Source organism: Electrophorus electricus, chromosome 4, assembly GCF_041902795.1.
Source record: "Electrophorus electricus isolate QZ-2024a chromosome 4, ASM4190279v1, whole genome shotgun sequence".
Lineage (NCBI taxonomy): Eukaryota > Metazoa > Chordata > Actinopteri > Gymnotiformes > Gymnotidae > Electrophorus > Electrophorus electricus.
Genome location: NC_137500.1, coordinates 1,176,163 through 1,248,251, shown reverse-complemented (window position 1 = coordinate 1,248,251; position 72,089 = coordinate 1,176,163). Strand labels below are relative to the sequence as shown.

At 39.7% G+C, this 72,089-nt stretch overlaps 1 long non-coding RNA gene, 2 pseudogenes and 3 gene segments (V, D, J or C); 1 reads left to right on the top strand and 5 right to left on the bottom strand.

Moving 5' to 3' along the window:
• Nucleotides 1–2,229: 2,229 nt before the first annotated feature.
• LOC118240969 (immunoglobulin kappa constant pseudogene) lies at nt 2,230–2,825 on the bottom strand (annotated as a pseudogene).
• A 17,501-nt stretch (nt 2,826–20,326) lies between these two features.
• Nucleotides 20,327–23,580, bottom strand: LOC118240813 (immunoglobulin kappa constant-like). The segment is given in 4 exon segments: nt 20,327–20,776; nt 22,214–22,273; nt 22,593–22,714; nt 23,504–23,580. Coding segments are annotated over 4 exon segments (579 nt in total).
• Nucleotides 23,581–31,758: 8,178 nt separating this feature from the next.
• LOC145657614 (immunoglobulin kappa constant pseudogene) lies at nt 31,759–33,692 on the bottom strand (annotated as a pseudogene).
• A 13,587-nt stretch (nt 33,693–47,279) lies between these two features.
• On the bottom strand, nt 47,280–50,533 carry LOC118240827 (immunoglobulin kappa constant-like). The segment is given in 4 exon segments: nt 47,280–47,729; nt 49,167–49,226; nt 49,546–49,667; nt 50,457–50,533. Coding segments are annotated over 4 exon segments (579 nt in total).
• A 10,831-nt stretch (nt 50,534–61,364) lies between these two features.
• LOC118240826 (immunoglobulin kappa constant-like) lies at nt 61,365–63,291 on the bottom strand. The segment is given in 2 exon segments: nt 61,365–61,737; nt 63,156–63,291. Coding segments are annotated over 2 exon segments (456 nt in total).
• A 1,168-nt stretch (nt 63,292–64,459) lies between these two features.
• LOC118240972 (uncharacterized) overlaps nt 64,460–72,089 on the top strand; it is a 10,333-nt gene continuing 2,703 nt past the window's right edge. Inside the window, exon 1 of one of the 2 annotated variants that reach the window (XR_014123020.1) lies at nt 64,460–64,558. This is a non-coding gene — a long non-coding RNA (uncharacterized LOC118240972). Of the gene's footprint in view, nt 64,559–65,254; nt 66,610–72,089 lie in introns of those variants that run through there. The other variant, XR_014123019.1, reaches the window with a different exon arrangement.

Here is a 72,089-nt window from a genome sequence, read left to right as displayed (position 1 = left end):
CAGCTGTAGAACAAACCCTGCAGTGTATGATGATGACTGTCTACACTGGTACCTGCAGAAACCTGGAGAAGCTCCTAAACTCCTGATCTCCCTTGCAGATCAGGTAGAGTCAGGAACTCCAGATCGTTTCAGTGGTAGTGGATCTGGATCTGACTTCACTCTGGCCATCAAAGGAGTCCAGACTGAAGATGCAGGAGATTACTACTGTCAGAGTGCACATTACATTAGTAGTAGCTGGGTGTTCACACAGTGTTAGAGAGTCCTACAAAAACCTCCCTCAGTCAGACTGCACAGAGACTGCACTGCTGCAGCTGGGACATACTGCAGGTGTTGAGGGGGAGGATGTGATACAGCACAATGACACAATCTGTGAAGGAGAGGAACCACAGCACAATGACTCAGAAGTAAACATAAAAATCTATAATGAATCATAAAGGCATAATACAGTCAACACTGTTACACTTCTGTAAGAGGAGAGTTTTGTAGATCTTTATGTCATTCTAGCCCTGATGTTCATGTGTTAGAATGATTTGAACATCAGCCTGGTCTATCAGTGTGGCTGCATCACCAGAAACCTGGAGAAGCTCCCACAATTGTCCTGTCTCTCTTTTCTTTGAGCAGATGATCTCTCTGTTTCTGCTAGAGCAGGTGAAGACAAAACATTGCAGTTATTACAATAACAACACATGGAATTTATCTAGTGCTTATCAAGACCCCACAGAGGCACATTTACACACACCCAGTGCATGGAATCAGAAACCAGTCACAACACTGCAGTACTGAGACCTTTGGTCTCAGTTATAATAGAGCAGGTAGTTATTAGTGGAGAGAAATATCTACTAGTAGCATGACTGCTAAATCAGTGTCAGTCATCTTCAGGAGATTCTGTCCTGTTTAGAGGTGATGTAAGCACACACTAAAGCACTAATCACCATGTCTGTGCCTTCATCTGATTATTCTCAGCCATTGTGCAACATTTCTACCAACACATACTTTTCATGTCCATTCTAAATCTTTATTAACAAGTAAAGGTAAAGAGTGAAGATCTTTAGGGGGTGAAGTTAAATAACCTCACTGCACTTACTTAAATAAACTTACTACACAACAAGATGACATAATGCCACCAATTGAAACAATGATTTTTTACTAAACTGACTGAAATCTTTCAGTAAAATTCTCTCTCTCACACAAGCGCATGGCTCGCTCTACGCCCTCTGCCGCCCCCACAACACACACACACACACACACACACACACACACACACACACACACTGAGTTGGGCTGTGTATGAGGTGAGTGTGGTGTACGTTTGTTAAACCTGTACAGGCAAAGCAGATTTCTGACACCCAGAACAGAGCAGCACTGTGTCCAGGTTTCCAGTGTCTTAGAGCAGCAAACCTTTAGTTCAGTAACACACACACACACACTCCCACACACAGAGTCGGGGTGGATATCAGGTGAGTGGGGTGTATGTATTTTAAACCTGTACAGGGTAACTTAGAGCAATACACATTTAGTTCAGTAACACTGTGTGATAAACCAGGCTGTGTCATAATAGCACCGTGTGACTCAATTAATAATAAAAAAAATGTACCAAATATTAAGCAGTTCTTTGTTATTACACTTAATACATTAGGTCAAAGCTTTATTTTAAACAGACAAGTGCTAAAGGGGGTTAGTTTCAGGCAGAAATATTTTAATGAGAGTATTTTATTGAAAAACAGCCCAGCTTGCGCAACAGAGTGATATAAAGCATGATGGGATTAGTTTCAGGCAGAAATAAATTAAAAATTATAATATTGTGATATAGTGAAATGGCCAAAGATGGTTTGTCCCCCACCCCTGATGTTCCTAAAATACACCAACTTACTCGTGTTACAGTTTGTAGTGAATAAAACGTGGAAATATCTTACTTTTTGCTTCCATAATATCTGGCTTCCTGCTTCCTTCTTTATTATGATTGATGAAATGGCAGGTTTATCAAAGTTTAATCCTATACCTCATCACACATTAGTGTTTCTACTGTATAGAAATGTAGACTTGAAAGGTATTTATTGTTATGAGTAATGTTGTGGGAAATGTTCTAATTAAGAGACTATAACATTTATTCAAATTTCTTTATTTCATTTTGAACAATAAACAGGAACATTTGAGTAATAAACACAGACTATCTAAAAGGCAGCACATTAATCAGTGAGAGGAGAACACTTCAGTACACATGTGGGAGTTTCACGCCTCAGCACACTGCTCTCTACTCAGTGTCTGTGTGACAGGAGACTGGGAGTCCTTGGTGGCCTCACAGGTCACTGTCTTCTTCAGCCACTCCTCCTTCTGGAGGGTCAGGGTGCTGCTCCAGCTGTAGAGGCCGTCCTTCTGCAGAAGCCCGGAGCTCTGGCTCACCCCCGAGCTCCAGCTGCTACCAGCCACCTTCCAGCTCAGCTTCCAGTCTGAGGGGAAGCCCTTGTTGGCCAGACACACGAGTGTGACCTTCTCCTGCTGCAGCTGTACACTGGAGGGGGGCAGGACCGCGAGGGTGGGCGGGGCGATACAACCCCAAAGACGCTTGTTTTTCTTTTCTTTTTTCTAATAAAAAATAAAGACAGAAACTAAATTAATTTTGAAAAAGGGCTGATAGTTACTTAAATCCAGCAGAGATTTGTGCCTCTAAAGATGTGCGTGTGTATGAACCTGTGTTTCGCAGAACTGAATTATATGATTCCTTTAAACTATTTCAGACTTATATCATTAATGTTTATGCGTTAGATATATGTAGACTCTTTAGAATCATAGCAATTGGTTACAAGATTTTTAGAGATATTTTTCATATTTTTGTACACTAATAACGACATTTAATGCAACATCCAAATACATTCTTGTGTTCTAGATGTATAATAGAGGAATATTTGTAACAGCCAACGTTTTGATCTTCAGTATGCGAGTATTGTGGTAAAAGTGATCTGCACCGATAAGTTCACAGGTCCAATTCATCATCTAATGTTGAAAATAATTTTTTTTAGAAAAGAGAAATGTAATGTGTTACGGAAAGATGGACGTGTGTGTGTGTGTGTGTGTGTGTGTGTGTGTGTGTGTGTGTGTGTGTTCCAGATCCACTGCCAGTATTTCCACCCTGATTCAGACTCCGCCCCGTTCCTTGCTGGGTTTCCCAGCCAACTGTGTCAGCTATTTAAAGGCCCCTCCCAGAAGAGAGGAGGAGAGAAGGAGAGTGTGAGTGTGAGTGTGAGTGTGAGTGTGAGTGTGAGTGTGAGTGTGAGTGTGGAGTTGTTTTGCTGAATTGAATGTTTGTCTAATGTTTTGTGTATGACCTTGTTTTTCGACATTTTTGGACTTCATCTCTGGCTTCGCCCCTCCTGCTTCGGTAACTGTGTATATATACATATATTTAGATTGTGCAAAGTGTGTAAATATTGTTTGTTTGGTATTTTGGTGGTAGGGAGCGACTGCCATTTTTGCTGGGTGTGGGTTTTGTCTCTGTTTTTGTGTTAGTGAGTTAGGAAAGTTGTAAGTTGTTGTAAGTTTCTTGTGTTTTCAGGATTATTTAGTGTGTAGTTTTATTTATTTAGTGTTGGTTGTTTGTTATTTTGGCTTGGGTCACTCCTGAAGACATTTGCACCAGTATGATTGTTTGTTTATGAATCATAACCTCAAAGTTCAAAGAGGCTTTATTGTCATTTCAGCTATATTCAAGCACACAACATAAACGAGGCAATGTTCCTCCAGGACCATGGTGCAACACAAAATAACAGTGCAACAGACAACATGCTACACAAGTGCAAACAATCCAACATAGTGCAAAATGCCATAAACATTAAATAAACAATAATAAATACACGACAAATACAAAATGTGCAATTATTTAGTCCAGTACTGGGAATATGTAAAGTGAGTTGTGCATAGGAGTCAGTGACATGCTATACTGAACATAGCAGACACCGGTAGCAGCCAGAACAGTTCAGAGTACAGTGCTGGTTTAATACAGTACTCTAGCAACAAGTAGGATAATGTGCAAGACTACAACAAAAGTGCATAGTTTATTTGTGTGAAGTTCGACTTCAGCACTAGTCTGATGCAAAACAATGTGTGTGTGTGTATGGATATGTATGTGTGTGTGTGTGTGTGTGTGTGTGTGTGTGTGTGTGTGACTGTGTATAAGCATGTATGTGTGTGTGTGTGTGTGTGTGAGTGCATAAAAGTGCCCATTTTTGTAATCTGAATTGGGATTGGAGTTAGCCAGAGTAAAATACTCTGTAAATACACAGAAAATCACTTTCTATTTGTGCTTCTGTTTGTTTTGTTGCTGCTCACTTTTTCACAACTTCCATTATATTAGCCATTTTTACTTCTTTTTCCTTGTTATGGCCTCACAGCCTAGACGGGGTCATAACAAATGTTATTATTATAGATGAGATTAATGATTTTATCTCAATTATAATGATTTTTAGTTGTATCAGTGTATGAGCTATCTGTACCTTGTGTCTGGTTCACAAACGTTTTATACCATGTATCACCTCAGGAAATACTTGGCTCTCAAAGTACCACCACTGTGACCAAAGGATTTTTATTATTAAATATTTGTTTAGAGATTTATTTCAGAGATTCCTCCTTCTACCACTAAAGGGAACACGTGCATCATAGTTTGAGAACCAGTGCTCTATACATTCACATGTATTGATTAGAAATTTTAAGTTATGTTTTATCTTATCACTGAGAAATGTTACTACACACTTCAAGAGGTTGGGTTATGAGTTATGCTCCTGTATTCTTTGGTTTATTACTGCAGACTTTATCTGCAGTTGCAGTAAACCATCTCACAAAAAGGACTGTATACAGGTGTGTGCACAATGAAGGAAGACAGCAGTCTTCACCCTTCACCAAAGACAGTGGTCACACCCATCCCACTCAAAATACACTACAGTTAACAGTTTTAATAAAGGTTTAATTGAGGACAAACCTGGAGAGACCTGTAGCTCATCTTAGTGCAGGTAGTGTTAGATTCTCTCTTGGCTGGATTTGATTAGCCTGACTAATGATTTAAATGTACTGAAAAGCTACTAAAAGTCTTTATGTTTTTATATATCCGCTGTTCCTGGGAAAAGTATGATGAGGTTTCTTTGACCCTTTAAGAGGGAATTTAATTTACTGAAAAAGTGTAGGACATCAGTAAAAATCAAATTCACATTCACAAATCCAAAGACATAACATGGATTGAGATTGGTGGGGGACAATTAGGTGTGTAAGGTCATAGTCAAGGTCAGAGTAAATGACAGTGTTAGGTGGACAGTTAGGAGTGTAAGGTCAGAGTCAGTCTCAGAGTTAATGACAGTATTAGGTGGACAGATTGTATCAGGCAGACATGTGGCAAGGGGCACTAGTATCAGGGAGACGTGTGGCATGGGGCACTAGTATCAGGGAGACGTGTGGCAAGGGGCACTAGTATCAGGGAGACGTGTGGCATGGGGCACTAGTATCAGGGAGATGTGGAGTGTGGGGCACTGGTATCAGGGAGACGTGTGGTCTCTCTTTTTCTCTGTCACCGTGGTCGTCCTTCCCTATTTCCTACCACCAATGCCGGGAACCTCAATCTCCACTTGGCTATGGACAGCTTCATTAAACTTCATTAAACCAGAGTGGAGCAGCTCAAGGAGGAGAGCTTCTGGTGGTTTGGGCTGGTGGAGGAGATGTTCTGCTGGTTTGGAGGAGATCTGGGTACAGTTATGAGAGGCAAAAGCAACTGTTTATATAAAGTTAATACATATACACACACCCAGTAGAACAGAGGCACAGAATACCACTGCCAACTGCCACGCCACCAATGCATGTAGGCTTGGATACTGTCAGGCAGCCCAAACCTAGACAGGAGCAACTGAGGGTTAAGCGCCTTGCTCAGGAGCTCAACAGCAGCAACTCGACAGTGGCAGGGCTTGAACCAGCAACCTCCCAACCACAAGCCAAATACCCTAAGCACCAAGCCCCCAGAATTAAAACATTAAGTACACATGCTATTGCTGAACTGTTGATCTGATCGCTTTTCAGTTGAGTTGCAGACATTTTATCACCAAACATTTACATTTACATTTACATTTACGGCATTTAGCAGACGCTCTTGTCCAGAGTGACTTACAAAAGTGCTTTGTCATTCACTCATAGAATATATCCAAGTACAGCATAGTAGATTAGAATTAAACATACCAATGAACTAGAATACTGTAGAATACAGGCATGAATGCTGATACCTAGAAGTGCAAAATACATAAGGTCTATCTTAATAAGTGCTATAAACAATAAGTGCTAGAGTTTGTTAAAAAACATAAACAGTGCCCTACAATAAGAGTTAAACTAGTCAGTCAATAAGGGAGCAGTGTCAGCTGTCCTTTAAATATTCTGCAAATAGATGCGTCTCCAGTCTGCATTTGAAGACTGCAAGGGACTCTCCTGTCTGGACAGCAAGCGAGAGTTCATTTCACCATCTTGGAGCCAGGACAGAAAATAGTCTCGATGCTTGTCGTCCATGAGACCTGAAGCAAGGTATTTCAAGCTGAGCCGTACTTGTGGTTTGAAGTACTCGGGGTACGGATGGGGCTTTGACCATTGACCTCATGTATGAAGGGGCTGGTCCATTTTTGGCTTTGTAGGCAAGCATCAAGGTTTTAAATCTGATGCGTGCAGCTACAGGGAGCCAATGAAGGGAGCACAGCAGTGGAGTAACGTGTGAACTTCGGAAGATTGAAGACCAGTCGTGCTGCTGCATTCTGGACAAGTTGTAAAGGTTTGATGGCTCTTAGAAGAAGATCAGCAAGTAGTGAGTTGCAGTAGTCTAGCTTTGAGATCACAAGAGACTGCACAAGCACAAGGGTAGCTTCCTGTGAAGGAAAGGATTGAATCCTTCATATGGTACAAAGGAGGAATCTGCAAGACCGGGTTAGATTAGAAACATAAGTTGAGAACAACTGGTTGTCCAAAGTTACGCCCAGGCTACGGGCAGCTTCGGAGGGTGATACCAAGGAGTTCTCTACAGAAACAGTGAGGTCATGGTAAGGGTTGGGAGTACATGGGATGAACAGAAACTTGGTTTTACCTGGGTTGAGCTTTAAGTGGTGGGCTGTCATCCATGATGCAATGTCAGTCAAGCATGCCAAGATACGTCTGGAGACATGCGTGTCAGAGGGTGGAAAAGAAAGAAATAATTGAGTGTCATCGGCACAGCAGTGGTAGGAGAAACCACGAGAAGATATTACATCACCAAGAGAACGAGTATACAAAGAGAAGAGAAGGGGGTCCAATACTGAGCCTTGTGGAACACCAGTGGAGAGTCTACACGGTTTGGATGTGGATCCTCTCCATGTCACCTGATAGGACTGTCCCTCCAGATAGGACTGAAACCATCTCCATGCAGAGCCAGTCACACCAAGCCTGGAAAGAACAGAGAGAAGAATGTTGTGGTTCACTGTGTCAAAGGCTGCTGAAAGGTCTAGAAGAACCAAACAGATGACTGTTTGGCAGCTTTAGCAGAATGAAGTTTCTCAGTCACCGCTATAAGGGCCATTTCTGTAGAATGTGCCGGTTTGTAGCCAGACTGATTGGGATCATGCAGCTGGTTTTGGGTGAGGAAAAGAAACAATTGATTATAAACTGCTTGTTCAAGGGCTTTTGAGAGGAAAGAGAGAAGTGATAGCAGTCTGTAGTTTGTAACGCTGGAGCTGTCAAGTGGCCTTCTTGAGGATTGGTATCACCCAATGTGGCATCATTCTGAAAGAATGTGCAGCCAGTTATCCACAGCAGTTTTTCATAGAGATCTGGCTTTTGATTGTTTGATTGATTGATTTGGTAAGTTGTTTGTTTATACAGGTTCTCTCTCTCTCTCTCTCTCTCTCTCTCTCTCTCTCTCTCTCTCTCTCGCTCCACCAGTTGTTTATACATTTGAGAAGAAAATGTGACTGACCCAGGCAAACTGACCCTGCCCTGTCTGGCCACAGGCTTCTACCCTAAATATGTGATGATGAGTGTGAAGAAGTACCGCACCTCCCTGCATGAATAGCTGATAACATCCTCAGTAGTCAGACCCAATGATGAAGACACCTACCAGCTGAGGAAGAGTGTGGACATCCTGGAAAATGATGAAGCAGATTATGACTGTTATGTGACTCACTGCAGTCTCACAGCACCAGTAATTAAAAAATGGGGTAAATATATTTGTCACACTGAAAACTACAGTCATGAGTTTGAGAAGATGGTCTGTTAAAGTATTGTACCTTTGCATAGTGCACAAATCAACAAGCTGTATAATCACATCAGACTTATTAACTAGAGCTCAGTGGGAGACTTTGTTAAGAAGACCTACATTCAGAACATTCGACTTATATCACTGTTCATGAATGTTTTGTTGTTTTATAATAAGAGAATTTATTACTTTACCGACTACAGATGGAAAACACAGTGACTCCACAATGAAAAACACTCTGATCAGAGCTGTGATCTGTGGAGTTGTGATTATGGCAGTTGTGGCCACTATTGTGATTGTCCATAAAAATAAAAGGATGATTGGTGAGTAGCTATAAACTGCTTCTGCTGAAGGTAAAATTGCTCACGTCTCTAAGATGCTGCGGATACTGCTGCTGTGTCCAGTTAATCATAAAACCCTGTGAGGTTAAATGTGTGGGTGTCTGCTCTCCTGTTTTGTATGAGAGCTCCAGTGTACAAGTTACAGTGTTTCTTGACTAAGGTTTTAATTCTCTTGAGATAAGGTAAAGTGTGTAATGTAACATGGGGAGGCTTGGCAGGATGCAGAAGAGGAGCCATGATACATACGACGAGTTTTATTTTTGAGACATGGAAGGCAACAAAGCACTAAAGCTATTGTGGGATCAAACACTGACAATGCTAACGTTTACACAAAGGACTTATATACACTCACATTAACAGCACAACAAGGATCAGGTGTGGAACATGGGGGCATGGCCAAACGGAGGAACACACACACGGGTAGATGTTTGGGGGGAGGGGCTGTACCGTGACAGAGCCCCTCCCCAACGGTGCGACTCCCGGCGAGCCAGCCTATCAGGCTACGGCCCCTAAACCAACGCCGACTGAGCTAACCAACATGGGCCAGTGCGAGCAGGACAGCGGGGGTGAAGGACAGGGACCAGAATAATAACAGACACAGAGACGGACACACTGACGGGCACAGGCACAGACACATAGGGAGACAAAGCGATGGATACATTAAATGTGACTGGGACTGACACAGTGACTGGGACAGGTACGCGCGCATAATTAAACAACAGGTTATGAATAAGTCCAGGAAGCTGGCAGGAGCCCCTGCTTGTCTCCCATTCATCGGCTGGCTCGGAGTCTGATTCTGCTGTGGGCGTTCGCGCTTCGCTGAGTTGGGTGGAGGTGGCTTCTCTGGCTTTGGGGCGCATGCCTTAGGAAGCGCACCAGCGGTTTTGCCTGTCTCTGGGGTGGGCACTGGTGATGCCTCCTTTTTGCCTCCTTGAGGCTTGTGCGCAGGCACATGAGCCCTGGGGCTGTGTTGCCCAGGTGAAGGAGTGTCCTCAGATGATGATGGCACCACCTCTTTTTGAGTCACACGGGGCAGCTTGCTGATACTAGTGCGACATGCCTTGGGAGCTGGAGGCTCTTTGCTCTCTGAATCTGCTGACCATGTGTCCATCACAGACAGGGAATCCTCTACCTCCATTATGGAATTCTCCAAACAGTCGACCTCTGAGTCTAACACACGGGTAAACTTTTGGGCGGAGGGGCCATACCGTGACATGTAATGGTAGTACCAGCCCATTTGACTTATTGGAGTGATGTGTAGCTCCATTAGTTTGTTCCTTTAATTAATAAAAATATATCCTCGTATATTTTTACTGTGCAAGTGCAGGGGCTCAACACCTAACTGACCAAGTTATTGTATAAAATTAATTTATTTATATAATAAATAAGTTGCATTATTTATATAGTAAAAAAGTTTATTTATGTAATCAACTAATTTAGCTTAAAGGACAGTCATTTAGAAAATGTTCAGTGGCTGTAACTTTGGACTTTTGGGGCTGAATCTCACTCTTTTCTGGTTAATTGTATAGTTTGAAAAGGACAAATTTTCCTCTGTTTTTTTTCCCCCATCCTTATTTTAATTCTTAACAAACTTAACAAATTCTCCCAGACATTCTGTGGCTACTCTTTCTGACTAGTAATATTTTTCAACATTTAAAACATTTTGGACTTTTATTTTGAATAAATGTTGTGCACTGTAGCTTCCCTGTGGTCACACATGTCTGGCAATGTATCTCATGAGTAACAATCTGAGCACAGTTTCATATAGAAGATATTTAATTCAAGTCTGGGTATTTTCTCCCATATGTGGGAACATTTGTGGGTCCTAAGAGAAACCCTCTCCCTTCACAGTCAAGAATGAACAAGATTGAATGAAGACCCCTTAATTTCATCAGGGAGAACATTCAGTAAATACAAAACAATAAATAACTATATACAGGAAAAAACATTTAATTTTAATTTGTGTGAGTACATAAGTAAATCTTTAATTATATAAAGTAATTTTCTAGAACAAGTGTCAAACTGCATGACAAATTGCTTAGTGATTGTATTGCCTGAGTTTTGCTCCGTTGTGTGTATTGTGGGTTTTGTGCATGTTCCTCTAGTATCTCTGGCTGCTGTTGTTCACTTGCACTTGTACTCCTGCTCACATCTCTGCATGGTCTCACATCCCCTACATATCTGACCTTTAACACCCTCACTGCCCTGCCTGTGCGCTTATGTCCTCTGACGCTGGTCGTCTCTCCATTCCTAAATTCAGACTGGTCTCTGCAGTGGGCAGATCTTTCAGTGTCTTGTCCCGGAAACTAATGATTACCGTAATCACTCCGTCTCTGCGCTGCACTTTACTGGAGGAAAGTGATGAAATGCTGAGAAAAAAAGATTAAACTTTTTTAAAGGAGTAAACAGTTGCTAAAACCTTTTCCCCCTCAATTTCTGATTGTGTTTCTGATTGATCCTGTAGTTTTTTTGATTTGTTGACTGTCCTATGGTGTACATTTTATACTTGGATTATGTAAAGTGACTTTGAGTATAAGGAAGGTGTTATGTAAATTAAATGTTACTATTATTTTTATTTTCTGGCTTCTAATAATGTCTTTAAACATTTTTTAATAACATGAACCAAAGTGAATATCTGATATGAAATGGGAAGATTATTACAGTTTTGATTTTGAAAGAGTTTGTCTGTTTCTGGACATTTGTCTTCAACTTCATCAGGTTGCACAATATAATAAATAAATAAAGATATAACATAAGAGATCTACATGCAAATCCGACATAAAATCACATAGGACCTCATATCAGATCCAAATATAAATACAGTCAGAATAGTTGTCATGCTCCCTTGCCTGAACTCCAACTCCCAGCATTCATCTGTTGTCAGCTCTCCTGTCACTCAGTCTGGTTCTGCCAGTCATCACACCCTCATCAAACCTGCATTCCCGGATTACTGATTATTCTCACCTGTTTCTAATTAGTTCTGTCTAATTATACTCATCTGTTTCCCTTTGTTCTTTGTGAAGCATTGCCATGACATGTATGTGTGTACTGAATGTTAGCTCTGCTTGTCTTTCCAGTTTACAGCTTGTTCTGTTTTTGGATTATCGTATCAGCTTTGTCCCTATCTGCTGGTTTGCTCTATAAGACTGCTAACTGGTACTGTGAACTCAGGACTGATTATCGATTTGTTCTATTGTTGACTCCTCGAGTTTTGGATAACTATATTGTGGGTACAGACCTCTGACTGTTACATTACCAAACCTGAATTGTGCTTTTAAATAAAAACAACTCTACATTTGCAAACGTCTGTCTCAGACGTTTGCTACATTTTCCTCAGAAAAAGTCCTTAAGGGATAAGCAAATGCTTAGAAATATTTTTTTGTGACTCATGGTACTCTAGAACACTCCAGAAAGGAGCAGATCAAATTCAACACACAGGATCAGTAGGGTCCCCTGTGATTTGCTGGGCTTTCTTCCTACTAGACAAATATATATCTCACATTGCTCTTTTTGTTGTTTACATATAATTTTCCCAGCCATATTCACAATCCTTGGTCTGTGCAAAAAGGCTTGAGGGAAGAGGCATGAAATGCTGAGGAAACTCAAACCACATAGAGGTTGACCAAACAGGTGACCTCAATGATCCGTTCCCAGAGAGTGGAAGGGCCAACATCCCTAGGAAACACTCATACAGGATAAGCCTGTGATGTGGGGAGTGATGTGGGTAATTCTGAGCATATTTTGTGCTGTGTAGGGAGGTGCTCCATGTCTCTGGATGTTCTTGACATTACATATGTAGTAACTTTCCTAATTTCTGGTTCACCCGCTCCACTTGGGCACGCTGGAGTATTAGGCTGTGGCTGATAACTAGAGTTCATGCTCACCATCATGTTGAGGTGTCCAGGAGTTCTTGCTAGATCTGCTATATAAATTGTACCTCTTGGTCCAAGATGATGTCCTCTGGCAGTCCAAACTGGTGAAAGAGCTGCAGGAAGACAACAGTGCATTGGTAATTGATGCTGGCGCAAACAGTGCAGGAGGCCATGTGGTTGATTACATCTCAATGGAGAGCCACCAATACTGAGCTGTAAGCCGCTGGCCTGGGCAGTGTCGGTGAGATCTGGCCTGTGTGATGGCCTGGTCCAGATCCCACCTGATGGCTTGCAGGAAGGAGGCAGGATGGCCTCCCTGCTGGTGGGTCCAGCCTCCAGGTCAAAATGCATGAACAGGGCATCCGCCTTGGTGTTTTTGTATCCTGGCTGATAAGTGATGGAATAGATGAAGCGAGAAAAGAAGACAGAGCACCTGGCCTGGTGAAAGTTGAGATATTTGGCGATTTGGAACTATTGGAGGTTTTTATGGTCATTCAAAGGGGTGTTGAGCACTCTCTAACCAACGCCTCCACTCCTTGAATGCTAGCTTTATGGCCAGCAGCTCTCTCTCTCCCACTCTCTTGGTCCTCTCCACAGGGATCAGTTTCTTAGAATAGTAGACCACCGGCTTAAATGGCTTAAGTTTGGGGTGTTTCCTGAACACTGAGACAGCACCACTGAGACTCCAACATCAAAATGACAAAGGGCCTATCAGGGTCAGGATGATGGAGGACCGAGACAGTTGCCAAAGGCCTCTTCTGCCACTGGACTCCACTCCAGCTAGTTGTTTCCTCCATCGAGTAGGTTGGTAAGAGAATGGGCCTTAGTGCTAAATCCCCTAATTAAACACCGGTGGAAGTTGGCAAATCGCAGTAAGTCCTGTAGATCACTTTAGCTGCCTGTATCCATACACTGGTTGCATTTATGAGGTAGCTTAGGTAGATGACCTCACACAGGTGGAACTCTCCTTTGCCCAGAGTACCTGGCAAATTTCGCAAACATCTTGGTCTAGGGAAAAGGAATATACCAGTATGTTGTCAAGGTAAACAACAATGGATATACCCAGATCTCATTAATCTTCTGAAGTCTCAGGGCATTTTCTCTGTTTTTGCATACTTTCTTAAATTCACTTTAAAGGTTCTTACTTGTGATACCCATATGTTTCATGTGAAAATGTTCAGACAAATCTTAGCTCTATTCCTAATGAGGTACCATTTGACCTAGAGCACTATATAAAGAAATATCAACTGTTTTGATGTTGGAAATAAAATCAAACTGTGACCCAAACTTTTTGGGCCACAAATGTAGTGAAATATATGAATAAAGTAGTATAGAAATGTGTAATAAATGTTTAAAATGATATTTTGTACAATCATTTATTGAGTAAAAGTGTGGTCTGTCACATTACTTTCAACAAATCTTAACAGGACTGACATAAAATATGACTGAACAATGACTTTAAATTAGATATCAAGCCTTACAGAATATCAAAATATAAAGCTTCATGTGTATAAGTGAAAAATGAGCATTATAACTATAACCAAAATATGCCAAAAAACAGAAAAGTCTCATCTGCACAGTACAGTATTCAGCATAGCCAAAACATGTCAGTCCATCCATATACTAAACTACCTTTCACACTAAAACGTCTACAATGTAAACCTTTGCTATTTGACATTTAAGTTTCTCAAACAAAAGTCATGACTATTGTATTACAAATCAATTTCACGAATTATGCACAAAAGCAGCAATGAGGATATTTCACCAGGAGGTCATTAGGAACTCTGTGGTCCCTTCAAGCCTTCAGCCTGCTGTCCTTCTATACGTAGAAGACACTGAGGTGGAGGTGGAGGGGTAAATGTACTCCTGCTCTAAGGCCTGCTGAATATACTGCTCCATCACTCGGTTTTCCTACTGAGATAAAGGGTAAACCTTACACTGAGGGCAGGTGTTATCCAGTAGTTTGACAGAGCAGTCGGTTTTTCTGTGTGGAGGAAGCTGTGTGGCCTTTACTGGGCTGAATACCTCAGTGAGGTCTTGATAGGGAGCTGGGATGGAGATGTCAGACTCAGCGCTGTACTCTTGATGGAGGTGAACTGGGAGGGCAGGACCACTGAGGTGAGGCAGTGATGTGGCAATGGGGTGAACATTCAAGAATGTTGTTGTCTGCCAGTAAATGAGGGGGTGGTGAGTGTGTAACCAGGGTAGTCCTCAACTGATGGGATGAGAGGTGTGTAGTGAGTAGTGTGTTTAGTGTAGTGTAGTGTAGTGTGTAGTGTAGTGTAGTGTTTAGTGTAGTGTAGTGTAGTGTAGTGTAGTGTGTAGTGTAGTGTAGTGTGTAGTGTAGTGTGTAGTGTAGTGTGGTGTAGTGTAGTGTAGTGTAGTGTAGTGTAGTGTGTAGTGTAGTGTGTAGTGTAGTGTAGTGTAGTGTGTAGTGTGTAGTGTAGTGTAGTGTAGTGTAGTGTAGTGTGTAGTGTAATGTGTAGTGTAGTGTAGTGTAATGTAGTGTAGTGTAGTGTAGTGTAGTGTAGTGTAGTGTAGTGTAGTGTAGTGCAGTCCTGGGCAGGAGTAGGTGTGTCCCTCCTGCTGGACAACCAACCTACCGTGACAAGAGGGGGAATCGATAACTAATAAAGAAACGTGTTCTGTTTGGAGGGTGCTGGTCTATGATATGATAAGATCAGAAAAGACTTTATTATCATTGTACATGTACAACAAAACAGGTAGATCACAGCATCAATAAAAATAATAAAATAATATAATAGGAATAGAATGGCAATTTAAAAATAAACATTTGCAGGGCTTCATATGTATACAGCAGACATGGAAAGTGCAAAAATGATGTGTGAACAAGAAGTGTAAACAGTGAGGTGAGTGTAGGAATATGGAGGGTGTTGTTAAACATGTTCTCTTTACTAAGAATAAGGTTTTTCTTATTTAGTTCATTTAATCAGGCTAATGATACACTCACCAGCACAAGAGGAATGAATGTTAGGTGGTGTTGGTGTAGCTGCAGGGAGAGTGAGCCACCAATCTGGACAGCAGGGGGCGACACAGTCCACCTCAGCAGGACTAAAGAGAGAGAGAGAGAGAGAGAGAGAGAGAGAGAGAGAGAGAGAGAGAGAGAGATCGAGCGAGTGAGAGAGAGAGAGAGATCGAGCGAGTGAGAGAGAGAGAGAGAGAGATCGAGCGAGTGAGAGAGAGAGAGAGAGAGAGAGAGAGAGAGAGAGAGCGAGAGAGAGAGAGAGAGAGCGAGCAGTGGGGTGTAACTCAGATTTGCATTACCAGGGCTGAGTGATTCTCTTTCTCCCAGAATAGAGCCACACTTTCACCAGATGTTCTGCTCTGTTCAGATAAGCTCACTCAGGCACAAGAAACTGTCTGGTAACATTAATAAAGATGTTTGTCTCTTACAAAAGAGCAGACAATGTCCAAAATGAAGCTTTATTTCAGTGGAAGTAACAGAAATGCCAGGACACAGAACAGAATACAAACAGAGCTGCTGCATTCTGTTCTCCTGCACTGGTCAGAACTCCCTCCTGCACCTCTGAGACGTCCACAGTCCAGCTTACCACTCACTGAGTTTAGTGCCTCATCCACAAGTCAACCATAGAGATACATTCTAATGAAGCTGTCATTCAAAAACCGCTTTGACTTTATAGTGACCACACACACACACACACACACACACACACACACACACACAACCCTAAGCTTCATATTTTATCTTTAATCTTTAATTATTTTTCCCATCTCCACCTAAACTAATATTTAATGAATGTTAATAATCTAGTATATTTTGTATTGTCAAACAGGTGCAGAATACCTCAGTTCATTTGCAAAATAATTTATCCAATAACATGACAATGACAATGTGTTTCATCTGCTCTGCACCCACTTGGTCTCCTGCTGTGATGATGGTGTGTAGTCTGTCTAACGTGAGTGTGGACTCTGAAAATGGTGTGTATTCTGTCTAATGTGTTTGTTTAGAATGGTATATTTATGCTACAGGTCTTTTACTTAAAGACAGATAAAGTCACCAGTTGCATTTTATAGTGCTTAGACCTGATTGGTGAATTCACAATTAATCACTCAAGTAATCATCCCAGTTAATCATCCCAAGTACATTTGACAGCTGTGTTTGATCAGTTGGTTCACAGGTGGGAGGTTTTGAAATGAAGTCATGTTAGATTTCTATGTCTAATGTAGAGAAGTGTGTTGAATAGAAGGGGTGTGTGTGTGTGTGTGTGTGTGTGTGTGTGTGTGTGTGTGTGTGTGTGTGTGTGTGTGTGTGTGTGGTGATTTGATTAACGTCTAAGGCTGAGAATGTGCTTATAGTTGTGCAATTCTGGACTGAGGTTTTGCTATCTAAGTGTCAGATTTCACTAACTATATTTTTAATTATAGTGTGTAATGAATCATAAAAAACAAATACAGAGACGCCACAGAGAGTATTTGGTAGACTTGTATTAATACACAGCGAGGCCACAGAGAGTATTTTGTAGATGTCTATTAATACAGCGAGGCCACAGAGAGTATTTACTAGATGTGTATTAATGCAGAGAGGCCACAGAGAGTATTTGGTAGAGGTTTATTAATACAGAGAGGCCACAGAGAGTATTTGATAGAGGTGTATTAATATAGAGAGGCCACAGAGAGTATTTGGTACAGGTGTATTAATAAAAAGAGGCCACAGAGAGTATTTCGTAGACATGTATTACTACAGAGAGGCCACAGAGAGTATTTGGTAGATATGTATTAATACAGAGGTCACAGAGAGTATTTGGTAGATGTGTATTAATACAGAGAGGCCACAGAGAGTATTTGGTAGATGTGTATTAATATTGAGGTCACAGAGAGTATTTGGTAGACGTGTATTAAAACAGCGCAGTAACAGAGAGTATTTGGTAGATGTGTATTAATACAGAGAGGCCACAGAGAGTATTTGGTAGATGTGTATTAATACAGAGAGGCCACAGAGAGTATTTGGTACAGGTGTATTAATACAGAGAGGCCACAGAGAGTATTTGGTAGATATGTATTAATACAGAGAGGTCACAGAGAGTATTTGGTAGACGTGTATTAAAACAGCGCAGTAACAGAGAGTATTTGGTAGATGTGTATTAATACAGAGAGGCCACAGAGAGTATTTGGTAGACGTGTATTAAAACCGAGCAGTGACAGAGAGTATTTGGTAGATGTGTATTAATACGGAGAGGCCACAGAGAGTATTTGGTAGATGTGTATTAATACAGAGGTCCCAATGAGTATTTCGTAGATGTGTATTAATACAGAGAGGCCACAGAGAGTATTTGGTAGATGTGTATTAATATAGAGGTCACAGAGAGTATTTGGTAGACGTGTATTAAAACAGAGCAGTAACGGAGAGTATTTGGTAGATGTGTATTAATACAGAGGTCACAGAGAGTATTTGGTAAATGTGTATTAATACAGAGAGGCCACAGAGAGTATTTGGTAGATGTGTATTAATATTGAGGTCACAGAGAGTATTTGGTAGACGTGTATTAAAACAGCGCAGTAACAGAGAGTATTTGGTAGATGTGTATTAATACAGAGAGGCCACAGAGAGTATTTGGTAGATGTGTATTAATACAGAGAGGCCACAGAGAGTATTTGGTACAGGTGTATTAATACAGAGAGGCCACAGAGAGTATTTGGTAGATGTGTATTAATACAGAGAGACCGCAGAGAGTATTTGGTAAAGGTGTATTAATACAGAGAGGCCACAGAGAGTATTTGGTAAAGATGTATTAATACAGAGAGGCCACAGAGAGCATTTGGTAGACGTGTATTAAAACAGAGCAGTAACAGAGAGTATTTGGTAAAGGTGTATTAATACAGAGAGGTCACTTTGCATGTGCAGCACCTGCTTCAGTGCTCTGGGAGTGTTTATAGTCCTGTGAGTTTAACACTTCATGACTGAGAGCTGCCTGCCCCAGCAACTTCACCCACAGCAACCATGACTTTGATCCCCATCTTCATCTGCACACTGGTCCTCTGGACTCAAGGTAGGATTTAAATAAGTTGAATGAATAAAATTAAATTAAGTCAGTGAATGATTAAGTATTTTAATAATAGTTAGACATAATATCTTTCTTATTCCTGCATTTTCTCTTATTCTGAATCCAGAGGTCAGGCCATTGTTATTCTCTCATGTTTAATCATGATTCATACTGACTTCTTTTTTTTTTTTTTCCCCCAGAATCCATGTGTCAGGTGACTGTGACTCAGACTCCTGCAGTGAAATCTGCTCTTCCAGGAGACACAGTCACCATCAGCTGTAGGACCAGCCACAGAGTGGATGATGGTGTTGATCTGTTTTGGTACTTGCAGAAACCCAGAGAAGCTGCTAAACTCCTGATCTACTATGCTACTAATTTATGGTCAGGAACCCCAGCTTGTTTCAGTGGTAGTAGATCTAGATCTGACTTCACTCTGACCATCAGAGAGGTCCAAACTGAAGACGCTGGAGATTATTAGTGTCTGGGTGAATTTTACCTCAGTGGTAGCTGAGTGTTCACACAGTGTTAGAGAATCATACAAAATCCTCCCTCAGTCTGAACACACTAAACATACAAATCTATGAGCTACAACTGCCCAGGAATTCTGGAGAAGCTCCCAAACATCTCCCTTCTCTCTTTTCTTTGAGCAGCTGATCTCTCTGTTTCTGCTGGAGCAGGTGAAGACAAAACACTACAGTTATAACAATAACAACAACACATGGCATTTATCTAATGCTTATCAAGACCCCAAAGAGGCACATTTACACACACCCAGTGGAGCATCAGAAACCAGTCACACCACTGCAGTACTGAGTCCTTTGGTCTCTTGGGGCAGTTGTTCTTATAATAGAGCAGGTAGTTATTAGTGGAGAGAAATTTCTACTAGTAGCATGACTGCTAAAGCAGTGTCAGTCATCTTCTGGAGGTTCTGTCCTGTTTAGAGGTGATGTAAGCACACACTAAAGCACTAATCACCATGTCTGTGCCTTCATCTGATTATTCTCAGCCACTGTGAAACACTTCTACCAAAAAATACAGTTCATGTTCATTATAAATGTTTATTACCAACAATCAAAGGTGTAAAAGTAGAGATATTTAGGGGGTAATGTTTAATAATCTTATTATAATTTACTAAATGCCACCAGCCAAAGAACATTCAGTAAAATCTTCTATCTCACACTAAAACATTTGCGTTGGTGTGAAGGACATGCCTGTGTCATAAATTCACTGTATGACTCAAATAATATAAAACATACCAAACATTAAGCAGTTATTTACTGTTACATTTATTACATTTAGCTTGAAGCTTTATTTTAAACAGATACCAGAGGCCTGGAGCATAAAGTTTCTATTATAAAATATTTTGGCAAAATATATTAGGACTGTGGGTTTTTAATAAAAAGTTGGTTGTTTTTTAATATAAAACCTGTACTTTCTTTTGCAATAAAAAACAACTTTATTACCTCCTAAGGGACCCATAACAATATTTTATTAAAACAGCCCAGCGTGTGTTAAAAAGTGATATGCGGTTAGTTTCAGGCATAAATTTACAAACAATAATAATATTATGGTATATGGAGAGGACCAAAGATGTTTTAGCACCCACTCCATGATGTTCCAAAAATACACTGACTTACACATTACAGTTTCTAGTGAATGAAACTTATGTTGAGTCATCTTATTTCCTGGTTCCTTAACAAACTTTAGCAAGAGTGGTCAAATAGCAACATTATCAAAGTTTAATCCTATAACTCATTACACACACGGACCTCTGAAGTACAGACAATTAGCACTTTAAAGGCATTTCTTGTTCTGTGCAATGTTGGCAAAGAATCTTCAATTAAGACTATAATGTTGTTTGTTCACATTTTTTATTTCATTTTGACCAATAAACAGAGGAACATTTGAGTAATAAACACAGACTATCTAAAAGACAGCACATTAATGAGTGAGAGGAGAACACTTCAGTACACATGTGGGAGTTTCACGCCTCAGCACACTGCTCTCTACTCAGTGTCTGTGTGACAGGAGACTGGGAGTCCTTGGTGGCCTCACAGGTCACTGTCTTCTTCAGCCACTCCTCCTTCTGGAGGGTCAGGGTGCTGCTCCAGCTGTAGAGGCCGTCCTTCTGCAGTAGCCCGGAGCTCTGGCTCACCCCCGAGCTCCAGCTGCTACCAGCTACCTTCCAGCTCAGCTTCCAGTCTGAGGGGAAGCCCTTGTTGGCCAGACACACGAGTGTGACCTTCTCCTGCTGCAGCTGTACACTGGAGGGGGGCAGGACCGTGAGGGTGGGCGGGGCGTCACCTAGGAGACACAACACGGTCTACAGCTCAGACAGGCAGGAACCGTTAGCAGGAAAATCAGTTGTGTTTCACTTCCTCTTTTATTATTTATATTATTTTATTTATGTTTGTATGTATTACATCAACAACCTTTATTTTCAATGTTATTTTCCCTGGACATCAGAACCTAGGATATATAATTAATGAAACAATCAAATGAATATAACTTATAGTCATAAATAAATTAAAATGGAAGTATATTTAACAGGCGGTGGTTGTTCAGTATGCAAGTATTACGGTTAAAGTGCTTTGCATCAACAACCTCCAGTCAGGGACAAACACTTATACTAATGAAAATTAACCCAGTAGTCGGAATAAAGGTTTGATGGCGAATATTGCTGAAACATTTATGCTTTTGATAAAAAAACGATAATAATGTGGGTCGATTTACACTAAAATCTCGCAACACCACTGTAACGGTTAGGATAAACGCGCTAATAAATTCACCTTTAATGCGCTTTAATAAAGAGACATTTATTACAAACAATACCTACTTAAAATTGTGATTTACTGGGAATAAAAAGTGAAGTTCTTCTTACGTCCAGTGTCCTCCACACTAACTTCGTTTAAGGTCCGTACATAAACCTGCTCTAAACACACTGCCGTCTCCTCTCTTTACAGCGCCGTAGTTTAGCTTCAGAGTTAGTGAACGATACAACCCCAAAGATGCTTGTTTTTCTTTTCTTTTTTGTAATAAAAAAGTTATCAAAGATACTACATACATAAAATATACAGTTAGAAATACAGCTAAATAAAGATATAAAAAATTAAGGCAGAAACTAAATTAAAAGAAACTAAAGAAACTAAAAATTTTGAATAAGGGCTGATAGTTACTTAAATCCAGCAGAGTTTTGTGCCTCTAAAAGTATCGTTAAAAACTCGTTAAAACTCGTATCGTTAATGTTTATGCGTTAGATATTTGTAGACTCTGTAGAATCATAACAATTGGTTACAAAATTTGTGTTTTTGGATATATTTTTCATATTTTTGTACACTAATATCATTTAATGCAACATCCAAGTCAAGACAATTTATTTAAACACTTGTGTTCTAGATGTATAATACAGGAATTTGAGTATTTGTAACAGCCAACGTTTTGATCCTTCAGTATGGGAGTATTGTATTTCTGCCTTTTAAAATAAACCCAGCATGCAGATAAAAGCTTGTTGAGAGATATTTCTGAAACATGTATGTTTTTACTACTGAAAGACATTTAAGAAACTCTTCATCGGTATAAAGTAAAAGGTCTATAAGGACATAGCAGCGGTTATGATATAGGAAGATACTTAACGTCACAATTAGTCTATAAAAGAGTACGAGTAGTTTACAAAACCACCGTGCATACTGACGCAACGTTACATGTGTGGATAGTTGTGAAGAAAATTTAAAGTCTACTTACGTCCAACTGATAGTTTTGTTCCACCACCGAAAGTCCACCACAGAGCTACAATCTCGTTTACTGTCCGTACAAAAACCTCCTGATCTAAACACGCCGCTCTCGACACTATTTACCGCGTAATATATAGCTTCGATATTAATGCTTTAGAAAACTCATAAAGGACTTACCCAAAAGCTTTTTAGATTTTTAAAATAATAAAATAAAATACACACATATATTTTATTATTAGATAAATTACGTCGTAATAGCTGTTGCCCCGTAAACCACATTAAATGCAACCGCAACAAGTTTTTAAGTCTGCATTATTATCAAACATCAAACATGTCGATTATGATTTCAGAAAATACCAACTTTTGTATAAGCAGTGAAAGTTACTTACGTCCAACTGAGAGTTTTGTGCCGCCACCAAAAGTGTACCACAGTGATACGAAGTCGTTCAGTGGTTGTACAAAAACCTCCTGCACTAAAGAAGCCGCTCTCCCTCTTTGCGTTTTAGAAAGCCTTTTTCAAAACAATAATGAACTGCTACAATTTTTACTTTTTAAAATATGCAAGAAAATATCTAGGCATTAAAAATAAATTAACTAATTTTCTTGCAGCTCATATTTTTCCGTTTGCTCGTTTTTCGAATATTAAAATTAATCTTAATTGGTATTATCGAAATAACTGTACATTAAAAAGTTTATGGAAAATTAATATAAAATAACCTTTTGATACAATTTTTTTGGACGTATCAATATAACTTTACAGAATCAATGATCAATGCTGAGAAAAGTAGGAGGACTAATGAAAGCATTCTATCTGAACATTGTAAATGTACTGTGAATTTCTGCTAAATAACCGAATAATGATCCAATAAAATGTTTGTATATTTAATACCTTGTTTTTGTTTGGCAGTATCTTCAGTACAATCAAATATGAAACCAGACAAAAATTCAACAAAAACAGTCACAGAGAGTGACACTGTAAACAAACAAAAATTAAGATGCATTGAATAATGTGAGACTGCCCTCCACTGGTTCTTGACAAAACACTACAACGATCTGAACGTCCAGACTGCCTGAGTCATTGTATTAAGAACTTGATCAGGAAAAGTAGCATACATTGAAAATACTCAATTTTGCTCTAATATAAGTAAATGAAAATATAATTAAGAATCTTAAAACTGAATTTAAGAAAATATGCAAAAACAGAGGCAATGCCCTGAGATTTCAGTGGGTTAAACATATTATCCAAGTATACAAGCTGATCCAGGATCAGTGTATCTGGTTGTAAATGCAGTCCCGTTACCTCACAGAAAACCAGTGAAGTCCCTGGGAAACAGGAGTGTTTTTACTGTCACGAAATAGGGCACTTGATAGCTGCATGCCCAGCTTTGATGCATAAAAATATACGAAATGTAAATGTGGTCAATGTGTTTTTGTTTATTGTTTAATTGTTGTCATTTAATTAATCATTTAATCATTTCTGTCACTGACCCTACTTAGAAAGGGTCGTAACATCTGTTTCAGCAACACAGAACTCCACATGCTTCAGAACCCTGGACAGCTCCCACAATAGAGCTAATGAGACCCAGGTGAAGCTCATCACAGAGACACTCCTGAACTCACCCAATCCACTGATCTCCAATCAGCCCAGAGCCAGATGAAGAGCCAGCTGTACTGAGGGAGGAACTGCAGTTGTCTCACACATTGCTCATCTTCTTCTCAGAGGCAGAGAGCGAGTGATCTCCAAATGTGCAGAGAACTGAATGAAGAGCCACATTTACAAAACACATCAGACTCTTACCCACACCTGGCCAAATATATAGAATTTTCCTGATATATTCTTCTGTGTTTACTGTTTGTCCTACAATGTATTGAACAGAAATAGCAAAGGTCACATTGCACACCAGAAACCAATAGAAAGAAACAATAAATACTGTTACGACCCCGTCTAGGCTGGGAGGGTTTTGAGTATTACTACAGTAGAAATGAGTAATGGAATGAATAACCAGACAAAGATGACAGCAAACATCTAGTGTATTTAAATGTTTTTGGTGTTTAAAGACAAGAAACTGGTGCAATCGCATCAGGAGTGACCAAGGCCAACACAACAAACAAAACCACACTAGAAACAAAACGACGACTGACTAAGCTAACAAAAAGAAACTGACACTGACTACACCGTTAGAACAAAGATAAAGCCACACCCAAACACAATGGCAGCCCTCCCTGCCACCAGTGTGTAACTATGGACAGGACAAGACATACATACAAGATACAAGAAACTATATTATCCAGCAATCAACCAAAGGGGCAAAACAAACCGTAAATCAAGGGGAAAATCCAAAGTCATACACAAACACAAGCTCAAAAATGTAGCGACAAGTCAAAACCAACAACACCAAACTCTTCTCCCATGAGCCCTCAAGCCAAGCCCTTTGTCTCTTCCTCGTCCTTTTATTTTGATCCTCTGCTCACTGGAAAACCGGGTGTGGATCAGGATGGGTGTGGATCAGGATGGGTGTGGATCAGGATGGGGGACACCAGAGAGGAAGAGGCAAAACCTGGAACACAGAAGGCAGATATACAGGCGGACATAACAATACCTTATTACAAGAGCCTGCTGATCATGTAATTAAAACAGAGGTAAACTTCCCTCCTTGCACTGTTTGGCTTGTCATTCATGTTGGTCTCATTTTGTAATAAACTGTAGTTGGATCTTCACAGTGACTCTGGGCCAACATTGTTACAGGGATGTAACCTGCTATGGGTAGAGAAGATCTCACCATGGAAGAGCAGATGAGTAGCAGCCTGTGTAGAGTAGAGAGGCTTGCTGTCTACTATGCACAGACTTATACAATGGAAAAAGTCATTTATCTTGGCAAAGTTGAATAAGTAGTGTTTGGTACATCGAACTGACAGCTCTACTAGCATGTGTGTGTGTGTGTGTATCACCTGGTTAAACAGCTCTACTAGCATGTGTGTGTGTGTGTGTGTGTGTGTATCACCTGGTTAAATAGCTCTACTAGTGTGTGTGTGTGTGTGTGTGTGTGTGTGTGTGTGTGTGTGTGTGTGTGTGTGTGTGTGTGTGTGTGTCTGTGTGTGTGTGTGTATCACCTGGTTAAACAGCTCTACTAGCATGTGTATGTGTGTGTGTATCACCTGGTTAAACAGCTCTACTAACATGTGTGTGTGTGTGTATCACCTGGTTAAACAGCTCTACTAGCATGTATATTACCCGGTTAAACAGCTCTACTAGCATGTATATTACCTGGTTAAACTGCTCTACTAGCATGTGTATCACCTGGTTAAACAGCTCTACTAGCATGTGTATTAACTGGTTAAACAGCTCTACTAGCATGTGTGTGTGTATCACCTGGTTAAACAGCTCTACTAGCATGTGTGTGTGTATGTGTGTATTACCTGGTTAAACAGCTCTACTAGCATGTGTGTGTGTGTGTATCACCTGGTTAAATAGCTCTACTAGCATGTGTGTGTGTGTGTGTGTGTGTGTGTATTACCTGGTTAAACAGCTCTACTAGCATGTGTGTGTGTGTATCACCTGGTTAAACAGCTCTACTAGCATGTGTGTGTGTGTGTGTGTGTGTGTGTGTGTGTGTGTATCACCTGGTTAAAGAGCTCGCACAAACATGTATGTGTGTGTTTCAGCAGTGTGTGTGCTTTAAAACCTGATTAAAGAGCACTCAATAGCATATACATCTGTAAAGCACATTTATGGCATGTACTTACAGAAAGGTGTTGGTTGTAATATCTACATTACTTGTAAAAGCCTCAAAGCAAAACTAAAAAAGTAACTGTCAGACAACAAACATGTCTGAATTGGATGTGTTTGGGGGAAGTGGCAGATATGGAAAATTATGCAAATTTAGTGTGTAGTGTAGTGTAGTGTAGTGTGTAGTGTAGTGTAGTGTGTAGTGTATTGTGTAGTGTAGTGTAGTGTAGTGTAGTGCGGTCCTGGGCAGGAGTAGGTGTGTCCCTCCTGCTGGACAACCAGCCTACCGTGACAAGAGGGGGAATCGATAACTAATAAAGAAACATGTTCTGTTTGGAGGGCGCTGGTCTATGATTTGATAAGGTCAGAAAAGACTTTATTATCATTGTACTTGTACAACAAAACAGGTAGCTCACAGCATCAATAAAAATAATAAAATAATATAATAGAAATAGAATGGAAATAGAAATATAAACATTTGGAGGGATACACATGTATACAGCTGACTTGAAAAAATGAAGTGTAAACAGGAAGTGTAAACAGTGAGGTGAGTGTAGGAAAATGGAGTGTGCCATTATGGGGGCATAAACTTGTTCTCTTTGCTAGGAATGAGGCGTTTGGTTTTTCTTATTTGTTCATTTAATCAGGGTAATGATACACTCACCACCACAAGAGGAATGAATGTTAGGTAGTGTTGGTGTAGCTGCAGGGAGAGTAATCCATCAAACTGGACAGCAGGGAGCGACATAATCCACCTCAGCAGGAATAGAGAGAGAGAGAGAGAGAGACAGAGAGAGAGAGAGGGAGAGAAAGAGAGAGAGAGAGAGAGAGAGAGAGCAGTGGGTTCTAACTCAGATTTGCATTACCATGGCTGAGTGATTCTCTTTCTCCCAGAATAGAGCCACACTTTCAACAGATGTTCTGGTCTGTTCATATAAGCTCACTCAGGCACAAGAAACTGTCTGATAACATTAATAAAGATGTTTGTCTCTTATAAAAGAGCAGACAATGTCCAAAATGAAGCTTTATTTCAGTGGAAGTAACAGAAATGCCAGGACACAGAACAGAATACAGACAGAGCTGCTGCATTCTGCTCTCCTGCACTGGTCAGAACTCCCTCCTGCACCTCTGAGACGTCCACAGTCCAGCTTACCACTCACTGAGTTTAGTGCCTCATCCACAAGTCAACCATAGAGATACATTCTAATGAAGCTGTCATTCAAAAACCGCTTTGACTTTATAGTGACCACACACACACACACACACACACACACACACACACACACACACACACACACACACACAACCCTAAGCTTCATATTTTATCTTTAATCTTTAATTATTTTTCCCATCTCCACCTAAACTAATATTTAATGAATGTTAATAATCTAGTATATTCTGTATTGTCAAAAAGGTGCAGAATACCTCAGTTTGTTTGCAAAATAATTCATACGATAACATGACAATGACATTGTGTTTCATCTGCTCTGCATCCACTTGGTCTCCTGCTGTGATGATGGTGTGTAGTCTGTCTAACGTGAGTGTGTGGACTGTGATGGTGGTGTGTATTCTGTCTAATGTGTGTGTTTACAGTGTGATGTTGTAAGGACCCAAGTTGCCGTGGCGATGGAGGACTCCATTCTGTGTGATCACAGCTACATTGTGATGTTACCACCACGTTGGCCCTGGACATTCAAAATATCTCTGTGGACAGCGATGTTTCTCCATCTTCTTACGTTTGTCAGGCTAAGTCCAGATAACATTGCGTTGACCTGATAGAAACGTACATGTAAAAAGGTTGTGTGCAGCAAACAATACTGAGGTGAACACATCACATGAATACATTACATACTTCCATATATTTATGCTGCAGGTCTTTTACTTAAAGACAGATAAACTCACCAGTTGCATTTTATAGTGCTTACACCTGATTGCTGAGTTCACAATTAATCACCCACATGATCATCCCAGTTAATCATCCCAAGTACATTTGACAGCTTTGTTGATTAGTTGGCTCACAGGTCGGAGGTTTTGAAAGGCAAAGAAGTGATGTCATGTTAGATTTCTATGTATAATGTAGAGAAGTGTGTTGAATAGAAGGGATGTGTGTGTGTGTGTGTGTGTGTGTGTGTGTGTGTGTGTGTGTGTGTGTGTGTGTGTGTGTGTGTGTGTGTGTGTTTGTGGTGATTTGATTAATGTCTAGAGCAGAAAATGTGTTTATAGTTGTGCAATTCAGGACTGAGGTTTTGCTATCTAAGTGTCCGATTTCACTAAATATATTTTTAATTATAGTGTGTAATGAAAACAAATACAGGGAAGCCACAGAGAGTATTTGGTAGACATGTATTAATACACAGCGAGGCCACAGAGAGTATTTGGTAGGTGAGTATTAATACAGAGAAGCCACAGAGAGTATTTGGTAGACAAGTATTAATACAGAGAGGTCACAGAGAGTATTTGGTAGACATCTATTAATACAGAGAGGCCACAGAGAGTATTTGGTAGAAGTGTATTGATACAGAGAGGCCACAGAGAGTATTTGGTAGAAGTGTATTGATACAGAGAAGCCACAGAGAGTATTTGGTAGACGTGTATTAATACACAGCGAGGCCACAGAGAGTATTTGGTAGACATCTATTAATACAGAAAGGCCACAGAGAGTATTTGGTAGAAGTGTATTGATACAAAGAGGCCACAGAGAGTATTTGGTAGACGTGTATTAATACAGAGAGGCCACAGAGAGGATTTGGTAGACATCTATTAATACAGAGAGGCCACAGAGAGTATTTGGTAGAAGTGTATTGATACAGAGAGGCCACAGAGAGTATTTGGTAGATGTGTATTAATACAGAGAGGCCACAGAGAGTATTTGGTAGACATCTATTAATACAGAGAGGCCACAGAGAGTATTTGGTAGATGTGTATTAATACAGAGAGGCCACAGAGAGTATTTGGTAGACGTGTATTGATACAGAGAAGTCACTTTGCATGTGCAGCACCTGCTTCAGTGCTCTGGGAGTGTTTATAGTCCTGTGAGTTTAACACTTCATGACTGAGAGCTGTCTGCCCCAGCAACTTCACCCACAGCAACCATGACTTTGATCCCCATCTTCATCTGCACACTGCTCCTCTGGATTCAAGGTAGGATTTAAATAAGTTGAACAAATTAAATCATTAAAATAACTTAAAGTCAGTGAATGATTAAATATTTTAATCGTAGATGGACATATTCCCTTTCTTATTACTGCATTTTTTTTCATCCTGAATCCAAATGTCAGGTCATTGGAATTCTCTGATGTTCTGTCATGATTCATAATGACTTCATATTCATTGTTTTTTTTTACAGAATCCATGTGTCAGGTGACAGTGTCTCAGACTCCTGCAGTGAAATCTGCTCTTCCAGGAGACACAGTCACCATCAGCTGTAGAACAAACCCTGCAGTGTATGATGATGACTGTCTACACTGGTACCTGCAGAAACCTGGAGAAGCTCCTAAACTCCTGATCTACAGGGCTACTAGCTTAGAGTCAGGAACTCCAGCTCGTTTCAGTGGTAGTGGATCTGGATCTGACTTCACTCTGACCATCAGAGGAGTCCAGACTGAAGATGCAGGAGATTATTACTGTCAGAGTGCACATTACATTAGTAGTAGCTGGGTGTTCACACAGTGTTAGAGAGTCATACAAAAACCTCCCTCAGTCAGACTGCACAGAGACTGCACTGCTGCAGCTGGGACCTACTGCAGGTGTGGAGGGGGAGGATATGATACAGCACAATAACACACTCTGTGGAGGAGAGATGCCCCATCACACTCACTCACTACTGAACAACACACATCTATAGAAAATAATTATTCTAGGAACCACAACACACTCACTCAAGTCAACAAAAAAATATATAATGAATCACAAAGACACAATACAGGCAACACTGTTGCACTTCTGTTAGAGGAGAGTTTTGTAGATCTATATGTCATTCTTCTCCTGCTATCTATGTGTTAGAAATGGAAGAAATGGAAGGTGTGAACATTAGTATGATCCATCAAGAAGAAACCCACCATTAAACACAATGCTAATGTTGCTGTTGACACTGACAGTGATAACAGCTCAGACTGAGCTGCATCACCAGAAACCTGGAGAAGGTCCTAAACTTCTCCTGTCTCTCTTTTCTTTGAGAAGATGATCTCTCTGTTTCTGTTGGAGCAGGTGAAGACAAAACATTGCAGTTATTACAATAACAACACATGGAATTTATCTAGTACTTATCAAGACCCCTCAGAGGCACATTTACACACACCCAGTGCATGGAATCAGAAACCAGTCACAACACTGCAGTACTGAGACCTTTGGTCTCAGTTATAATAGAGCAGGTAGTTATTAGTGGAGAGAAATATCTACTAGTAGCATGACTGCTAAATCAGTGTCAGTCATCTTCAGGAGATTCTGTCCTGTTTAGAGGTGATGTAAGCACACACTAAAGCACTAATCACCATGTCTGTGCCTTCCTCTGATTATTCTCAGCTACTGTGAAACATTTCTACCAACACATACTTTTCATGTCCATTCTAAATCTTTATTAACAAGTAAAGGTAAAGAGTGAAGATCTTTAGGGGGTGAAGTTAAATAACCTCACTGCACTTACTTAAATAAACTTACTACACAACAAGATGACTTAATGCCACCAACTGAAACAATGACTTTTTGAAAAACTGACTGAAATCTTTCAGTAAAATTCTCTCTCTCACACACAAGCGCATGGCCCGCTCTATGCCCTCAGCTGCCCCCACAACACACACACACACACACACACACACACACACACACACACACACACACACAGACACACACACACACACACACACACACACACACACACACACTGAGTTGGGCTGTGTATAAGGTGAGTGGGGTGTATGTATGTTAAACCTGTACAGGCAATGCAGATTTCTGACACCCAGAACAGAGCAGCACTGTGTCCAGGTTTCCAGTGTCTTAGAGCAGCAAACCTTTAGTTCAGTAACACACACACGCACTCACACACACGCACTCCCACACACAGAGTCGGGGTGGATATCAGGTGAGTGGGGTGTATGTATGTTAAACCTGTACAGGGTAACTTAGAGCAATACACATTTAGTTCAGTAACACTGTGTGATAAACCAGGCTGTGTCATAATAGCACTGTGTGACTCAATTAATAATAAAAAAAACATGTACCAAATATTAAGCAGTTCTTTGTTATTACACTTAATACATTAGGTCAAAGCTTTATTTTAAACAGACAAGGGCTAAAGGGGGTTAGTTTCAGGCAGAAATATTTTAATGAGAGTATTTTATTGAAAAACAGCCCAGCTTGTGCTACAAAGTGATATAAAGCATGATGGGATTAGTTTCAGGCATAAATGAACTAAAAATGATAATATTGTGATATAGTGAAATGGCCAAAGATGGTTTGTCCCCCCACCCCTGATGTTCCTAAAATACACCGACTTACTCGTGTTACAGTTTGTAGTGAATGAAACATGTTGAAATGTCTTATTTTTTGCTTCATTCTTTGCCGTGATTAATGAAATGTCAGCTGTATCAAAGTTTAATCCTATACCTCATCACACCTTAGTATTTCTGCAGAACAGAAATTTAGGACTAAAGGTATTTATTGTTATGAGTAATGTTGTGGGAAATGTTTTAAATAAGAGACTATAATATTTATTCAAAATTTTTTATTTCATTTTGAACAATAAACAGGAACATTTGAGTAATAAACAGACTATCTAAAAGACAGCACATTAATGAGTGAGAGGAGAACACTTCAGTACACATGTGGGAGTTTCACGCCTCAGCACACTGCTCTCTACTCAGTGTCTGTGTGACAGGAGACTGGGAGTCCTTGGTGGCCTCACAGGTCACTGTCTTCTTCAGCCACTCCTCCTTCTGGAGGGTCAGGGTGCTGCTCCAGCTGTAGAGGCCGTCCTTCTGCAGAAGCCCGGAGCTCTGGCTCACCCCCGAGCTCCAGCTGCTACCAGCCACCTTCCAGCTCAGCTTCCAGTCTGAGGGGAAGCCCTTGTTGGCCAGACACACGAGTGTGACCTTCTCCTGCTGCAGCTGTACACTGGAGGGGGGCAGGACCGTGAGGGTGGGCGGGGCGTCACCTAGGAGACCCAACACGGTCTACAGCTCAGACAGGCAGGAACCGTTAGCAGGAAAATCAGTTGTGTTTCACTTCCTCTTTTTGTGGAACTGAAATCACAAATATATTATATAATTTTCAATAGGCATTAAAACCCTGGACAGTATATTTAATTCATGAACCATTTAAATCAATATAATTTATAGTCATACATAGATTAAAATGGAAGTATATTTAACAGACGGTGATTGTTCAGTATGCGAGTATGACGGTTAAAGTGCTTTGCATCGACAACCTCCAGTCAGGGACAAACACTTATACTAATGAAAATTAATCCAGTAGGCAGAACAAAGGTTTGATGGCGGATATTGCTGAAACATTTATGCTTTTACTAAAAAACCGCTAATAATGTGGGTCGGTTTACACTAAAAGCTGCAACACCACTGTAACGGCTAGGATAAATGCGCTAATAAATTCACCTTTAATGCGCTTTAATAAAGAGACATTTATTACAAACTATACCTACTTAAAATTGTGATTTACTGGGAATAAAAAGTGAAGTTCTTCTTACGTCCAGTGTCCTCCACACTAACTTCGTTTAAGGTCCGTACATAAACCTGCTCTAAACACACTGCCGTCTCCTCTCTTTACAGCGCCGTAGTTTAGCTTCAGAGTTAGTGAACGATACAACCCCAAAGACGCTTGTTTTTCTTTCTTTTTTGTAATAAAAAATAAAGACAGAAACTAAATTAATTTTGAAAAAGGGCTTTTTTAGTTTTGTGCCTCTAAAAGTGTGCGTGTATGAACCTGTGTTTCGCAGAACTATTTCAGACTTATATCGTTAATGTTTATGCGTTAGATATATGTAGACTCTGTAGAATCATAGCAATTGGTTACAAGATTTTTAGAGATATTTTTCATATTTTTGTACACTAATAACAACATTTAATGCAACATCCAAATACATAATTGTGTACTAGATGTATAATACAGGAATATTTGTAACAGCCAACGTTTTGATCTTCATTATGCGAGTATTGTGGTAAAAGTGAACTGCACCGATAAGTTCCAGTCAGGCACCGATATTTCTGTCTTTTAAAATAAACCCAGAAATATCGATTTGAGATGTAGATAAGTCATTTGAATTTGTCTACGTGATGTGTATAATTTCAGTTCTGATTTCCAGTACTTCCAGTGCAATAAGACCAATGAAGGGAGCACAGCAGTGGAGTTAACGTGTGAACTTCGGAAGATTGAAGACCAGTCGTGCTGCTGGATTCTGGACAAGTTGTAAAGGTTTGATGGCTCTTAGAAGAAGACCAGCAAGTAGTGAGTTGCAGTAATCTAGCTTTGAGATCACAAGAGACTGCACAAGCACAAGGGTAGCTTCCTGTGAAGGAAAGGCTTGAATCCTTCGTATGGTACAAAGGAGGAATCTGCAAGACCAGGTTAGATTAGAAACATGAGTTGAGAACAACTGGTTGTCCAAAGTCACGCCCAGGCTACGGGCAGCTTCGGAGGGTGATACCAGGGAGTTCTCTACAGAAACAGTGAGGTCATGGTAAGGGTTGGGAGTACATTGGATGAACAGAAGCTTGGTTTTACCTGGGTTGAGCTTTAAGTGGTGGGCTGTCATCCATGATGCAATGTCAGTCAAGCATGCCAAGATACGTCTGGAGACATGCGTGTCAGAGGGTGGAAAAGAAATAAATAATTGAGTGTTATCGGCACAGCAGTGGTAGGAGAAGCCATGAGAAGATATTACATCACCAAGAGAACGAGTATACAAAGAGAAGAGAAGGGGGTCCAATACTGAGCCTTGTGGAACACCAATGGAGAGTCTACACGGTTTGGATGTGGATCCTCTCCATGTCACCTGATAGGACTGTCCCTCCAGATAGGACTGAAACCATCTCCAAGCAGAGCCAGTCACACCAAGCCTGGAAAGAACAGAGAGGAGAATGTTGTGGTTCACTGTGTCAGAGGCTGCTGAAAGGTCTAGAAGAATCAAACAGATGACTGTTTGGCAGCTTTAGCAGAATGAAGTTTCTCAGTCACCGCTATGAGGGCCATTTCTGTAGAATGTGCCAGTTTGTAGCCAGACTGATTGGAATCATGCAGCTGGTTTTGGGTGAGAAAAAGAAACAATTGATTATAAACTGCTTGTTCAAGGGCTTTTGAGAGGAAAGAGAGAAGTGATAGCAGTCTGTAGTTGGTAACGCTGGAGCTGTCAAGTGGCCTTCTTGAGGATTGATATCACCCAATGTGGCATCATTCTGAAAGAATGTGCAGTCAGTCATCCACAGCAGTTTTTCATAGAGATCTGGCTTTTGATTGTTTGATTGATTGATTTGGTAAGTTGTTTGTTTTTACAGGTTCTCTCTTTCTCTCTCTCTCTCTCTCTCTCTCTCTCTCTCTCTCTCTCTCTCTCTCTCTCTCTCTCTCTCTCTCTCTCTCTCTTGCTCCACCAGTTGTTTATACATTTGAGAAGAAAATGTGACTGACCTAGGCAAACTGACCCTGCCCTGTCTGGCCACAGGCTTCTACCCTAAATATGTGATGATGAGTGTGAAGAAGTACCGCACCTCCCTACATGAAGAGCTGATAACATCCTCAGTAGTCAGACCCAATGATGAAGACACCTACCAGCTGAGGAAGAGTGTGGACATCCTGGAAAATGATGAAGCAGATTATGACTGTTATGTGACTCACTGCAGTCTCACAGCACCAGTAATTAAAAAATGGGGTAAATATATTTGTCACACTGAAAACTACAGTCATAAGTTTGAGAAGATGGTCTGTTAAAGTATTGCACCTTTGCATAGTGCACAAATCAACAAGCTGTATAATCACATCAGACTTATTAACTAGAGCTTAGTGGGAGACTTTGTTAAGAAGACCTACATTCAGAACATTCGACTTATATCACTGTTCATGAATGTTTTGTTGTTTTATAATAAGAGAATTTATTACTTTACCGACTACAGATGGAAAACACAGTGACTCCACAATGAAAAACACTCTGATCAGAGCTGTGATCTGTGGAGTTGTGATTATGGCAGTTGTGGCCACTATTGTGATTGTCCATAAAAATAAAAGGATGATTGGTGAGTAGCTATAAACTGCTTCTGCTGAAGGTAAAATTGCTCAGGTCTCTAAGATGCTGTGGATACTGCTGCTGTGTCCAGTTATTCATAAAACCCTGTGAGGTTAAATGTGTGGGTGTCTGCTCTCCTGTTTTGTATGAGAGCTCCAGTGTACAAGTTACAGTGTTTCTTGACTAAGGTTTGAATTATCTTGAGATAAGGTAAAGTGTGTAATGTAACATGGGGAGGCTTGGCAGGATGCAGAAGAGGAGCCATGATACATACGACGAGTTTTATTTTTGAGACATGGAAGGCAACAAAGCACTAAAGCTATTGTGGGATCAAACACTGACAATGCTAACGTTTACACAAAGGACTTATATACACTCACATTAACAGCACAACAAGGATCAGGTGTGGAACATGGGGGCATGGCCAAACGGAGGAACACACACACGGGTAGATGTTTGGGGGGAGGGGCTGTACCGTGACAGAGCCCCTCCCCAACGGTGCGACTCCCGGCGAGCCAGCCTATCAGGCTATGGCCCCTAAACCAACGCCGACTGAACTAACCAACATGGGCCAGTGTGAGCAGGACAGCGGGGGTGAAGGACAGGGACCAGAATAATAACAGACACAGAGACGGACACACTGACGGGCACAGGCACAGACACAAAGGGAGACAAAGCGATGGATACATTAAATGTGACTGGGACTGACACAGTGACTGGGACAGGTATGCGCTCATAATTAAACAACAGGTTATGAATAAGTCCTGCTTGTCTCCCATTCATCGGCTGGCTTGGAGTCTGATTCTGCTGTGGGCGTTCGCGCTTCGCTGAGTTGGGTGGAGGTGGCTTCTCTGGCTTTGGGGCGCATGCCTTAGGAAGCGCACCAGCGGTTTTGCCTGTCTCTGGGGTGGGCACTGGTGATGCCTCCTTTTTGCCTCCTTGAGGCTTGTGCGCAGGCACATGAGCCCTGGGGCTGTGTTGCCCAGGTGAAGGAGTGTCCTCAGATGATGATGGCACCACCTCTTTTTGAGTCACGCGGGGCAGCTTGCTGATACTAGTGCGACATGCCTTGGGAGCTGGAGGCTCTTTGCTCTCTGAATCTGCTGACCATGTGTCCATCACAGACAGGGAATCCTCTACCTCCATTATGGAATTCTCCAAACAGTCGACCTCTGAGTCTAACACACGGGTAAACTTTTGGGCGGAGGGGCCATACCGTGACATGTAATGGTAGTACCAGCCCATTTGACTTATTGGAGTGATGTGTAGCTCCATTAGTTTGTTCCTTTAATTAATAAAAATATATCCTCGTATATTTTTACTGTGCAAGTGCAGGGGCTCAACACCTAACTGACCAAGTTATTGTATAAAATTAATTTATTTATATAATAAATAAGTTGCATTATTTATATAGTAAAAAAGTTTATTTATGTAATCAACTAATTTAGCTTAAAGGACAGTCATTTAGAAAATGTTCAGTGGCTGTAACTTTGGACTTTTGGGGCTGAATCTCACTCTTTTCTGGTTAATTGTATAGTTTGAAAAGGACAAATTTTCCTCTGTTTTTTTTCCCCCATCCTTATTTTAATTCTTAACAAACTTAACAAATTCTCCCAGACATTCTGTGGCTACTCTTTCTGACTAGTAATATTTTTCAACATTTAAAACATTTTGGACTTTTATTTTGAATAAATGTTGTGCACTGTAGCTTCCCTGTGGTCACACATGTCTGGCAATGTATCTCATGAGTAACAATCTGAGCACAGTTTCATATAGAAGATATTTAATTCAAGTCTGGGTATTTTCTCCCATATGTGGGAACATTTGTGGGTCCTAAGAGAAACCCTCTCCCTTCACAGTCAAGAATGAACAAGATTGAATGAAGACCCCTTAATTTAATCAGGGAGAACATTCAGTAAATACAAAACAATAAATAACTATATACAGGAAAAAACATTTAATTTTAATTTGTGTGAGTACATAAGTAAATCTTTAATTATATAAAGTAGTAATTTTCTAGAACAAGTGTCAAACTGCGTGACAAATTGCTTAGTGATTGTATTGCCTGAGTTTTGCTCCGTTGTGTGTATTGTGGGTTTTGTGCATGTTCCTCTAGTATCTCTGGCTGCTGTTGTTCACTTGCACTTGTACTCCTGCTCACATCTCTGCATGGTCTCACATCCCCTACATATCTGACCTTTAACACCCTCACTGCCCTGCCTGTGCGCTTATGTCCTCTGACGCTGGTCGTCTCTCCATTCCTAAATTCAGACTGGTCTCTGCAGTGGGCAGATCTTTCAGTGTCTTGTCCCGGAAACTAATGATTACCGTAATCACTCCGTCTCTGCGCTACACTTTACTGGAGGAAAGTGATGAAATGCTGAGAAAAAAAGATTAAACTTTTTTAAAGGAGTAAACAGTTGCTAAAACCTTTTCCCCCTCAATTTCTGATTGTGTTTCTGATTGATCCTGTAGTTTTTTTGATTTGTTGACTGTCCTATGGTGTACATTTTATACTTGGATTATGTAAAGTGACTTTGAGTATAAGGAAGGTGTTATGTAAATTAAATGTTACTATTATTTTTATTTTCTGGCTTCTAATAATGTCTTTAAACATTTTTTAATAACATGAACCAAAGTGAATATCTGATATGAAATGGGAAGATTATTACAGTTTTGATTTTGAAAGAGTTTGTCTGTTTCTGGACATTTGTCTTCAACTTCATCAGGTTGCACAATATAATAAATAAATAAAGATATAACATAAGAGATCTACATACAAATCCGACATAAAATCACATAGGATCTCATATCAGATCCAAATATAAATACAGTCAGAATAGTTGTCATGCTCCCTTGCCTGAACTCCAACTCCCAGCATTCATCTGTTGTCAGCTCTCCTGTCACTCAGTCTGGTTCTGCCAGTCATCACACCCTCATCAAACCTGCATTCCCGGATTACTGATTATTCTCACCTGTTTCTAATTAGTTCTGTCTAATTATACTCATCTGTTTCCCTTTGTTCTTTGTGAAGCATTGCCATGACATGTATGTGTGTACTGAATGTTAGCTCTGCTTGTCTTTCCAGTTTATAGCTTGTTCTGTTTTTGGAATTATCGTATCAGCTTTGTCCCTATCTGCTGGTTTGCTCTATAAGACTGCTAACTGGTACTGTGAACTCAGGACTGATTATCGATTTGTTCTATTGTTGACTCCTCGAGTTTTGGATAACTATATTGTGGGTACAGACCTCTGACTGTTACATTACCAAACCTGAATTGTGCTTTTAAATAAAAACAACTCTACATTTGCAAACGTCTGTCTCAGACGTTTGCTACATTTTCCTCAGAAAAAGTCCTTAAGGGATAAGCAAATGCTTAGAAATATTTTTTTGTGACTCATGGTACTCTAGAACACTCCAGAAAGGAACAGATCAAATTCAACACACAGGATCAGTAGGGTCCCCTGTGATTTGCTGGGCTTTCTTCCTACTAGACAAATATATATCTCACATTGCTCTTTTTGTTGTTTACATATAATTTTCCCAGCCATATTCACAATCCTTGGTCTGTGCTAAAAGGCTTGAGGGAAGAGGCATGAAATGCTGAGGAAACTCAAACCACATAGAGGTTGACCAAACAGGTGACCTCAATGATCCGTTCCCAGAGAGTGGAAGGGCCAACATCCCTAGGAAACACTCATACAGGATAAGCCTGTGATGTGGGGAGTGATGTGGGTAATTCTGAGCATATTTTGTGCTGTGTAGGGAGGTGCTCCATGTCTCTGGATGTTCTTGACATTACATATGTAGTAACTTTCCTAATTTCTGGTTCACCCGCTCCACTTGGGCACGCTGGAGTATTAGGCTGTGGCTGATAACTAGAGTTCATGCTCACCATCATGTTGAGGTGTCCAGGAGTTCTTGCTAGATCTGCTATATAAATTGTACCTCTTGGTCCAAGATGATGTCCTCTGGCAGTCCAAACTGGTGAAAGAGCTGCAGGAAGACAACAGTGCATTGGTAATTGATGCTGGCGCAAACAGTGCAGGAGGCCATGTGGTTGATTACATCTCAATGGAGAGCCACCAATACTGAGCTGTAAGCCGCTGGCCTGGGCAGTGTCGGTGAGATCTGGCCTGTGTGATGGCCTGGTCCAGATCCCACCTGATGGCTTGCAGGAAGGAGGCAGGATGGCCTCCCTGCTGGTGGGTCCAGCCTCCAGGTCAAAATGCATGAACAGGGCATCCGCCTTGGTGTTTTTGTATCCTGGCTGATAAGTGATGGAATAGATGAAGCGAGAAAAGAAGACAGAGCACCTGGCCTGGTGAAAGTTGAGATATTTGGCGATTTGGAACTATTGGAGGTTTTTATGGTCATTCAAAGGGGTGTTGAGCACTCTCTAACCAACGCCTCCACTCCTTGAATGCTAGCTTTATGGCCAGCAGCTCTCTCTCTCCCACTCTCTTGGTCCTCTCCACAGGGATCAGTTTCTTAGAATAGTAGACCACCGGCTTAAATGGCTTAAGTTTGGGGTGTTTCCTGAACACTGAGACAGCACCACTGAGACTCCAACATCAAAACGACAAAGGGCCTATCAGGGTCAGGATGATGGAGGACCGAGACAGTTGCCAAAGGCCTCTTCTGCCACTGGACTCCACTCCAGCTAGTTGTTTCCTCCATCGAGTAGGTTGGTAAGAGAATGGGCCTTAGTGCTAAATCCCCTAATTAAACACCGGTGGAAGTTGGCAAATCGCAGTAAGTCCTGTAGATCACTTTAGCTGCCTGTATCCATACACTGGTTGCATTTATGAGGTAGCTTAGGTAGATGACCTCACACAGGTGGAACTCTCCTTTGCCCAGAGTACCTGGCAAATTTCGCAAACATCTTGGTCTAGGGAAAAGGAATATACCAGTATGTTGTCAAGGTAAACAACAATGGATATACCCAGATCTCATTAATCTTCTGAAGTCTCAGGGCATTTTCTCTGTTTTTGCATACTTTCTTAAATTCACTTTAAAGGTTCTTACTTGTGATACCATATGTTTCATGTGAAAATGTTCAGACAAATCTTAGCTCTATTCCTAATGAGGTACCATTTGACCTAGAGCACTATATAAAGAAATATCAACTGTTTTGATGTTGGAAATAAAATCAAACTGTGACCCAAACTTTTTGGGCCACAAATGTAGTGAAATATATGAATAAAGTAGTATAGAAATGTGTAATAAATGTTTAAAATGATATTTTGTACAATCATTTATTGAGTAAAAGTGTGGTCTGTCACATTACTTTCAACAAATCTTAACAGGACTGACATAAAATATGACTGAACAATGACTTTAAATTAGATATCAAGCCTTACAGAATATCAAAATATAAAGCTTCATGTGTATAAGTGAAAAATGAGCATTATAACTATAACCAAAATATGCCAAAAAACAGAAAAGTCTCATCTGCACAGTACAGTATTCAGCATAGCCAAAACATGTCAGTCCATCCATATACTAAACTACCTTTCACACTAAAACGTCTACAATGTAAACCTTTGCTATTTGACATTTAAGTTTCTCAAACAAAAGTCATGACTATTGTATTACAAATCAATTTCACGAATTATGCACAAAAGCAGCAATGAGGATATTTCACCAGGAGGTCATTAGGAACTCTGTGGTCCCTTCAAGCCTTCAGCCTGCTGTCCTTCTATACGTAGAAGACACTGAGGTGGAGGTGGAGGGGTAAATGTACTCCTGCTCTAAGGCCTGCTGAATATACTGCTCCATCACTCGGTTTTCCTACTGAGATAAAGGGTAAACCTTACACTGAGGGCAGGTGTTATCCAGTAGTTTGACAGAGCAGTCGGTTTTTCTGTGTGGAGGAAGCTGTGTGGCCTTTACTGGGCTGAATACCTCAGTGAGGTCTTGATAGGGAGCTGGGATGGAGATGTCAGACTCAGCGCTGTACTCTTGATGGAGGTGAACTGGGAGGGCAGGACCACAGAGGTGAGGCAGTGATGTGGCAATGGGGTGAACATTCAAGAATGTTGTTGTCTGCCAGTAAATGAGGGGGTGGTGAGTGTGTAACCAGGGTAGTCCTCAACTGATGGGATGAGAGGTGTGTAGTGAGTAGTGTGTTTAGTGTAGTGTAGTGTAGTGTGTAGTGTAGTGTAGTGTTTAGTGTAGTGTAGTGTAGTGTAGTGTAGTGTGTAGTGTAGTGTAGTGTGTAGTGTAGTGTGTAGTGTAGTGTGGTGTAGTGTAGTGTAGTGTAGTGTAGTGTGTAGTGTAGTGTAGTGTGTAGTGTAGTGTAGTGTAGTGTAGTGTAGTGTGTAGTGTGTAGTGTAGTGTGTAGTGTAGTGTGTAGTGTAGTGTAGTGTAATGTAGTGTAGTGTAGTGTAGTGTAGTGTAGTGTAGTGTAGTGTAGTGCAGTCCTGGGCAGGAGTAGGTGTGTCCCTCCTGCTGGACAACCAGCCTACCGTGACAAGAGGGGGAATCGATAACTAATAAAGAAACATGTTCGGTTTGGAGGGTGCTGGTCTATGATATGATAAGATCAGAAAATACTTTATTATCATTGTACATGTACAACAAAACAGGTAGATCACAGCATCAATAAAAATAATAAAATAATATAATAGGAATAGAATGGCAATTTAAAAATAAACATTTGCAGGGCTTCATATGTATACAGCAGACATGGAAAGTGCAAAAATGATGTGTGAACAAGAAGTGTAAACAGTGAGGTGAGTGTAGGAATATGGAGGGTGTTGTTAAACATGTTCTCTTTACTAAGAATAAGGTTTTTCTTATTTAGTTCATTTAATCAGGCTAATGATACACTCACCAGCACAAGAGGAATGAATGTTAGGTGGTGTTGGTGTAGCTGCAGGGAGAGTGAGCCACCAATCTGGACAGCAGGGGGCGACACAGTCCACCTCAGCAGGACTAAAGAGAGAGAGAGAGAGAGAGAGAGAGAGAGAGAGAGAGAGAGAGAGAGAGAGAGAGAGATCGAGCGAGTGAGAGAGAGAGAGAGATCGAGCGAGTGAGAGAGAGAGAGAGAGAGATCGAGCGAGTGAGAGAGAGAGAGAGAGAGAGAGAGAGAGAGAGAGAGCGAGAGAGAGAGAGAGAGAGCGAGCAGTGGGGTGTAACTCAGATTTGCATTACCAGGGCTGAGTGATTCTCTTTCTCCCAGAATAGAGCCACACTTTCACCAGATGTTCTGCTCTGTTCAGATAAGCTCACTCAGGCACAAGAAACTGTCTGGTAACATTAATAAAGATGTTTGTCTCTTACAAAAGAGCAGACAATGTCCAAAATGAAGCTTTATTTCAGTGGAAGTAACAGAAATGCCAGGACACAGAACAGAATACAAACAGAGCTGCTGCATTCTGTTCTCCTGCACTGGTCAGAACTCCCTCCTGCACCTCTGAGACGTCCACAGTCCAGCTTACCACTCACTGAGTTTAGTGCCTCATCCACAAGTCAACCATAGAGATACATTCTAATGAAGCTGTCATTCAAAAACCGCTTTGACTTTATAGTGACCACACACACACACACACACACACACACACACACACACACACACACACACACACAACCCTAAGCTTCATATTTTATCTTTAATCTTTAATTATTTTTCCCATCTCCACCTAAACTAATATTTAATGAATGTTAATAATCTAGTATATTTTGTATTGTCAAACAGGTGCAGAATACCTCAGTTCATTTGCAAAATAATTTATCCAATAACATGACAATGACAATGTGTTTCATCTGCTCTGCACCCACTTGGTCTCCTGCTGTGATGATGGTGTGTATTCTGTCTAACGTGAGTGTGGACTCTGAAAATGGTGTGTATTCTGTCTAATGTGTTTGTTTAGACTGTGATGTTGTAAGGACCCAAGTTGCCAGGGCGATGGAGGACTCCATTCTGTGTGATCACAGCTAAATTGTGATGTTACCACCACGTTGGCCCTGGACACTCAAAATATTTCTATGGCCAGTGATGTTTCTCCCACTTCTTACATTTGTCAGGTTAAGTCCAGATAACAATGCGTTGACCTGATAGAAACGTACATGTAAAAAGGTTGCGTGCAGCAAACAATACTGAGGAGAACACATCATATGAATACATTACATACTTTGGTATATTTATGCTACAGGTCTTTTACTTAAAGACAGATAAAGTCACCAGTTGCATTTTATAGTGCTTAGACCTGATTGGTGAATTCACAATTAATCACTCAAGTAATCATCCCAGTTAATCATCCCAAGTACATTTGACAGCTGTGTTTGATCAGTTGGTTCACAGGTGGGAGGTTTTGAAATGAAGTCATGTTAGATTTCTATGTCTAATGTAGAGAAGTGTGTTGAATAGAAGGGGTGTGTGTGTGTGTGTGTGTGTGTGTGTGTGTGTGTGTGTGTGTGGTGATTTGATTAACGTCTAAGGCTGAGAATGTGCTTATAGTTGTGCAATTCTGGACTGAGGTTTTGCTATCTAAGTGTCAGATTTCACTAACTATATTTTTAATTATAGTGTGTAATGAATCATAAAAAACAAATACAGAGACGCCACAGAGAGTATTTGGTAGACTTGTATTAATACACAGCGAGGCCACAAAGAGTATTTTGTAGATGTCTATTAATACAGCGAGGCCACAGAGAGTATTTACTAGATGTGTATTAATGCAGAGAGGCCACAGAGAGTATTTGGTAGAGGTTTATTAATACAGAGAGGCCACAGAGAGTATTTGATAGAGGTGTATTAATACAGAGAGGCCACAGAGAGTATTTGGTACAGGTGTATTAATAAAAAGAGGCCACAGAGAGTATTTCGTAGACATGTATTACTACAGAGAGGCCACAGAGAGTATTTGGTAGATGTGTATTAATACAGAGGTCACAGAGAGTATTTGGTAGATGTGTATTAATACAGAGAGGCCACAGAGAGTATTTGGTAGATGTGTATTAATATTGAGGTCACAGAGAGTATTTGGTAGACGTGTATTAAAACAGCGCAGTAACAGAGAGTATTTGGTAGATGTGTATTAATACAGAGAGGCCACAGAGAGTATTTGGTAGATGTGTATTAATACAGAGAGGCCACAGAGAGTATTTGGTACAGGTGTATTAATACAGAGAGGCCACAGAGAGTATTTGGTAGATGTGTATTAATACAGAGAGGTCACAGAGAGTATTTGGTAGACGTGTATTAAAACAGCGCAGTAACAGAGAGTATTTGGTAGATGTGTATTAATACAGAGAGGCCACAGAGAGTATTTGGTAGACGTGTATTAAAACCGAGCAGTGACAGAGAGTATTTGGTAGATGTGTATTAATACGGAGAGGCCACAGAGAGTATTTGGTAGATGTGTATTAATACAGAGGTCCCAATGAGTATTTCGTAGATGTGTATTAATACAGAGAGGCCACAGAGAGTATTTGGTAGATGTGTATTAATATAGAGGTCACAGAGAGTATTTGGTAGACGTGTATTAAAACAGAGCAGTAACAGAGAGTATTTGCTAAAGGTGTATTAATACAGAGAGGCCACAGAGAGTATTTGGTAGACGTGTATTAAAACAGAGCAGTAACGGAGAGTATTTGGTAGATGTGTATTAATACAGAGAGGCCACAGAGAGTATTTGGTAGATGTGTATTAATACAGAGGTCACAGAGAGTATTTGGTAAATGTGTATTAATACAGAGAGGCCACAGAGAGTATTTGGTAGATGTGTATTAATATTGAGGTCACAGAGAGTATTTGGTAGACGTGTATTAAAACAGCGCAGTAACAGAGAGTATTTGGTAGATGTGTATTAATACAGAGAGGCCACAGAGAGTATTTGGTAGATGTGTATTAATACAGAGAGGCCACAGAGAGTATTTGGTACAGGTGTATTAATACAGAGAGGCCACAGAGAGTATTTGGTAGATGTGTATTAATACAGAGAGACCGCAGAGAGTATTTGGTAAAGGTGTATTAATACAGAGAGGCCACAGAGAGTATTTGGTAAAGATGTATTAATACAGAGAGGCCACAGAGAGCATTTGGTAGACGTGTATTAAAACAGAGCAGTAACAGAGAATATTTGGTAAAGGTGTATTAATACAGAGAGGTCACTTTGCATGTGCAGCACCTGCTTCAGTGCTCTGGGAGTGTTTATAGTCCTGTGATTTTAACACTTCATGACTGAGAGCTGCCTGCCCCAGCAACTTCACCCACAGCAACCATGACTTTGATCCCCATCTTCATCTGCACACTGGTCCTCTGGACTCAAGGTAGGATTTAAATAAGTTGAATGAATAAAATAAAATTAAGTCAGTGAATGATTAAGTATTTTAATAATAGTTAGACATAATATCTTTCTTATTCCTGCATTTTCTCTTATTCTGAATCCAGAGGTCAGGCCATTGTTATTCTCTCATGTTTAATCATGATTCATACTGACTTCTTTTTTTTTTTTTCCCCCAGAATCCATGTGTCAGGTGACTGTGACTCAGACTCCTGCAGTGAAATCTGCTCTTCCAGGAGACACAGTCACCATCAGCTGTAGGACCAGCCACAGAGTGGATGATGGTGTTGATCTGTTTTGGTACTTGCAGAAACCCAGAGAAGCTGCTAAACTCCTGATCTACTATGCTACTAATTTATGGTCAGGAACCCCAGCTTGTTTCAGTGGTAGTAGATCTAGATCTGACTTCACTCTGACCATCAGAGAGGTCCAGACTGAAGACGCTGGAGATTATTAGTGTCTGGGTGAATTTTACCTCAGTGGTAGCTGAGTGTTCACACAGTGTTAGAGAATCATACAAAATCCTCCCTCAGTCTGAACACACTAAACATACAAATCTATGAGCTACAACTGCCCAGGAATTCTGGAGAAGCTCCCAAACATCTCCCTTCTCTCTTTTCTTTGAGCAGCTGATCTCTCTGTTTCTGCTGGAGCAGGTGAAGACAAAACACTACAGTTATAACAATAACAACAACACATGGCATTTATCTAATGCTTATCAAGACCCCAAAGAGGCACATTTACACACACCCAGTGGAGCATCAGAAACCAGTCACACCACTGCAGTACTGAGTCCTTTGGTCTCTTGGGGCAGTTGTTCTTATAATAGAGCAGGTAGTTATTAGTGGAGAGAAATTTCTACTAGTAGCATGACTGCTAAAGCAGTGTCAGTCATCTTCTGGAGGTTCTGTCCTGTTTAGAGGTGATGTAAGCACACACTAAAGCACTAATCACCATGTCTGTGCCTTCATCTGATTATTCTCAGCCACTGTGAAACACTTCTACCAAAAAATACAGTTCATGTTCATTATAAATGTTTATTACCAACAATCAAAGGTGTAAAAGTAAAGATATTTAGGGGGTAATGTTTAATAATCTTATTATAATTTACTAAATGCCACCAGCCAAAGAACATTCAGTAAAATCTTCTATCTCACACTAAAACATTTGCTTTGGTGTGAAGGACATGCCTGTGTCATAAATTCACTGTATGACTCAAATAATATAAAACATACCAAACATTAAGCAGTTATTTACTGTTACATTTATTACATTTAGCTTGAAGCTTTATTTTAAACTGATACCAGAGGCCTGGAGCATAAAGTTTCTATTATAAAATATTTTGGCAAAATATATTAGGACTGTGGGTTTTTAATAAAAAGTTGGTTGTTTTTTAATATAAAACCTGTACTTTCTTTTGCAATAAAAAACAACTTTATTACCTCCTAAGGGACCCATAACAATATTTTATTAAAACAGCCCAGCGTGTGTTAAAAAGTGATATGCGGTTAGTTTCAGGCATAAATTTACAAACAATAATAATATTATGGTATATGGAGAGGACCAAAGATGTTTTAGCACCCACTCCATGATGTTCCAAAAATACACTGACTTACACATTACAGTTTCTAGTGAATGAAACTTATGTTGAGTCATCTTATTTCCTGGTTCCTTAACAAACTTTAGCAAGAGTGGTCAAATAGCAACATTATCAAAGTTTAATCCTATAACTCATTACACACACGGACCTCTGAAGTACAGACAATTAGCACTTTAAAGGCATTTCTTGTTCTGTGCAATGTTGGCAAAGAATCTTCAATTAAGACTATAATGTTGTTTGTTCACATTTTTTATTTCATTTTGACCAATAAACAGAGGAACATTTGAGTAATAAACACAGACTATCTAAAAGACAGCACATTAATGAGTGAGAGGAGAACACTTCAGTACACATGTGGGAGTTTCACGCCTCAGCACACTGCTCTCTACTCAGTGTCTGTGTGACAGGAGACTGGGAGTCCTTGGTGGCCTCACAGGTCACTGTCTTCTTCAGCCACTCCTCCTTCTGGAGGGTCAGGGTGCTGCTCCAGCTGTAGAGGCCGTCCTTCTGCAGTAGCCCGGAGCTCTGGCTCACCCCCGAGCTCCAGCTGCTACCAGCTACCTTCCAGCTCAGCTTCCAGTCTGAGGGGAAGCCCTTGTTGGCCAGACACACGAGTGTGACCTTCTCCTGCTGCAGCTGTACACTGGAGGGGGGCAGGACCGTGAGGGTGGGCGGGGCGTCACCTAGGAGACACAACACGGTCTACAGCTCAGACAGGCAGGAACCGTTAGCAGGAAAATCAGTTGTGTTTCACTTCCTCTTTTATTATTTATATTATTTTATTTATGTTTGTATGTATTACATCAACAACCTTTATTTTCAATGTTATTTTCCCTGGACATCAGAACCTAGGATATATAATTAATGAAACAATCAAATGAATATAACTTATAGTCATAAATAAATTAAAATGGAAGTATATTTAACAGGCGGTGGTTGTTCAGTATGCAAGTATTACGGTTAAAGTGCTTTGCATCAACAACCTCCAGTCAGGGACAAACACTTATACTAATGAAAATTAACCCAGTAGTCGGAATAAAGGTTTGATGGCGAATATTGCTGAAACATTTATGCTTTTGATAAAAAAACGATAATAATGTGGGTCGATTTACACTAAAATCTCGCAACACCACTGTAACGGTTAGGATAAACGCGCTAATAAATTCACCTTTAATGCGCTTTAATAAAGAGACATTTATTACAAACAATACCTACTTAAAATTGTGATTTACTGGGAATAAAAAGTGAAGTTCTTCTTACGTCCAGTGTCCTCCACACTAACTTCGTTTAAGGTCCGTACATAAACCTGCTCTAAACACACTGCCGTCTCCTCTCTTTACAGCGCCGTAGTTTAGCTTCAGAGTTAGTGAACGATACAACCCCAAAGATGCTTGTTTTTCTTTTCTTTTTTGTAATAAAAAAGTTATCAAAGATACTACATACATAAAATATACAGTTAGAAATACAGCTAAATAAAGATATAAAAAATTAAGGCAGAAACTAAATTAAAAGAAACTAAAGAAACTAAAAATTTTGAATAAGGGCTGATAGTTACTTAAATCCAGCAGAGTTTTGTGCCTCTAAAAGTATCGTTAAAAACTCGTTAAAACTCGTATCGTTAATGTTTATGCGTTAGATATTTGTAGACTCTGTAGAATCATAACAATTGGTTACAAAATTTGTGTTTTTGGATATATTTTTCATATTTTTGTACACTAATATCATTTAATGCAACATCCAAGTCAAGACAATTTATTTAAACACTTGTGTTCTAGATGTATAATACAGGAATTTGAGTATTTGTAACAGCCAACGTTTTGATCCTTCAGTATGGGAGTATTGTATTTCTGCCTTTTAAAATAAACCCAGCATGCAGATAAAAGCTTGTTGAGAGATATTTCTGAAACATGTATGTTTTTACTACTGAAAGACATTTAAGAAACTCTTCATCGGTATAAAGTAAAAGGTCTATAAGGACATAGCAGCGGTTATGATATAGGAAGATACTTAACGTCACAATTAGTCTATAAAAGAGTACGAGTAGTTTACAAAACCACCGTGCATACTGACGCAACGTTACATGTGTGGATAGTTGTGAAGAAAATTTAAAGTCTACTTACGTCCAACTGATAGTTTTGTTCCACCACCGAAAGTCCACCACAGAGCTACAATCTCGTTTACTGTCCGTACAAAAACCTCCTGATCTAAACACGCCGCTCTCGACACTATTTACCGCGTAATATATAGCTTCGATATTAATGCTTTAGAAAACTCATAAAGGACTTATCCAAAAGCTTTTTAGATTTTTAAAATAATAAAATAAAATACACACATATATTTTATTATTAGATAAATTACGTCGTAATAGCTGTTGCCCCGTAAACCACATTAAATGCAACCGCAACAAGTTTTTAAGTCTGCATTATTATCAAACATCAAACATGTCGATTATGATTTCAGAAAATACCAACTTTTGTATAAGCAGTGAAAGTTACTTACGTCCAACTGAGAGTTTTGTGCCGCCACCAAAAGTGTACCACAGTGATACGAAGTCGTTCAGTGGTTGTACAAAAACCTCCTGCACTAAAGAAGCCGCTCTCCCTCTTTGCGTTTTAGAAAGCCTTTTTCAAAACAATAATGAACTGCTACAATTTTTACTTTTTAAAATATGCAAGAAAATATCTAGGCATTAAAAATAAATTAACTAATTTTCTTGCAGCTCATATTTTTCCGTTTGCTCGTTTTTCGAATATTAAAATTAATCTTAATTGGTATTATCGAAATAACTGTACATTAAAAAGTTTATGGAAAATTAATATAAAATAACCTTTTGATACAATTTTTTTGGACGTATCAATATAACTTTACAGAATCAATGATCAATGCTGAGAAAAGTAGGAGGACTAATGAAAGCATTCTATCTGAACATTGTAAATGTACTGTGAATTTCTGCTAAATAACCGAATAATGATCCAATAAAATGTTTGTATATTTAATACCTTGTTTTTGTTTGGCAGTATCTTCAGTACAATCAAATATGAAACCAGACAAAAATTCAACAAAAACAGTCACAGAGAGTGACACTGTAAACAAACAAAAATTAAGATGCATTGAATAATGTGAGACTGCCCTCCACTGGTTCTTGACAAAACACTACAACGATCTGAACGTCCAGACTGCCTGAGTCATTGTATTAAGAACTTGATCAGGAAAAGTAGCATACATTGAAAATACTCAATTTTGCTCTAATATAAGTAAATGAAAATATAATTAAGAATCTTAAAACTGAATTTAAGAAAATATGCAAAAACAGAGGCAATGCCCTGAGATTTCAGTGGGTTAAACATATTATCCAAGTATACAAGCTGATCCAGGATCAGTGTATCTGGTTGTAAATGCAGTCCCGTTACCTCAAAGAAAACCAGTGAAGTCCCTGGGAAACAGGAGTGTTTTTACTGTCACGAAATAGGGCACTTGATAGCTGCATGCCCAGCTTTGATGCATAAAAATATACGAAATGTAAATGTGGTCAATGTGTTTTTGTTTATTGTTTAATTGTTGTCATTTAATTAATCATTTAATCATTTCTGTCACTGACCCTACTTAGAAAGGGTCGTAACATCTGTTTCAGCAACACAGAACTCCACGTGCTTCAGAACCCTGGACAGCTCCCACAATAGAGCTAATGAGACCCAGGTGAAGCTCATCACAGAGACACTCCTGAACTCACCCAATCCACTGATCTCCAATCAGCCCAGAGCCAGATGAAGAGCCAGCTGTACTGAGGGAGGAACTGCAGTTGTCTCACACATTGCTCATCTTCTTCTCAGAGGCAGAGAGCCAGTGATCTCCAAATGTGCAGAGAACTGAATGAAGAGCCACATTTACAAAACACATCAGACTCTTACCCACACCTGGCCAAATATATAGAATTTTCCTGATATATTCTTCTGTGTTTACTGTTTGTCCTACAATGTATTGAACAGAAATAGCAAAGGTCACATTGCACACCAGAAACCAATAGAAAGAAACAATAAATACTGTTACGACCCCGTCTAGGCTGGGAGGGTTTTGAGTATTACTACAGTAGAAATGAGTAATGGAATGAATAACCAGACAAAGATGACAGCAAACATCTAGTGTATTTAAATGTTTTTGGTGTTTAAAGACAAGAAACTGGTGCAATCGCATCAGGAGTGACCAAGGCCAACACAACAAACAAAACCACACTAGAAACAAAACGACGACCGACTAAGCTAACAAAAAGAAACTGACACTGACTACACCGTTAGAACAAAGATAAAGCCACACCCAAACACAATGGCAGCCCTCCCTGCCACCAGTGTGTAACTATGGACAGGACAAGACATACATACAAGATACAAGAAACTATATTATCCAGCAATCAACCAAAGGGGCAAAACAAACCGTAAATCAAGGGGAAAATCCAAAGTCATACACAAACACAAGCTCAAAAATGTAGTGACAAGTCAAAACCAACAACACCAAACTCTTCTCCCATGAGCCCTCAAGCCAAGCCCTTTGTCTCTTCCTCGTCCTTTTATTTTGATCCTCTGCTCACTGGAAAACCGGGTGTGGATCAGGATGGGTGTGGATCAGGATGGGTGTGGATCAGGATGGGGGACACCAGAGAGGAAGAGGCAAAACCTGGAACACAGAAGGCAGATATACAGGCGGACATAACAATACCTTATTACAAGAGCCTGCTGATCATGTAATTAAAACAGAGGTAAACTTCCCTCCTTGCACTGTTTGGCTTGTCATTCATGTTGGTCTCATTTTGTAATAAACTGTAGTTGGATCTTCACAGTGACTCTGGGCCAACATTGTTACAGGGATGTAACCTGCTATGGGTAGAGAAGATCTCACCATGGAAGAGCAGATGAGTAGCAGCCTGTGTAGAGTAGAGAGGCTTGCTGTCTACTATGCACAGACTTATACAATGGAAAAAGTCATTTATCTTGGCAAAGTTGAATAAGTAGTGTTTGGTACATCGAACTGACATACTGTGAACCTCAAACACTGTTTACTCCTCTTTCAAATACAAATCGCATATAAGCAAAACAGGGTCGTAAAATGAGCCAATTCCAAAATCTTAGAATATTACACAACAGTCTTGACTCATTAATATTTATTCTCCTAAAATTTGCATACACCAGCCCACATTCTAGCCCAGGAGACATTACCATCGACCTGCACAGTTAAAGCTTCAGCAGTTCTGAAGAACAAAACAATGACAACAGATCAACAATGAAAATGACAGATTACATACAGAAATGCAACATTCCAGATGCTGATGATGTCACACCCTTCCCAAGGAACTACACTGTTAATGGGCTTTGTTGATTTCATATTTAACAGGATTCCAGACAACTTTCATTCAAATTTGTTCGTTTAGTCTGCAGATTTTACTCCAGAGAATTTTCCAAGCATTTATGTATTATATTTACATTTTTGTCATTTAAAAATATAAATGTGTGAGTGAATTACAAAAGTGTCAGTACAATATGGAGCAGCTTCACTCGGTGTCTGACACTGAAGAGAGAGGCAGTTCCAGTTTTATTGGCATCATGATCTCAACCACAACCTGTAAGCAGCCAGCCCTACTGTGTGATTCTTTTACACATTTTGTTGCTTTAAGTCAGATCATCTTAAATAGACAGTTTCATAGTGAGCTGACAACTTTAATTTACTTCATGTTGTTGTCGAGATCAAAAGCGAGTAGCTAATATTAGTAATGTTAAAATAGTAAAAAATAGCAGTTAAATAGTAATGTCCATCTATCTTATTTACACAGAGGTTCAATTTATTTTCCTGCCATTTAAAGCTGTCATTTAAATACACAATAGAAGATGATTCCTTGTCAATTCCTGTCAGGTAAATTTTAATTCATATTTCATCAACAAGACAACTCAGAAGATAACTAATTTGGTTGCTAAAAATATCAACTCTGTAGCTAACTACAGCCAATCAGAGCAGAGCTCTTTAAAATATTCATGAGCCCATCAGTAAAGGGAAAACAGACTGTTTCATTCTTGGGCCACAGTGTGAGAGGGGGCACTTAGAGCTGTAATGTTCATCCTGGGAGGGAGGGAAAATCATCGTGGGAGGGACCAGTGAAATCTGCTCTTCCAGGAGACACAGTCACCATCAGCTGTAGAACAAGCCCTGCAGTGTATTATGACAGCAGCTATGGTCATCGTTTAGCCTGGTACCTGCAGAAACCTGGAGAAGTTCCTAAACTCCTGATCTACAGAGCTACTAACTTACAGTCAGGAATTCCAGCTCGTTTCAGTGGTAGTGGATCTGGATCTGACTTCACTCTGACCATCAGAGGAGTCCAGACTGAAGATGCAGGAGATTATTACTGTCAGAGTGCACATTACATTAGTAGTAGCTGGGTGTTCACACAGTGTTAGAGAGTCATACAAAAACCTCCCTCAGTCAGACTGCACAGAGACTGCACTGCTGCAGCTGGGACCTACTGCAGGTGTAGAGGGGGAGGATGTGATACAGCACAATAACACACTCTGTGGAGGAGAGGAACCACAACACACTGACTCACTACTGAACACACTGACTCAGTACTGAACACACTTAACTCTGAAGAATCATAAAGCCATAATATTCACAGTTTTCCAGGTACCATTATCAGCACATTACTTGTAGCTAAGATGCTTTGTTAATAATAATTGAAGAATTATCCATTTGTAGAATATTTAAATGACCATTGATTCTGAACCTGTTGGGTAACTGAAACTCTAACACGTATAGCTTGATATTGTTTGTTATTGTTTGTTTCACATTTCTAGGTATCAGCACTGATACCTGTATTCTACCGCATTCTAATTCATTGGTATATTGGACTCTACTATACTGTAGTAGGATGTGCTCTATGAGTAAATTACAAAGCACTTTTGTAAGTTGCTCTGGATAAGAGCATCTGCCAACTGTCAGACATGTAAATGTAAATGTCTGTGTGTGTGTCTGTGTATGTGTGTGTGTGCGCGCGCGCACATGTGAGTGCTAGAGTACTGAAAACACTGAACAACATAAAACACATAACCTCAAGGACTGAAGAACACTGGTATAGCGGATCCCATTTTACACTGCTTGTCACTACACACTCTGGCCACAGGAGGGAGAGAAATCAGCACATCTGCTCTCCTCATCCCAGAAACACACACTAATTGTCCAAGAGCTCCACTAGCAGCACTCCTGATTGCCTGAGCACTGTGGTACATTCCTAGAGCTGTGCAGTAGAGCTTCCTTCCCTCTGTCCACTGTGCTGGAACAACCTGAGAGCTGACAGTAACAATGACAACTCTAGCAGATGCATGAGACCATGATGCTTACACCAAAGTCAGTTTGATCCTGAACTGTGTGTGAAGCACCTGGTTATAGAACTCTCTCACGTGTGTGTGTGTGTGTGTGTGTGTGTGTGTGTGTGCAAATCACCTTGTTGAAGAACTCTTAAATAGCATGTGTATGTGTGTGTATCACCTGGTTAAACAGCTCTACTAGCATGTTTGTGTGTGTGTGTGTGTGTGTGTGTGTGTGTGTGTGCAAATCACCTTGTTGAAGAACTCTTAAATAGCATGTGTATGTGTGTGAAGCATCTGGTTAAACAGCTCTACTAGCGTGTGTGTGTGTGTGTGTATCACCTGGGTAAACAGCTCTACTAGCATGTGTATGTGTGTGTGTGTGTATCACCTGGTTAAACAGCTCTACTAGCATGTGTGTGTGTGTGTGTGTGTGTGTATCACCTGGTTAAACAGCTCTACTAGCATGTGTGTGTGTGTGTGTATCACCTGGTTGAACAGCTCTACTAGCATGTGTGTGTGTGTGTGTGTGTGTATCACCTGGTTAAATAGCTCTACTAGTGTGTGTGTGTGTGTGTGTGTGTGTGTGTGTGTGTGTGTGTGTGTGTGTGTGTGTGTGTGTGTGTGTGTCTGTGTGTGTGTGTGTATCACCTGGTTAAACAGCTCTACTAGCATGTGTATGTGTGTGTGTATCACCTGGTTAAACAGCTCTACTAACATGTGTGTGTGTGTATCACCTGGTTAAACAGCTCTACTAGCATGTATATTACCTGGTTAAACAGCTCTACTAGCATGTATATTACCTGGTTAAACTGCTCTACTAGCATGTGTATCACCTGGTTAAACAGCTCTACTAGCATGTGTATTAACTGGTTAAACAGCTCTACTAGCATGTGTGTGTGTATCACCTGGTTAAACAGCTCTACTAGCATGTGTGTGTGTATGTGTGTATTACCTGGTTAAACAGCTCTACTAGCATGTGTGTGTGTGTGTATCACCTGGTTAAATAGCTCTACTAGCATGTGTGTGTGTGTGTGTGTGTGTGTATTACCTGGTTAAACAGCTCTACTAGCATGTGTGTGTGTGTATCACCTGGTTAAACAGCTCTACTAGCATGTGTGTGTGTGTGTGTGTGTGTGTGTGTGTGTGTGTGTGTGTATCACCTGGTTAAAGAGCTCGCACAAACATGTATGTGTGTGTTTCAGCAGTGTGTGTGCTTTAAAACCTGATTAAAGAGCACTCAATAGCATATACATCTGTAAAGCACATTTATGGCATGTACTTACAGAAAGGTGTTGGTTGTAATATCTACATTACTTGTAAAAGCCTCAAAGCAAAACTAAAAAAGTAACTGTCAGACAACAAACATGTCTGAATTGGATGTGTTTGGGGGAAGTGGCAGATATGGAAAATTATGCAAATTTAGTGTGTAGTGTAGTGTAGTGTAGTGTGTAGTGTAGTGTAGTGTGTAGTGTATTGTGTAGTGTAGTGTAGTGTAGTGTAGTGCGGTCCTGGGCAGGAGTAGGTGTGTCCCTCCTGCTGGACAACCAGCCTACCGTGACAAGAGGGGGAATCGATAACTAATAAAGAAACATGTTCTGTTTGGAGGGCGCTGGTCTATGATTTGATAAGGTCAGAAAAGACTTTATTATCATTGTACTTGTACAACAAAACAGGTAGCTCACAGCATCAATAAAAATAATAAAATAATATAATAGAAATAGAATGGAAATAGAAATATAAACATTTGGAGGGATACACATGTATACAGCTGACTTGAAAAAATGAAGTGTAAACAGGAAGTGTAAACAGTGAGGTGAGTGTAGGAAAATGGAGTGTGCCATTATGGGGGCATAAACTTGTTCTCTTTGCTAGGAATGAGGCGTTTGGTTTTTCTTATTTGTTCATTTAATCAGGGTAATGATACACTCACCACCACAAGAGGAATGAATGTTAGGTAGTGTTGGTGTAGCTGCAGGGAGAGTAATCCATCAAACTGGACAGCAGGGAGCGACATAATCCACCTCAGCAGGAATAGAGAGAGAGAGAGAGACAGAGAGAGAGAGAGAGAGAGAGAAAGAGAGAGAGAGAGAGAGAGAGAGAGAGAGCAGTGGGTTCTAACTCAGATTTGCATTACCATGGCTGAGTGATTCTCTTTCTCCCAGAATAGAGCCACACTTTCAACAGATGTTCTGGTCTGTTCATATAAGCTCACTCAGGCACAAGAAACTGTCTGATAACATTAATAAAGATGTTTGTCTCTTATAAAAGAGCAGACAATGTCCAAAATGAAGCTTTATTTCAGTGGAAGTAACAGAAATGCCAGGACACAGAACAGAATACAGACAGAGCTGCTGCATTCTGCTCTCCTGCACTGGTCAGAACTCCCTCCTGCACCTCTGAGACGTCCACAGTCCAGCTTACCACTCATGAGGATTAGTGCCTCATCCACAAGTCACCCATAGTGATACATTCTAATGAAGCATCATTCAAAAACCTCTTTGACTTTATAGTGACCACACACACACACACACACACACACACACACACACACACACACACACACAGAAACACACACACACACACACACACACACACACACACACAACACACACACAACCCTAAGCTTCATATTTTATCTTTAATCTTTAATTATTTTTCCCATCTCCACCTAAACTAATATTTAATGAATGTTAATAATCTAGTATATTCTGTATTGTCAAAAAGGTGCAGAATACCTCAGTTTGTTTGCAAAATAATTCATACGATAACATGACAATGACATTGTGTTTCATCTGCTCTGCATCCACTTGGTCTCCTGCTGTGATGATGGTGTGTAGTCTGTCTAACGTGAGTGTGTGGACTGTGATGGTGGTGTGTATTCTGTCTAATGTGTGTGTTTACAGTGTGATGTTGTAAGGACCCAAGTTGCCGTGGCGATGGAGGACTCCATTCTGTGTGATCACAGCTACATTGTGATGTTACCACCACGTTGGCCCTGGACATTCAAAATATCTCTGTGGACAGCGATGTTTCTCCATCTTCTTACGTTTGTCAGGCTAAGTCCAGATAACATTGCGTTGACCTGATAGAAACGTACATGTAAAAAGGTTGTGTGCAGCAAACAATACTGAGGTGAACACATCACATGAATACATTACATACTTCCATATATTTATGCTGCAGGTCTTTTACTTAAAGACAGATAAATTCACCAGTTGCATTTTATAGTGCTTACACCTGATTGCTGAGTTCACAATTAATCACCCACATGATCATCCCAGTTAATCATCCCAAGTACATTTGACAGCTTTGTTGATTAGTTGGCTCACAGGTCGGAGGTTTTGAAAGGCAAAGAAGTGATGTCATGTTAGATTTCTATGTATAATGTAGAGAAGTGTGTTGAATAGAAGGGATGTGTGTGTGTGTGTGTGTGTGTGTGTGTGTGTGTGTGTGTGTGTGTGTGTGTGTGTGTGTGTGTGTGTGTGTGTGTGTGTGTGTGTGTGTGTGTGTGTTTGTGGTGATTTGATTAATGTCTAGAGCAGAAAATGTGTTTATAGTTGTGCAATTCAGGACTGAGGTTTTGCTATCTAAGTGTCCGATTTCACTAAATATATTTTTAATTATAGTGTGTAATGAAAACAAATACAGGGAAGCCACAGAGAGTATTTGGTAGACATGTATTAATACAAAGCGAGGCCACAGAGAGTATTTGGTAGGTGAGTATTAATACAGAGAAGCCACAGAGAGTATTTGGTAGACAAGTATTAATACAGAGAGGTCACAGAGAGTATTTGGTAGACATCTATTAATACAGAGAGGCCACAGAGAGTATTTGGTAGAAGTGTATTGATACAGAGAGGCCACAGAGAGTATTTGGTAGAAGTGTATTGATACAGAGAAGCCACAGAGAGTATTTGGTAGACGTGTATTAATACACAGCGAGGCCACAGAGAGTATTTGGTAGACATCTATTAATACAGAAAGGCCACAGAGAGTATTTGGTAGAAGTGTATTGATACAAAGAGGCCACAGAGAGTATTTGGTAGACGTGTATTAATACAGAGAGGCCACAGAGAGGATTTGGTAGACATCTATTAATACAGAGAGGCCACAGAGAGTATTTGGTAGAAGTGTATTGATACAGAGAGGCCACAGAGAGTATTTGGTAGACGTGTATTAATACAGAGAGGCCACAGAGAGTATTTGGTAGACATCTATTAATACAGAGAGGCCACAGAGAGTATTTGGTAGATGTGTATTAATACAGAGAGGCCACAGAGAGTATTTGGTAGACGTGTATTGATACAGAGAAGTCACTTTGCATGTGCAGCACCTGCTTCAGTGCTCTGGGAGTGTTTATAGTCCTGTGAGTTTAACACTTCATGTCTGAGAGCTGTCTGCCCCAGCAACTTCACCCACAGCAACCATGACTTTGATCCCCATCTTCATCTGCACACTGCTCCTCTGGATTCAAGGTAGGATTTAAATAAGTTGAACAAATTAAATCATTAAAATAACTTAAAGTCAGTGAATGATTAAATATTTTAATCGTAGATGGACATATTCCCTTTCTTATTACTGCATTTTTTTTCATCCTGAATCCAAATGTCAGGTCATTGGAATTCTCTGATGTTCTGTCATGATTCATAATGACTTCATATTCATTGTTTTTTTTTACAGAATCCATGTGTCAGGTGACAGTGTCTCAGACTCCTGCAGTGAAATCTGCTCTTCCAGGAGACACAGTCACCATCAGCTGTAGAACAAACCCTGCAGTGTATGATGATGACTGTCTACACTGGTACCTGCAGAAACCTGGAGAAGCTCCTAAACTCCTGATCTCCCTTGCAGATCAGGTAGAGTCAGGAACTCCAGATCGTTTCAGTGGTAGTGGATCTGGATCTGACTTCACTCTGGCCATCAAAGGAGTCCAGACTGAAGATGCAGGAGATTACTACTGTCAGAGTGCACATTACATTAGTAGTAGCTGGGTGTTCACACAGTGTTAGAGAGTCGTACAAAAACCTCCCTCAGTCAGACTGCACAGAGACTGCACTGCTGCAGCTGGGACCTACTGCAGGTGTTGAGGGGGAGGATGTGATACAGCACAATGACACAATCTGTGAAGGAGAGGAACCACAGCACAATGACTCAGAAGTAAACATAAAAATCTATAATGAATCATAAAGGCATAATACAGTCAACACTGTTACACTTCTGTAAGAGGAGAGTTTTGTAGATCTTTATGTCATTCTAGCCCTGATGTTCATGTGTTAGAATGATTTGAACATCAGCCTGGTCTATCAGTGTGGCTGCATCACCAGAAACCTGGAGAAGCTCCCACAATTGTCCTGTCTCTCTTTTCTTTGAGCAGATGATCTCTCTGTTTCTGCTAGAGCAGGTGAAGACAAAACATTGCAGTTATTACAATAACAACACATGGAATTTATCTAGTGCTTATCAAGACCCCACAGAGGCACATTTACACACACCCAGTGCATGGAATCAGAAACCAGTCACAACACTGCAGTACTGAGACCTTTGGTCTCAGTTATAATAGAGCAGGTAGTTATTAGTGGAGAGAAATATCTACTAGTAGCATGACTGCTAAATCAGTATCAGTCATCTTCAGGAGATTCTGTCCTGTTTAGAGGTGATGTAAGCACACACTAAAGCACTAATCACCATGTCTGTGCCTTCATCTGATTATTCTCAGCTACTGTGAAACATTTCTACCAACACATACTTTTCATGTCCATTCTAAATCTTTATTAACAAGTAAAGGTAAAGAGTGAAGATCTTTAGGGGGTGAAGTTAAATAACCTCACTGCACTTACTTAAATAAACTTACTACACAACAAGATGACTTAATGCCACCAACTGAAACAATGACTTTTTACTAAACTGACTGAAATCTTTCAGTAAAATTCTCTCTCTCACACAAGCGCATGGCTCGCTCTACGCCCTCTGCCGCCCCCACAACACACACACACACACACACACACACACACACACACACACACACACACACACACACACACACACACACACACTGAGTTGGGCTGTGTATGAGGTGAGTGTGGTGTACGTTTGTTAAACCTGTACAGGCAAAGCAGATTTCTGACACCCAGAACAGAGCAGCACTGTGTCCAGGTTTCCAGTGTCTTAGAGCAGCAAACCTTTAGTTCAGTAACACACACACACGCACTCACACACACGCACTCCCACACACAGAGTCGGGGTGGATATCAGGTGAGTGGGGTGTATGTATGTTAAACCTGTACAGGGTAACTTAGAGCAATACACATTTAGTTCAGTAACACTGTGTGATAAACCAGGCTGTGTCATAATAGCACCGTGTGACTCAATTAATAATAAAAAAAATGTACCAAATATTAAGCAGTTCTTTGTTATTACACTTAATACATTAGGTCAAAGCTTTATTTTAAACAGACAAGTGCTAAAGGGGGTTAGTTTCAGGCAGAAATATTTTAATGAGAGTATTTTATTGAAAAACAGCCCAGCTTGCGCAACAGAGTGATATAAAGCATGATGGGATTAGTTTCAGGCATAAATGATCTAAAAATGATAATATTGTGATATAGTGAAAGGGCCAAAGATGGTTTGTCCTCCAGCCCCTGATGTTCCTAAAATACACCGACTTACTCATGTTACAGTTTGTAGTGAATAAAACGTGGAAATATCTTATTTTTTGCTTCCATAATATCTGGCTTCCTGCTTCCTTCTTTATTATGATTGATGAAATGGCAGGTTTATCAAAGTTTAATCCTATACCTCATCACACATTAGTGTTTCTACTGTATAGAAATGTAGACTTTAAAGGTATTTATTGTTATGAGTAATGTTGTGGGAAATGTTCTAATTAAGAGACTATAACATTTATTCAAATTTCTTTATTTCATTTTGAACAATAAACAGGAACATTTGAGTAATAAACACAGACTATCTAAAAGACAGCACATTAATGAGTGAGAGGAGAACACTTCAGTACACATGTGGGAGTTTCACTCCTCAGCACACTGCTCTCTACTCAGTGTCTGTGTGACAGGAGACTGGGAGTCCTTGGTGGCCTCACAGGTCACTGTCTTCTTCAGCCACTCCTCCTTCTGGAGGGTCAGGGTGCTGCTCCAGCTGTAGAGGCCGTCCTTCTGCAGAAGCCCGGAGCTCTGGCTCACCCCCGAGCTCCAGCTGCTACCAGCCACCTTCCAGCTCAGCTTCCAGTCTGAGGGGAAGCCCTTGTTGGCCAGACACACGAGTGTGACCTTCTCCTGCTGCAGCTGTACACTGGAGGGGGGCAGGACCGTGAGGGTGGGCGGGGCGTCACCTAGGAGACACAACACGGTCTACAGCTCAGACAGGCAAGAACCGTTAAATGTTTTAGATCAACAATATAATTTTTCATTGGCATTAAAGCCCTGGCAGTATATTTAATTTATGAACCATTTAAATCAATATAATTTCTAATCATACATGAATTAAAATGGAAGTATATTTAACAGACGGTGATTGTTCAGTATGCGAGTATGACGGTTAAAGTGCTTTGCATCGACAACCTCCAGTCAGGGACAAACACTTATACTAATGAAAATTAATCCAGTAGGCAGAATAAATGTTTGATGAGGGATTTTGCTGAAACATTTATGCTTTTGATAAAAAAAACGATAAAAATGAGGTTCGATTTACACTAAAAGCTGTAACAACACTGTAACGGTTAGGATAAACGCGCTAATAAATTCACCTTTAATGCGCTTTAATAAAGAGACCTTTATTACAAACAATACCTACTTAAAACTGTGATTTACTGGGAATAAAAAGTGAAGTTCTTCTTACGTCCAGTGTCCTACACACTAACTTAGTTTAAGGTCCGTACATAAACCTGCTCTAAACACACTGCCGTCTCCTCTCTTTACAGCGCCGTAGTTTAGCTTCAGAGTTAGTGAACGATACAACCCCAAAGACGCTTGTTTTTCTTTTCTTTTTTGTAATGAAAGAAGTTATTAAAGATACTACATACATGCAATATACAATTAGAAATAAAGATAGAAAAACAAAGACAGAAACTAAATTAATTTTGAGTAAGGAGTGAAAGTAACTTAAATACAAGAGTTTTGTCCCTCTAAAACTGTGTGTATGAAACTGAATTCGGTGCTCCCTTTAAACTATTTCAGACTTATATCGTTATTGTTCATGCGTTAGATATATGTAGACTCTGTAGAATCACAGCAATTGATTACAAAAATTGTGTTTTTAGAGATATTTTTCATATTCTTGTACGCTAATAACAACGTTTAAGGCAACATCCAGGTCAAGATAATTTATCTAAAGACATACATTATTGTGTTCTAGATGTACAATATAAGAACTTGAGTATTTGTAACAGCTAACGTTTTGATCTTCAGTATGCGAGTATTACGGTATAAGTGAACTGCACCGATAAAATCCAATCATGCACCAATATTACTACCTTTTAAAATGAACCCAGCAAGCAGATGAAGGCTTGTTGAGAGATATTTCTGAAACATGTATGTTTTTACTACTGAACGACACTTAAGAAACTTTCCATCGGTATAAATTAAAAAGTCGATATTGCTAACGACATAGCAACGGTTATTATATAGGAAGATACTTAAAAAAGCCACAATTAGTCTACAAAAGATTACGGGTGGTTTACAGAACCATGGGGCATATTGACGTGCTTAGACAACGTGGATTAATTGTGAAGAAAACTTAAAGTCTACTTACGTCCAACTGATAGTTTTGTTCCGCCACCGAAAGTCCACCACAGAGCTACAATCTCGTTTACTGTCCGAACAAAAACCTCCTGATCTAAACACGCCGCTCTCTCCACTATATACCGCGTAATATGGAGCTTCGACATTAATGCTTTAGAAAACTCATAAACTTAGCCAAACGCTTTTCAGATTTTTAAAATAATTAAACAAAATACAAACATACATTATATTATTAGATAAATTACCTCGTAACACCTGTTGCACCGTAAAGCACAAGAAATGCAACCGCAACATGTTTTAAGTCTCCATCATTATCAAAGATCAAACATATCGATTATTATTTCAGAAAATACGAACTTTTGGATAAGCAGTGAAAGATACTCACGTCCAACTGAGAGTTTTGTGCCGCCACCAAAAGTGCTCCACAGTGATACAAACTCGCTCAGTGGTCGTACAAAAACCTCCTGCTGTAAAGAAGCCGCTCACTCTGACCTTTAGAAAGCCTTTTACAAAACAATAATTAACTGCTACAATTTTTAATTGTTAAAATATGCAGGGAAATATCTAGGCATTAGAAAGACTAAAAATAAATCAATTTCTTGCAGCCCATATATTTTTCCTTTGGTTCGTTTTTTGAATATTAAAATTAGTTTTAATTTGTATTATCTAAATATCTGTTCACTAAAATGTTAAAAAAATATTTTATTGTAAAATAACGTTTTGAGAGTTATTTTTTGGGACGTGTCAATATAACTTTACAAAACCAATAATCAATGCTGAGAAAAGTAAAGATTCTATCTGAACGGCCCTGTTAACTTTACTGTGAAATTCAACTATATAACCAAGTAATGATCCAATAAAATATTGATTTATTTACTGCCTTGATTTTGTTTGGCAGCATCTTCAATACAAACAAATATGAAACCAAAGAATCAACAAAAACAACAGTCACAGAGAGTGACACTGTAAACAAACAAAATTTAAGATGCATTGAACAATGTGAGGCTGCCCTCCACTGGTTCTTGAGAAAGCACTACAATAATCTGAAAGTCCAGATTGCAGTAATTGTACTAGGAACTTGATAAGTAAGAATATCATAAATTGAAAATATTATATTTTTGTTCAAAAATAACTAAATGTAATTATAATTAAGAACCTTTAAACTGAATTTAAGAAAATATGCAAAAACAGAGACAATGCCCTAAGGCTTCAGTGGATTAAACAGATTATCCATGTGCATGATCTGATCCAGGATCAGTGTATCTGATTCCTCCCCACTGAGACCTTCCGGTTCCTCACTGAGTCCTTAATCCTCTCAGACAGCTGAAGACCCTGACGTCCACATACCTGGCGATGACGTCACCCACGTGCCACGTCTTCCCTTCCTATGGGTATAAAAGGGTCCTGAAGACGGTATTAGGAAGTTTCATGCTCAATCTTGTGCTTTCACTTGTGTGTTTGTTCTTTGCTGTTCTGAGTGTTCTGTGCTCTGACCCTGTTAGTCTACTTCCACATTGAGATTCGCTTTGGCCTTCTGCTTGTTCTGTTGCCATTATATCTAGTGTATATAGTGTATACAGTGTCTATATTCTAGTGCATATAGTTTGTGTTCACTTGTGTCACTTCACACCAGGTGTAGGGTGGGGTGCTGTTTGTTTTGCAGTTTTGGGTTTGTCTCTGTTTTGTGTCTGGTGAGGGAGATAGGAAAATGTGTATGTGTTTTGGTTTTCTCATTTTGTTTTCGTTAGGTTATGCAGTTCCACTTTGGTCAGTCAGTTTCTTTATTTTTGTTTGCTGATTTACCATTTTCATTGTTGACCCACCTGAAGTCTGTCTGGTGTTATTTGTGCCTATTGTATTACACTCTTATATCATTTACATTTACATTTACATTTACATTTACGGCATTTAGCAGACGCTCTTATCCAGAGCGACTTACAAAAGCGCTTTGTCATTTACTCATAGAATATATCCAAGTACAGTACAGTAGGTTAGAGTCCAATATACCAATGAACTAGAATACTGTAGAATACAGGGATCAATGCTGATACCTAGAAGTGCAAAATACGAGTAAACTAAACTCACATATCCATCATTCACACTCAGTTGCATTTGACATTTAAGCGCAACTCTGCATTTGCTGATTTCTGTCACAGACCCTACCTGGACTGGGTCATAACAGAAATTAAGGGCTCATCCCTTTTTTGTTTGTGTGCTTTGTCTGGCATTTTTTCACTTTGTCCAGGGGGTGTGAGTTTACTGTTGGCTGTTGTGTTAGGATGGATGCTTTCACAATAGTGGAATTCTCACTCTGCTCTAATTTGGAGGTGTTTGATAGGTGTTGTAACACTTCACACTACAGAGGATTTCTTTGATGTGGCGATACCCTGATGTGGCGATACCTTGAGGTGGCGGTGAAGGCTGTTTTTTAGGAAGTATCGGTAGTGGAGGGTATCCTGCCATAAAGAAATGAGGTCCCTGGGTTCCAGCTCAACCAGTGACATCTCCACCTTCAGCAGAGGCTAGTGGTGGGGATGAACCACAGTCAGAGTTGGGCGTAGAATCAGAGGAGTCTCCATCCAAACTGGAAGACCCTCACTTACTGGTATGGCTGCGTGAGTTAGAGCTGCAAATGAAGAGGCAGGAGTATAACACAGTTGTTGCAGTCTTTGCTTCTCTGCCTGTGCCTCTGCCTATTGTAGAACAAAAACATAAAAGTCTTTATCGCCAGCGTTTGAGTGACGTCATTGTTCGATGACGTCACAAGCGCTGTGCTCTACATAAAGGCTCGTGTCACTCAGCAGTTACCGCCAATAGAGGCCACTTTTGAAATCTGATCATTTAATCAGACTAAATTCACTTCTAACAGCAGATAGGAATTTATTTCATGTCCTATTGTGTGAAACAACTGTTGAGTTGTAAAAGTATGGAACTATACGAGCTAAATGCTACCCACCACACTGCAAAAATAACAAAAGCACCACTGCAAAAATAACAAAAGCACCGTTACTCACTCAAATCAATTATTTTGAGGAGTAGATTTTTAAGAATGAAATACGTTTGAAAACCATGGATTGTTTGAATTTAAAAGTATTTTTCCAACAATGTCCTTGTTTACATCAACGCTAATACATATACAAATGAGGAATGCTTAAAACTCCATATACACTGCCTGGACAAAAAAAAAAAAGGTCACCACCTGTATTTAACTAAGCAAATAGGTAAGAGCCTCCCATTGGCTAATTACTGTGTGGGTGATTATGGTTCAGCTGGCAACAAGTTATTTAACCCTAACTGATGCAGTGAGTAGCTTCTCATTTGTTAAACAACCATGTCAAAAGACACATCCTGTGGTCGTGGAAAAATTGTTAATCTGTTTCAGAAGGGTCTCACATTTAAAACTGTTCTCTCGACTATTGGGAAGATCATAACACCATAAATGTTCAGGATGCTGCACATATCTGGTAAGCTGGGCCTATAGAATGGACATTTATTGGGTACATTGCACATTATTAAATGGGTTTTACTGAGAATACAGACAAACTCGTATCTGAATTACAGGCTTGATGCAAGAATGTCTGAACATGAATGAGAATATAAAGATCAGTTGTTGTATAAAGAAGCTTGTTAATGTGTTATTTAATAGTACTTTTTTTTTAACGATAACTGGTCCAACATATTACAACCGAATTAATTTTATGTGAAGAATATATATCCATCCAGTCTATCCTACCTATGGAACAATTATATATATATATATATATATATATATATATATATATATATATATATATATAGATAGATAGATAGATAGATAGATAGATAGATAGATAGATAGATAGATAGATAGATAGATATAGATGTGATCTGGGAGCACCAGACCCTGTGGGACAAACTGCTCAGAAGACCCAGTAGGGGTCTGAGCCGTCTGAACGTTGGGAGAAGTCATAAATATGAGCAGTGAGTATGATCATTATCTGACCTTCAGTTCTATATTATTCATTATGATATGGTACACGAGAATGGGGTTTAAGCATATATGTGCTAAACATGGGTAACATGTTTCCTGGGAATGGATGACTTTGATGAAGTATACGCCAATGTTACGACCCCGTCTAGGCTGTGAGGCCGTATCAAGCTAAAAGAAGTGCAAATGGCTAATGTAATAGAATTTGTGAAAAAAGGAACAGCAACAAAACAAACAGAAACACAAATGGAAGCTTTTTTTAGTGTATTGTAGAGGTTATCATTTACAAATAATCTTATTGGTGCAATTCCCTCAGGAGTGACCCAGGCCAAAATAATAACCAAAACCGACACTAATCAAATAAAACTACACACTAACTAATCCTAATAATAGCAGAAACATGCAAAAGACTTTCCTAACTCTCTGATACATAAACAGAGAGAAAACCCACACCCAACAAAAATGGCAGTCACTCCCTACCACCAGTGTCCAACACAAAAGTACCAAACAAACAATATTTACACTCTTTACACAATCTACATATATGTATATATACACAGCTAACGAAGCAGGAGGGGTGAAGCCAAAGTTCAAAAATGGAGAAAAACAAGGTCATACACAAAACATACAAATTTTCAATCACAACCAAACAAACTCCAAACTAACACACAGTCTCCTTTCCCTCTCTCTCCCTCTATTGTGGGAAGGACTTTTAAATAGCTGATACAGTTGCCTGGAAAACCCGGCAAGGTACGGGGCGGAGTCTCAAACAGGGTAGAAATCCTGGCAGTGTACCTGGAACACATATACACACACATCCATCTTTCCCTAATAGCCAAATACAACGACCAGAGTTTGGGATTTTGTGTGCAACCATTGTGATCAGTCACAAAATCTGCTATCTCGCTGTATCCAACAGTTGTTATTGCACGTGGGATAGAAGCAGGTCTCAGTGAAGAAGAAAAGCTGAAGAAGGAAACTGAAGGTGTTTCATAGAGTTCAGCTGCCATGTCTGAGAATGCTAGCACTGTAATTGGACCAAGCCCAAAACAAAAGGGTTCCTTCTCTGCTCCCCTGAGTATTTACAGAACCATGCAGAAGAAGGTTTTGGGGTTGCTCCATGGGATACAGGACTCATTTTCAAGAGAGGGACAGGCTTCCTCACCTGTTAAACTCATTGAATCTGTGAGTGTGCTCTGCTGTGTGCAGTACTTTCAACCATCAGAGAGGATGGCACTGTTTGTGAGAGGCCAATTTCAGTGTCAGATATATTTGTAGAGGACTCTGTTAAACCCTTGCTGAGCCACAGTGCAGCCTCATTTGTAGCTAGTCAGTTGGTTTCACCTACTTTCTTTGGCCGAGACACTGCAGCCTCCTCTGAACATCTTCAGGACTGTAAGTCTATCAGTCAAAATGATTCCGGTAGTAAGTGTGCCAATGATGGAGATTTATTCAAAAAGTCCAGTGAGAGGGGCATGATGCCATAAGCAGACAAAAAAATTTAAAAAAAAAAATCCAAAAAAACCATAGAGAAAAAAAAAAAAATCAGTCATCCAGGCCAACAAAGAATTATACCCAAATAAGGCAACTTAACGTACATCCAATTATGGCATTCAATCTCTCCCTTGCATTCCAACGCCACTCCTTATATTTAATCTTTGCCCCTTAGAACGAACAATTCTAGATACTTCATAATCTAGAATTCATAATATCTCTCCCCTATGGTTCAAAACATTTAAATTTAAAACATTTTCCCATTATATAAATATTCTCTTATTAAAATAAAATATACCCATATCCAAACAGAGCCAGTAGTCACAATTTTATCTTCCTCCTTTCTATTTGGAAAATTACCTGCTCCAATAACGTGAACCAAAACTACATCTCCCCCTCAATTCGGGGCACTACGCTTGACTTGTCCCCTTACAACCGCTGAACAAAACAAGTACATGCTTTGAAGCCAAACTCCCGTTACCTTATTATAGTAAATATATCTACATCTACACATATGCATTAACTCTAGTAGTTATCTACACATATACATTAACTCTAGTAGTTATCTACACATATACATTAACTCTAGTAGTTACCTACACATATGCATTAACTCTAGTAGTTATCTACACATATGCATTAACCTTAGTAGTTATCTACACATATACATTAACTCTAGTAGTTATCTACACATATGCATTAACTCTAGTAGTTATCTACACATATACATTAACTCTAGTAGTTATCTACACATATACATTAACTCTAGTAGTTACCTACACATATACATTAACTCTAGTAGTTATCTACACATATGCACTAACTCTTGTAGTTATCTACACATATACATTAACTCTAGTATTTATCTACAAATATACATTAACTCTAGTAGTTACCTACACATATGCATTAACTCTAGTAGTTATCTACACATATACATTAACTCTAGTAGTTATCTACACATATACATTAACTCTAGTAGTTACCTACACATATGCATTAACCTTAGTAGTTATCTACACATATACATTAACTCTAGTAGTTATCTACACATATGCATTAATTCTAGTAGTTACCTACACATATACATTAACTCTAGTAGTTACCTACACATATTCATTAACTCTAGTAGTTATCTACACATATGCATTAACCTTAGTAGTTATCTACACATATACATTAACTCTAGTAGTTATCTACACATATGCATTAACTCTAGTAGTTATCTACACATATACATTAACTCTAGTAGTTACCTACACATATACATTAACTCTAGTAGTTATCTACACATATACATTAACTCTAGTAGTTACCTACACATATGCATTAACTCTAGTAGTTATCTACACATATACATTAACTCTAGTAGTTACCTACACATATGCATTAACTCGAGTAGTTACCTACACAGTCAGTTGGCCACCCTGAACAATGTAAGACAATTACAATTATTATTTTACAGAACTCCAGCAAGTTTGTTCCCTCTAATAACAGTGTAATTACTATAAAAGTCTTTCAACCCCTTGTACTGTCCACGTTATCCCTCTAATATTTGGCTCTCCTGTTTGTCCACATGGAACAGACCGGGGTGCCGTTACATCTGCATAAAAATCATGGTCTCCTTGAAAGATGCAGATTTTTCCCTTTACCACTGCTTGTAGAAAGTGTCTTCGAAAGGCTGGCCTTAGGTTTGGGAGATGATTTTGCATCCATCTTCAACCAGAAATGGTCCAGCTAGCTCATCTTTAAAAATACCAGCCCATAGCAGTACCTCACCTCCACAATGCTGGGGTCTGAGTCGAAGTCAAGCTCTGTGCCCAATACTAATCCAGCCAGGGGTCCATCCAACTGATCTGTCAAGAGTCATTCCCATCTTATCAGTCCATAAAACCTTTGAAAAATCAGATATCAGATATCTTCAGATATTTCTTGGCCCAGTCTTGACATTATTGACATTCTTGACGTTATGTGACATTTCACTCGGTCATATCTCTGAGTATTGAACATTTTGTACTTCTGGGCACTCCAGGTAGGTTGCAGGTCTGGAATATGACAGTACTGGAGGATAATGGGTTGCTGGTCGCTTCACATTTGATTCTTCTCTAATCTTTAATTTGAATCTTTTTTCTCAACATGTTTCTTGTGAACCTGTTGACTATTTGCAACAAAATGTTTGACAGTTCTGTGGTCATGCCCCAATATCTTAGCAAGTTTAAGAGTGCTGCATCCGTCTCGAATACTTTTTACAATTTTTGATGTTTCAGAGTCAGATAAATCTCTTTTTTGTCCCCTTTTTGCATGAGGAAAAGAAGCTGCCTAATAATTATGCACAGCTTCTTATAGGGTGTTGATCTCCTTAGCCCACACCCTCCCTCATTACACAAATACACATCACCTGATATGCTTAAAATCATTAACCATTCAACTTGAAGTTGGAAAATATGCATAAAAATGAAGTTTACAACAAAGCACCGAAAGTTGAATCACAGGGTAAAAGCGTTATATTTGTTTAAAGTAGTAATCATTCCTGCTTGTCCCATTACCAAGAACTGTCTGGTAACATTATTAAAGATGTTTATCAGTTATAAAAGAGCAGACAATGTCCAAAATGAAGCTTTATTTCAGTGGAAGTAACAGAAATGCCAGGACACAGAACAGAATACAGACAGAGCTGCTGCATTCTGTTCTCCTGCACTGGTCAGAACTGCCTCCTGCACCTCTGAGACATCCACAGTCCAGCTTACCACTCACTGAGTTTAGTGCCTCATCCACAAGTCACCCATAGTGATACATTCTAATGAAGCTGTCATTCAAAAACCTCTGACATTATAGTGACACACACATATGTACACAAGTTCAAGTTCAAGTTTGGTTTATTTGTCACATACATAGTCATACACAGTATAACTCGCAGGGAAATGGTTTAGAGTGCTCTGCCCAAACTGAGGAAAGAAAACAGGGGTGCATAGATATTCTATATACGTGAAATATATATATGCAAAGAGAAATATATATATTCTATGTATGTACAAAATATATTAACAATGTATGTACAATATATGTATAATATGATTATATACACAATTTACAAAGTATATGGTTGTGTATATATGTACACAATGTACAGAATGTACAGATCCGTTTTGTATAATAACATAACATAGTTACAGTTGTGTTACAGGGTAATTGAATATATATATATATATATATATATATATATATATATATATATATATATATATATATATATATATATATATATACAGTTATACAGTTATGTTACATGGTGGTAATAGAATATCTATATATATACAGTTATGCTACATGGTGGTGGTGGTCCCCACAGTTTATCAGTTTCCCTGATTCAGGGCCCGAATGGCCTGTGGGAAGAATAAACCAAATTTCAAACTTGAAACTTGAAACATTCACTCAGCTGCCGAAAGGTTTGTGCAAGTTTGCACTGAGATCCTCCAAGTCCTC